General features: G+C 45.0%; 5 protein-coding genes across 6 annotated transcripts; 3 read left to right on the top strand and 2 right to left on the bottom strand.

The window, feature by feature from the left end:
- The first annotated feature begins 11,298 nt into the window (after positions 1-11,298).
- On the top strand, positions 11,299-16,454 carry LOC148119274 (patr class I histocompatibility antigen, A-126 alpha chain-like). Of its 2 annotated transcripts, XM_087898675.1 has the most exons (6): positions 11,299-11,472; positions 11,679-11,945; positions 12,171-12,446; positions 12,881-13,156; positions 13,275-13,388; positions 14,870-16,454. In XM_087898675.1, the coding sequence occupies exons 1-6, from the start codon at positions 11,400-11,402 to the stop codon at positions 14,911-14,913; spliced, it is 1,050 nt and encodes a 349-aa protein (XP_087754801.1). In that variant the 5' UTR covers positions 11,299-11,399; the 3' UTR covers positions 14,914-16,454. The 2 variants fall into 2 exon arrangements, with proteins under 2 accessions (XP_087754801.1, XP_087754800.1); XM_087898674.1 differs by lacking the exon at positions 11,299-11,472 and having other exon boundaries at positions 11,562-11,945.
- A 7,924-nt stretch (positions 16,455-24,378) lies between these two features.
- On the bottom strand, positions 24,379-26,201 carry LOC125408380 (RNA polymerase I subunit H-like). Its single transcript, XM_048446649.3, has 3 exons — positions 25,837-26,201; positions 25,569-25,644; positions 24,379-25,144 (listed from the first exon to the last, which is right to left on the bottom strand). Exons 1-3 carry the CDS (start codon positions 26,064-26,066, stop codon positions 24,386-24,388), a joined length of 1,065 nt encoding a protein of 354 aa, XP_048302606.3. The 5' UTR covers positions 26,067-26,201; the 3' UTR covers positions 24,379-24,385.
- Positions 26,202-29,718: 3,517 nt separating this feature from the next.
- Positions 29,719-34,453, top strand: Polr1h (RNA polymerase I subunit H). The gene is made up of 5 exons (XM_048446683.3): positions 29,719-29,890; positions 29,967-30,114; positions 30,338-30,438; positions 30,609-30,718; positions 34,080-34,453. Exons 2-5 carry the CDS (start codon positions 29,979-29,981, stop codon positions 34,102-34,104), a joined length of 372 nt encoding a protein of 123 aa, XP_048302640.1. The 5' UTR covers positions 29,719-29,890; positions 29,967-29,978; the 3' UTR covers positions 34,105-34,453.
- Positions 34,454-36,051: 1,598 nt separating this feature from the next.
- On the top strand, positions 36,052-39,816 carry Ppp1r11 (protein phosphatase 1 regulatory inhibitor subunit 11). Its single transcript, XM_048446671.3, has 3 exons — positions 36,052-36,283; positions 37,754-37,862; positions 38,612-39,816. Exons 1-3 carry the CDS (start codon positions 36,215-36,217, stop codon positions 38,812-38,814), a joined length of 381 nt encoding a protein of 126 aa, XP_048302628.1. The 5' UTR covers positions 36,052-36,214; the 3' UTR covers positions 38,815-39,816.
- Rnf39 (ring finger protein 39) lies at positions 39,755-45,549 on the bottom strand. The gene is made up of 4 exons (XM_048446665.3): positions 44,750-45,549; positions 42,945-42,967; positions 42,648-42,739; positions 39,755-41,092 (listed from the first exon to the last, which is right to left on the bottom strand). Exons 1-4 carry the CDS (start codon positions 45,110-45,112, stop codon positions 40,512-40,514), a joined length of 1,059 nt encoding a protein of 352 aa, XP_048302622.3. The 5' UTR covers positions 45,113-45,549; the 3' UTR covers positions 39,755-40,511.
- Between the last annotated feature and the right edge of the window lie 24,003 nt (positions 45,550-69,552).

Genomic DNA, 69,552 nt, shown 5'->3' with positions numbered 1-69,552 from the left:
TGATAAATGTTCTATGCATCTACCAAAAGGGTTTTCCTCCGGCAGATTTCAGAGTTTTGTGTTACATTTAAGGTCTTTGAGATTATTTTTCCACAGGGTGAGAGATAAAGATGTAATTTTGTTCTTCTACATGGGGTATAAAGTTTTTCCAACACCATTTGCTGAATGAATTTGTGTTTTTTCCCCTGAATACATGTTTTAGGTATTGTGGTTGGAAATTTTAACAAAAAAAAAATATATAAGAGTTTTTGTGGTACTGAAGGGCCAAGGAATGTCACTGTGCAACAGACTTCACTCAAGGGATTTATTGGGGGGTGCAAAAAGGCTGCCTCTGAGTAGGGATGTGAGGGGGTGAGAAAGGGAGAGAGGGAGAGGTGATGGCTCAGACTTTACAGAGGGTATGGAGCATGAGCGTAAGGGACTTTGGCACAGTGGCAAATGTCACAATGTGGAAGGAGAGAAGTTGTTAGGAGACCTGAGGAGGATCCTCCCTTCAGAGGAAGGAGCTAGCTGCAACATCTCCCTGGCCCTTGTATCCACAAGAGAGTCAACCAAACACTGACTCTGAAACCTGTAGCAGACAATAACTGAAGCTTTCCCTCCTAAGACAGTAACAGGCAAAAGGTGAAATTATGCACCCAGAAGAAAGAAGAATACCCAAGTCTCTTGTTGAAAGATTTATATAAGTTTTTCAGAGACCTGGCGTGTTAGAGCCTGAAGCACAGAATATAGAAACCTCATTTCTGCTCTGGTCAGGAATTGCCTCTTAAATACATAAGCATAGAACAGTGTACTTGGCTGAGTTGTTTCATGACTAAGAATTTTAAGTCTTTGAAAATTATTCCAGGGCTGGAGAGATGGCTCAGTGGTTTAAGAGCATTGCCTGCTGTTTCAAAGTTCCTGAGTTCAATTCCTGGCAACCACATAGTGGCTCACAACCATCTGTAATGAGGTCTGTTGTTCTCTTCTGGCCTGCAGACATACACACAGATAGAATATTGTATACATAATAAATAATTAAATAAATATTCTTTAAAAAGAAACTTTGAAAGAAAGAAAGAAAGAAAGAAAGAAAGAAAGAAAGAAAGAAAGAAAGGAAATTACTCCAGTAAACAGAAAGGGAAATAAATTCCCTGAATCTTGTCTCATAGACAGAATCTCTTCCAACACAAAGGCTTAACTCTTTTAGGCATAAGTCTTTTTTTTTAACTAATGTGACCGATCATCTTGCTTTAATAGGACATAAAATTATTTTTTTTTCATTTAGCATTATTTGTTTATTATTATTATTATTATTATTATTATTAAAAATTTCCGCCTACTCCCTACCTCCCATCTCCCTTCTCCTCCCCCCACTCTCCTCTCCCTCCCTCTCCAATCCAAAGAACAGTCAGGGTTCTCTGCCCTGTGGGATTAGGCATAACTCTTAAAAAAATTTTATCTGAGTTGTGTTTTTATTATCATTGTTGTTTATAACAAGATCCAGTGTAGCCAAGCTTACTTTGAATTCATTGTATATTCAAAGATGACCTGTGTATCCTACCAGCCAGCTCCCAAATAACCACCCAAAGACGTATTATTCATTATGAACACTGTCTTAGGTGTGTTACTAACTAGCACTTACAGCTTGAATTAACCTATTTTTATCCATCTACTTTTTGTTTTGTGGCTTTATTACCTTTATTCTATATTGCCTATGATTCTTCCCCTCCATCTGACTGGCGACTCCATGAGTTTTGCCTTCTTCTCAGCCTTCTCTCTGCTTCAATCCTGCTTAGCTACTGACCATCCAACTTTTCATTAAATCAATCCACACGACAAATCTTCACAGTATACAAAATGATTATTCCACAAGAACCTTGAACATCTTATTCTCCTGCTTCTATTTTTCAAAACTACATCTTAAAGGTTTATTTACTTTTAATTTATGTGTATGTGTGTATGTCTCTGTGTGGGTATGTACACATCTCTACAGATGGCCTTAATGGCCATATTCTTGGGTCTTTAGATCCCCTGGTTATAATTACGAGTCTTCCAACATGGGTGTGGGAACTAAATTCGGGTCGTCTACAAGCGCTCTTAACTACTGATACATTTCTACAGCCCCTGCTTCTACTTCTTGATAGCTGAGTGTGCATCACAACACCAAGTTTTATGGATGATGATCAAACCCAGGTCCTCCACGCCAGGCAAGCACTCTGCTGAGCTGCAGCTCCTGCTCCAGTTTCTTATTGTGTAGTACAGCTGGCCTGATGCTCCCCACCATCTTCCTGCCTCAGGCTCCTGAATACTGAGATCAGAGGTGTGAGACACTATGCCTGGAACAAAAGCAAAACTCTAACAAAGACTCTAATGTCCCTTGTTCTGTGAACCATAGAGTTTGTTTTCAAACATTTACAGATTCATAAAAAGTAGTCACTGGAAGAGAAACTGACCTACACATTTAACTATACTCTCATTTAAATTAGAGTACAAAGATCAGTATAGGTCATGGGGGTTGAATATACCATATGGGAAAACAGTCTCAAATATACCCCAAGACTACTCACGGTTAAAGCAGATTAGGAATTGAAAGTTTTGAAGTGACTTTTTCCACTATCTGGCTAGTGAAATTATGACTGTCACAGCGGACCCTATTTCTCTTCTTGTGTTCCAGACTGCTAAGTAGCTAGTTAGATTTTAGTTAGATTTTCGAAGGATCCCTTCCCTCATAATAAATATCTTACAAAACTGAGGACTGATGAAGAAGGAGAATGGGAAGAGGGAAGAGGAGGAAAAAGAGGAGGGCTGGAAGATATTGAAGAAGAGGTGGGGATGAAGGAGAAGAAGATGAAGGTGCTGATGAAGACAAGAGACAGGAGGATGATGAAGGTGGTTGCAGATACAAAATGAACAGCAATTGATTCCAATCTTTAAAAATTTTTCTTTTTATACATTTTCTCCAATCCCTGGGAGTGAGTTTTAGTTATTTCTCCCCATCCCTCTTGTGTTCACTTGTCTATTTTCGAGATTCCTTTTCTCAAGACCATGGTTTTCAACTTATTTGTTTGTTTATTTGAAAACACCTTGAGCAAAATAAAATGGGAAAAGAATCTCCATATTGGAAACAGCGCCACAGCTGCATGGCCACTCTGAATCTCCATGAGCCCAAGGTCCTGTTGATGAGCCACCTACCTGCCTGAGTCCTGCTGGGAGCAGAGCTTTATGTGTCACATGCTCTTACCCACGCAAGCTTGGTGTCAGAGGACTATGCAGTTGGAGGGGTACTGGAAGGAGCAAAATCCCAGAGATGCACATGGGGCAGGATTGACTCCTCAAAAGAAAACTTTCAAAACAATTTCACTAAATGCTTACCAAATAAATAAATAAAATAATCTACACCTTTCCTTTGTAAATTCATCTTTATCCCTTCTTTCCCAGACTGTGGAATAGACACTGCCACTGTGCTCTGTGGGGAGGAAGGAAACCCTTCAACTCCTTTCACTATGCTGGATGCTGGAGGGTTGGTCTGCCCCTGTAAAGTAGAGCATAGAGTTATAGCTTTTTCCCTACTTTCTGCATAGTGGGCTCAGAGATTACACTGTCTCTACATGAATATGAACAGTTAGCCTTACCAACATGAACTCTTCTTTTTCCTTCCCCTCCTTCTTCCTGTTCTCCTTATTCATCAGTCCTGGGTTTTCTAAGCTACTGATTATGAGGGAAGGGAATCCTTCTAAAATCTAAATAGCTACCTAGCAGTCTGAAATATACCAAAAATAGGGTCAGTTGTGACAATTCATAATTTCTTTAACCAAAGAGCATTCTTCCTGTGTACTTTCTCTTGTTTAATAAAAAATAATATATCAAAGGAAGGCTTAGGTCAGCAAAAAGTGGATTTGAGATGTCTGGATTCACAATTAAACATCCTTCAGCATGTTTAATTGTGTCATTCAACAACTATTTTTTCAGTTTAAGATGAAACTTTTAAAATAAAATTCTCTCCCAATGATGACGTGAGCCCTGCCCCCAATGGGAGACTCAGCAGAACCCCTAGGATTTTATTTGGGATTGACATTTCCCTTGTAATTTTTTCTTTTCACTGGAAACGAAGGAAAAGATGCTCAGTTTTAAATATTAAAAGTGCACAAGTTGCTTTGTTATAATAAAGCTAAATAAATGTGCCAAAAATAAAAATAACAAGGACTGGAACTGAAAGACTTTAATTACTTATCAGAGAAGTGGGACCTGGGTTATTTATGGCTCTTGAAGGAGAAGTGACCCCTGACTTGCCTGGAAAGACCTTTAGTGAAAACTATCTAACACTAGCTCAATGTAGTTGTTTGAATGAGAATGGCCCCAGAGACTCATATGTTTGAATATTTGTTCCCTAGTTGGTAAGATTGTTTTTACAAGTATTAGGAGGTGTGGCCTTGTTGGCAAAGCCTGTCACTGAGGATGGGTTTGAGGTTTCAAAAGTCCATATCTGGCCATTCTTCCTGTGTCCTTTTCTCTGTCTCTCTCTCTCTCTGCTCCCATTTCTCTGCCTCCAGTTTGTGGGTTAGATGTAAGATCTCAGCCAGTGCTACAGCTCCATGCCTTCCTGCCATGACGGTCATTCTCGCACACTGTAAGCCCCCAATTAAATATTTTCTCTGCTAAGTTGCCTTGGTCATGCTATCTCTTCACAGCAATGGAACAGCAGCTAAGACAGAGGGAAAGTAACATTTGAGTTGCCCAGAAGAGTAACCTTTCTTTGAAAACTACTTAAGCCTGGTTCCTTATAAGATTATTGTATAGCTGAAGGTTTTCTGATAAAGACAGGCTTACAGTTGCCCCTCCTCTAGGGCTCAAATGACTGGCCTGTCAACAACTTCCACATGAAAAACATTCTCAGCAATTCTACCAGATCTAGAGATTTTAGAAATAGTATAAAGAAATATATAAAATGATACAACGATCCCTTTGGACACTGTCTACTCTCATCCTCTACTCTGCAATGAACTCTGCAAATCTTCAACTCTATATTGTATCTTGTCTGATTCTTTTTTCTTTCTTCCTTTCTTCCTTCCTTCCTTCCTTTCTTTCTTTCTTTCTTTCTTTCTTTCTTTCTTTCTTTCTTTCTTTCTGTTTTTTGAGATTACAAGAGCTAAGAATCTAAACTGAATCCAGAGTAATAATCCTGTAATAAGAACAATTCTGTGTCATTCTGGGTGTGGTGGCCTATGCCTTTAATCCCAGAACTCAGGAGCCAGAAGCAGGTCTGCCTGGTCTACATAGTGAATTCCATCATAGCTAGGGCTCTTTGCAAAAACAACCCCCCTCATCAGGCACACTTAATATCCACCGTGCCTTTTAAGTTTCTGAATTCTCACCAGCAAATCTGTTTAATGTCACTGTGTAATGTAATAAGGAAGTGCTTCTGTTTGGTAACCTCAGACCAAACCTCATACTTCTTTATAAAAAATTTATACTCATTTTTATTTTCAGTCACTTGTTATTATTTGTAGGGGTATATGAACATGAGTTCAGGTGCCCATGGAGGCCAGTGGAGTTGGATCCCTGGAAATGGAGTTCCATGTAGATGTGAACCACCCAGTGTAGGGGCTGAGAACAGAACTCCAGGCTTCTGTAAAAGGAGCATTCACTCTTAACTGTGGAGCTCTCTCTTCAACCCCATATTTCCTACTTTCTTTCCTTCATCAAGCTCTAGGCTTCAGAAGTCAAGCAGCCTTTTGCCCCTCAGCTCCACCAAGTGCATGTCTCATACTGATTAGACCCTTGCTTAGCAGCAGTGCCCAATGCTTGAGGGCAGCGCTATCAGCTGCCACCTGCCTTAGTTAGGGTTTCTGTTGCTATGAAGAGACACCATGACCACGCAACTTGAAAAAGGAAAACATTTAACAGGGGCTGGCTGACAGTTTCAGAGGTTTAGTCTGTTATCATCATGATGGGATGCATGTGGCAAGCAGGCAGTCGGACCTAATGCTGGAGAAGGAGCTGTCCATGGGCAGCAGAAAAAGACTGAGTCACTCAGTCTTTCTTGAGTATCTGAGACCTCAATGCCTGCCCCCACCGTGACTCACTTTCTCTAAAAGGGCCACACCTACTCCAACCAGGCCACACCTCCCAATAGTGCCACTCTCTATGGGCCTATGGAGGCCATTTTTATTTAAACCATCGCACCTCCCTAACTAACAAAGCCTCTTACACGGAATTTACATTCACTCTGGATTCCTCAGGATTGTCTGATTCCTTATAACCCCATAAAGCACAGCATCTGTATGTAGGCCACTGCCAACAAGACCTATGGCAAATTTTCCATCATCTTGTGTCACTTTATACCCAATTATACATTTACTTCTCCTTTGTAAACTGAGATCCCCTTTTCCATCACATTATTCGCATCCAAGAAGACATCAGTCTAGGGAATTTCCAGATAGCAACCATTCAGGGAATTTCCTTGTGTAAATTGCTGCCAAATTGTGCCAAAGCTAAACCCAATGGAAGAGAAAACAGTGACCCTCAACATCACAACTCAGGACTGATGATATTTGCCCTCCCTTTCTTTCTCAGCCAAAATAAATAATTAATAAAAACCATATATATCCATATATGACCTTTCTCCATCACGTTTGCTGTACTTACTACTAACATCAGAGGCCACAAATATTATTTAAAAACACTCAGGCCTTCCTAGGTCCTTCATTTAGATTACTAATAATGGAGCCCAAGACTTACTCTTTGCCCTTTTGTTTTTGTTTTGTTTTGTTTTGTTTTCCAAGACAGGGTCTTACTATGTAGTTCTGACTGTCCCAGGACTCACTATAGAGACCAGGCTGGCCTCTAACTCACAGAGATCCACCTGCCTCTGCCTCCTGAGTGCTGGGATTAAAGTCATGGAGCACTATGCCCAACTCCCCCCATCCCCACCCTATGCTGGCTTTGAACCCACTCTGTAGCTGTGATGGTTACTCTTGTCAGCTTGACTGAATTTAGTTAGAATCTCCTAGGAGACATGATTCTGGATGTCTGTCTGTGAGGATCTTTCTTGTGAGGAATAACTGAGGTGGGAAGACCCACCCTGAGTGCAGATGGCACCATCCTTTGAGCTGGGGGAAAGCAGAAAGAAAGCCAGATGAGAAGCAGCACCCCCACTTTCTGCTTCATTATCCTCTGAGATCTCAGGCATCCCAGTCACATGCTCCAGCTGTCGTGAACTCGGCCACACTTTCTCTGTCATGATGGATGGTGCCCTCTCAAATCATAAAACAAAACAAACCCTTCTTTTAAGCTGCACCCATCAGTCAATTTTGTCATAATACTGAGAAATAGTAAGTAACACAGAAACCTAAAGGGACCTTAGAGTCCCAGCAGTCCTTCTGTCCCATTTCTAGTGTTGGGTGTAGAGGCATGATATCACACCTGGCCTCAGGAACGAGGCCATAAGTGAGGACGATGCATTGCTCCAGGGTTCTGTCTACATTCTGCCAGCTGTGTGACACCAGCAGCCTCTACACCAACTTTGTTATAAATGCAGAGAATTTAGGCTCTGAGCCATAGTTTCTGAATCTTGTTGAGATGTCCAGGGGACTCCTGTGCATAGCTAAGTCTCTGGCCTATGGGCCTTCTAGACATAGCCCCAGAGCTGTGCATTCTACTTGAGGTGTCTGCTCTGATGAGGAGATTGAACACTGAGCCAGCATTCAGTCCTTGCTCCCTTGCTTTTCAACAGCTAATCACTTCCTCGGTAATTTCACTCATCTCCAACGTTTCAAAGATCTCTTAACACCTCCCAAACCTATATCTCCAGTTCCGACAACTCTCTTGATTACAGCCTTGACTGCGTGTCCTCCTATCAGTACACAGTGATTCCCTTCTGCTGCTCGTACAGTTCTGAATTCTCAATGTTATCTTTTGCTCGGTTGTGCTGGAATTACAAGCACACACTGTCATGCCTGGATTTCATGTAGATGTTGTGGGTCCAAATTCAAGTGTTCATAATTGTACAGAACTGACTATATTCATCGAGCCTCCTCCCCAGCCTTCCCTTCCTTTATGAAAGTCTGTCTGGATAGAAACCTATGAAAAGAATGATGTCTCACATGAAGACTCTTCCAGCTTGGGCTTTACACTCACATGAGTCTGGACTTCCACTGACCACAGAACCCACAGATATGGCCCTGGGAAAGACCAGCCCTTTCCCTTTGAGGAAAGATACAGAAGGAACCTGTAATAAATTCCCCCTTTAAACAGGATATCTGTTTCCACTTCCTCTCCTGTAAGCCTAATCTTGTCAATAAAAGAAGAAGGAGATTGGATTCAGAAATAAAATTTGACTTACATAAAATTTACATGCCATAATTCTTTGTATTTCCTCTCAACAATGTGCCCTGGTTGACAGCACAACCTCCGCACATATTTAGATTCATTTATTTGCCATTTCTCTCTGATTTCTGTTTAGAGAGAGAAAATCTAGATTGACACACCTCAAGGCAAACTAGATATATTGTTGGGCCAGCCCTATAGGTGACTTTAAAAATTGCCATGGCCAGTTCCCAAAAGCCAGAGACAACACACCTGAAGAAGACAGACATTTTCACAAAGTCACGGACTAGGAACCTACTTCTATCTACTTCCTTCACATAATGTTCTTATGTTAAGCCTCTCTCTAAAGAAAGAGAGGAAGCTCTTAAACACCTCTTCCTTTATGGATTACTCAATGATTTCCCCCTCCCATCCTTCTACTCAGGCCAAACTGGTCTTGAATTGAGCTAATACCTATACCTCTGCCTCCTGAGGACTGAGAATACAATTATGGGCTACCATGCCTGCTCTTCACAGACACACACACACACACACACACACACACACACACACACGAGAGAGACAGAGACAGAGAGAGACAGAGACAGATTTAGACACATACATAGCCCAGGACTGGAAGTATACAGTTGAGTCTGACTTTAACCCTTTTGCCTCCAACTCTCAAGTCCTGGAACGGCACAACTGGAGTGTACAACCCTGCCCAGAAAAGATATATATTCTTCATACATTTCATGTATATTCTTTATCAGATAAGAGAGGCTAGACTATTTCTAACTCACTCTGGGGAATGTAGACTGGTGAGAAACTTTTCTTAAGTGAGAAACTTTGGAGCACTCAGTTCTGAATGGGATGTCTTCACCTAATCCTCCCCCCAAGGCTCAGGGAACAATGCAGAAGAGGAAGTGGAAATATTTTAAGAACCAGAAGTGGTGGGTGACTCTAAGGAGACAGTGTCTTCCAGACACAACAGGTCTGATGCACATATGAACTCGTAGACTGTGGCAGTACACAAAGACCCACACAGGCTCAAGCCAGGCAGAAATCTCATCACTGAAGGGGAAAGAGGACATCAAGTCCTACCCCTAGTGAAGAAGCTGTTTGCAACTGACACCTTCTGAGAAAGGGAAAATCAACTTTCTTCTGTGCAGTGTTACTGAGTTTATAGACCACATTCCATGACAGCCCCTTGCCCAGGAGTAGTTGGCCCACATAAAACAGACTCCATGTTTTTGTGCGTGGGTATGTGGGCTTTTTGTTTCTTTGGCATTTTTTATCTTAGTATTTGTTTTGATTTTCTTCTATTTTAGAAGGAGAACATGATGTTAAATGTTTAGTGAAGTGGAGAGGATCTAGAAGGAGTTGGGGAGAAGGAAAACATGATCAAAATATATTGATATTATATATATAAATATATTGATTTTATTTCATAAAAGCCAGGTAAGGTGGCTTATGCCTTTAATCCCTGTACTAGTGAGACAGACACAGGAGGACCTGTATGAGCTAGAAGCCAGCCTGTCTACATATACACTCAGAAATACATAGAGAGATCCTGTCTCAATCCCCCTACAAATATACATACATACATACATACATATATATAATGAAAAATAATAAAAACAAAAACAAAGACTGGCTTAGTGGGATATGGGGAAATGTCTTACATCTATCATTTACTGTTTGTTCATTCTTGTCTGAGTTTTCTGTCCTCAGCCATTAACTTGAATTTTAGGTATGAGATTTCTTCTTTAAAAAATTTATTTATTCAATTTGTGTGTGTTATGTGTGTGCATGTGTGAGTGTATGTGTCTATGAGTGTGTGTGTGTGTGAATGAGTGTGCACATGATACGATACCTGTATGGCAGTCAGAGGACCATTTGGAGGATCAGTTCTCTCCTTTCACTTTTTTAGAAGTCGAGTTTGAACTCATTTTTTTTCCCCAGGCTTGATGGGAAGCACCTTTTCTGGCCAGCCACCTTGAAGGGCCTAGTGTGTGAAATTTCTATGAAAGTTTCAGATATGGGACACTAAAGAGACCATGGGTTGCTACCTTCAAATATGGCACTCTGGAATTCTGGTTATTTTAAAGTAAAGGAAGCTAGTAGCAGATGCTGGGTGAGGGGCTTATCACCAAATTACCTAATCTCTCCAGTCACAAAAACCTTTGGTCTTCTCGCTCTATTTCCTTACCTGCTTATGCAGGAGGAAGCCTGCCAGCATCATAGACAGACTCTTTTGCCACATGCTTTCGTCCTCTACAATTTCAAACCATTTACAAATGGATGCATCCTGTGGGACCAAGAGAGTTTGTCCCATGTCAATTGTATGTTCTCTAAGCTCACCGAGTTCCTCTGAAAATAGTTTACTGTCCCCAAATGAGCGGTGGTGGTGCATGCCTTCAATCCCAGGAGTGGAGAGGAATATAAAGTGGAATATGAGACGGGAGGAGATGGGTCTCAGCTCAGTCTCACTCTGAGGATTTGTGGAGGCAGGTTTGCTGTTTTGGTCTGAAGTAGAGGTAAGAGTCAGAGGTTGGTTGCGTTGCTTTTCTGATCTTCAGGCCGGATCCCAATACCTGTCTCTGGGTTTTTATTATTCGTACTACATATGGGGACTCTTCTTATTCAAACCATCACATGATCAATATTTTACTATGTAAATGCTGATCAATGTAACCTACACAAAATCTTGCTGAGGATCTATTTTGCAAAGCCATATGGAGATCCTAAATCTAAAACACTGAGAATTTCTGCCCTTCACAGCTCCTAGGTGGGACCTAGGGAGACACTGACAAACAGCGCTAGGTACAGGAGGATGGAGGTAGCAGTAAGGTCCCTGACCTCAGGTTTTAACTTTCAGAGTGGGGAAGTCAAGAGTTGGGAATTTCCATCAGCCCTGGTTTTCATTTCCCCAGCCCACTTCCTTGGTCAGTTGCCTGGTTCTTGTGCCTTAAACAAGTATTCTTCCTCCCATTGTATGCTTCCAGAGAAAGCCAATCCGAGTCACCGCGGTCTCTTCCCACACACTCATAGTGCTATAAAATCCACAGAGAGGAACGAGGACTCACTTTCTCCAGACCTTTGAAACACCAAGGATGGGAACCCCAGCTCCCGGAGGCTTCCTCCTGCTGCTCTTGGTCGCACTGACTCCAACTCTGGCCCAAACCGGTGAGTACAGGAAATGGCCTCTGATGGGAGGAGTGCAAGGAAGCCCGCAGTGAGCAGAGGAGGGCAGCCCTAGGGAAATATGGTCCTCCCTGCTCTGGCGTCTGGGTGATCCCTGACACTCATGCTCATGCCTTGTTCGCCTCCCTGCACCTGCTACCCCGGAAAAGGAAGGAGAATTGGGTTCTTAACGTTAACGTTGTCCCCAGGGTCACACTCGCTAAGCTATCTTGACATCGCTATGTCCAGACCTGGCCTGGAGCCCCTGTACATCTTCACTGGCTACGTGGATGACACGCAGTTTGTGCACTTCGACAGCGATGCGCAGAGTCAGAGATTGGAGCCAAGGGGTCCGTGGGTGGAGAAGTTACCGCCAGAGTATTGGGAGCAATGGACGCAGACAGTCAAGATCCGCAAACATTTTGCCCCAGTTCTCCTACAGGCCGCTGCCAAAGAATACAACCTGAGCCAGGACGGTGAGTGACTCTAAGTCGAAGTTCACGGCCCATCCAAGTCCCCATGCCCGCTCTAGCTTCTCAGTGTCCCCGGGACCTAGACTTAGCCTTGAGGTTGCAGGACCAACGGAGATACTCCACTCGGGAATTGAGGACTGTGACTGAGATTTTGTGGTTCAGTTTAGACCCAAATCCCATTGCGGGTTGAGGCAAGGTGGGCAGAGCTAACTGTGGGGGCGGGGCCAGTCTCTCACACTTTCCAGTGCTTGGATGGCTGTGTCATTGGGCGGGATAGGCGCTTCCTACGAGGGTACAGTCGGCACGCCTTTGATGGCCAGGATTACGTTGCTCTGAACGACGACCTGAAAACATGGAGAGTGGCTGACTCAGCGCCTCAGATCACCGGGCAAACCTGGAAGAAGACTGTTTCGGCAGAGTCCCGCGGGACTTTCCTTGAGGTGGAATGCGTCCGGATTCTCCTCAGCTTCCTGGAGGCGGGCAAAGAGATACTGTTGCGCACAGGTACAATGGGGCCTAAGGGGCCATGGGACAATACCCTTGGACTGATTTGGGCTCAAGTCTCCCAAGAAAGGAGGAAAATGGGATCAGCTGGAATATGGCCTCTCTTTGTCATTGGGAAGGGGAAGTGCTTCCCAAAGGGGAAGAGGATTTCTGGTGTCTTTGGACCCTGACTCTGGTGATGTTGAATCTCTCTGTCCCCACCCAGTCAGGATTCCAAGTCCATTTTTGTCAGTGAAAGACCAGGAGTCTCCTGGGCAGGTGTAATCTCCTTGTAGAATTTGCCAAGGAATAAATTTCCAGATGCTGAATCTGGGCTCCTCTGTACTCCTCTTCCACACTAGTTTCCCTATGCAGTGCCAGATGGTCATGTGAGTACAAGTGCATTATTTTATTAAAAACAAAAACTGCATGAACTTTCCAAATCTTCCACTCAGATCCCCCAAAGGCACATGTGACTCATTATCCCAGACCTGAAGGGGATGTCACCCTGAGGTGCTGGGCTCTGGGTTTCTATCCTTCGGAGATCACCCTGACCTGGCAAAGAGATGGGGAGGACCAGACCCAGGACATGGAGTTGGTGGAGACCAGACCAGCAGGAGATGGAACGTTCCAGAAGTGGGCAGCTGTGGTGGTGCCTTCTGGGGAAGAGAAAAGATACACATGCCACGTGGTCCATAAGGGACTACCCAAGCCTCTTATTCTGAAATGGGGTAAGGAGAAGAATAGGCATAGAATCTGTTGCCAGAGAAACTAGAATCAAGTCTGAAGACCTGAACAGGGTCAGGGCTGAAAGCTAACATCAGGCCTCACTCTTCCTTCCTTTCCTAGAGACACCTCAGCCCACCACCCCCATCGTGGGAATCACTGCTGGTCTGATTCTCCTTGGGGTTGTGGTCACTGGAGCTGTGGCTGCCACTGTGATGAGGAAGAAGAGGAGCAGAGGTAGGGAAGGGGTTGCTTTCTGAGGGTTTTTGTCTTGCTGGGAAATTCCAACCCCTCGTAAAAATGTTCCTATTTCATATTTTGTTAATATGAGGCGCACATGTGAATGTATGCTTACCCATTCTGGGATCTGTTGTTGTTTTTTCTTTCTTTTTTTCTTTTTGAGACAGGTTTCTCTGTAGCTCTGGTGCCTGTCCTGGAACTTGCTTTGTAGACCAGGCTGGCCTTGAACTCACAGAGATCCACTTGCCTCTGCCTCCCGAGTGCTGAGATTAAAGGCATGCACTACCACGGTGCACCAACCAACACTAGCTTTTTGTAAAGCATTTGTGAGAAAAAAGAACAGAAATTTCATATTGACAATTTTGGGGGATTCTTATCAGTTAAGAGTCAGAGGGATGCCAGCGAAAGGGACAGCTTCATGAGGGCATTTGGTCGTCTTTCTGCCCACATGTCTCTTCTTGTTTGCTGATCCTACTATGCACCTGTAGCCAGACTTAGAATTTGCCTGATGTCTAGTCATTAGAGGTTTCCTAGGACCTCATAATACTGCGTACTCTTGGCCATTTTTCTCATGTATGAAAAATGATATATTTATGTGCAGATAATTTCCCCAGAAATTGACTTTACTTATTCTACTTTCACCCTTTGGCCACATATCCCAGCACTTAACTCTCGTCGTGGATGAGGGAATACCCCACTGAGAGTCTAGCAGGGAGGCAAAGCCCAAGTCTCCATCACGTTCCCATATTCCTGCAGTTGGGAATAGCATGGGTCCTCAGTTCCACAAGCTGAAGGACATGCTAGACCACCACATGCAGGACCTTAACTCAGCAAAAGGTGACAAGGAAAACCTGAAGTTGCAGAAAATACATTTTGGCAAGGATGCCATTGTCACATACAGTTTCCAGGAGCAGCAGGGACAGTTTTCCACGATACAGTGGCCAGCACTGGGGCACCAGTGGTGTGATCAGGGGCACCTGGGTCTCGGGGAATTTGTGTGGATCCTGTTGTTGATAGGAGTGTGGGTTCTGTTTCTAGCATGATGTCTCAAGCTTAATTTTTTGGCTTTTCCCAAAACCAAGTACGCCCCAATATCAAATATAAAAATGTCTACGTTTAAGTAAGAATATGGATTCCATTATTTCTGGCAAGAAGAAACCAGGTTGGAGAATTTTCAGATAACAACCATCCAGAGACTTTTGTTGTATAAATTGCTTACTAAACCTTCCATCTGAGACTACACCCAGGGTGAGAACAATTTATCAGCATAAAAACTCAGGATTGACAGCATGTCAAACTTTACTTTCTTAAAATTTTTAGAATGCCCATCTAAGACCCTTCTCCACCTTGTGTGCTGCTCTGACCACTGACATCACTAACCACAAATATTGTTCCAAATACCCAGGTCTATTCCAGAGCCGTAATTTAGATTGTGAATCATGGAGCCCAGATCTCATTTTTTTTTTTTTTTTACACAGGATCTCATACCGTATCCCAGGCAGGCTTTGAGCTCACTATGTAGCTGTGATGGCTAACCTTCATCCGCTTCACTGGGTTTAGAATCTCATAGGAAATGCATCCATAATATACTGTGAGAGGTTTCCAGACAGGATGAACTGAAGAAGGAAAACTTACTCCGAATTTGGTTGGTACCATCCATAGCCAGGGATCCCAGACTGAATAAAACAGGAAAACTGAGAAAATCAGATGAGAGCCAGTTTTCTACCTGATTCCCCATCAGTGGAGATGTGAGAAGTCTCAGTCAGTGTCTCTAATGCCATGAGCTCTATCACTCCTATGCCAAGGTGGTCTGTACTTCAGTTACAAACCAAAATAAACTCTTCATGTGCTCTGTCTGGCCTTTGTCACAACAGTGAGAAAAGTAAGTAATGCAGAAACCCAGGCTGGCCTCCAAGTTCCAGCGATGTGGGGGTTATAGGTTTGGACTACCACATCTGGCTCCCGAAATCATTTGTGTAACAAGATATAATGGATACACAGCCCAGTAGTTCCCTGTCTACATCAGTCTTTCTAAGTGATCTCAACAGCAGCAGCTTCTGTTCCAAGTCTAGAATTTCAGATCACTGTCAGACTTCCTGAATTTTGTTGAGATATCTAGAAAACGCTTGTACATAGTGAAACCTGGGGCTTCCTGGTCTATGGGCCTTCAAGACTTACGGCTTTCTCATGTATCTGGAAGTGTTTCCCTCAGTGTTTTCTTCTAGCAGTTTCAAAATTTTGTTACATTAAATTCTTGGCCTGTTTTCAATTTACAAAAATAAATAAAAACAAAAACAGGGTAATAGCAATGCAGTGTTATTTTTCTACTGTTTACTGAAAAAGTTTGTTTTTTCAATGTATTTTTTGATACTGTTGTTGAAAATCAAGTGGCTATAAGCAGGGTTTATTTCTGCATCCTCACCTCTTTTATTGGCCAATATGTCTGTTTCTATGCCTGTACCATGCTGGTTTTGTTAATTTGAGATAGGTACTGCAATTCTTCCGGCATTGCTCTTTCTGCCAACAACTACTTTGGCTTTTCTCCTTCCATCTGAGTTTTAGCATTACTTTCTCTCATTCTTTGAAAAATGTCATTGAGATTTTTGTGGGACTTAACACTGAATTTCTAGATTGCTTTCAGAATTACAGTCAAATTCAGAATATTAATTCTGTATATTCATGAAAATCTTCTAGTACATATCTGTTTGTTCACAAAGGGTCTTACAGTGCCTTCCTACATTTCTTTCTAACTGTTTTCTGTTTGTTTGCTTGTTTATGTAGAACAGATTGGCCCCAAAGATTTTGCTTTCTGAGTTCTGGATTAGAGCTGAGTCACCAGGTCCAGTCTTCTTTGGTACCTACAGTTTTACTTATAGATACCTTTAACCTCTTGATTTAGGTTTATTCCTAGGTATTTAGTACTTTTTCATAGCAGCTCTGAATGAGATTGCTTTCCCAATCTTTCTCACTCTGTTCCCTGTTACTTTACTGAAAGTATTTTATGCAATTTCAAATATAAGAACATGTCATCTATAAATAAAGATCATTTGATGTCTTCCTTTATTGGTGTCCTGGTGTCTCTCTTACTTCCCTGGCTAAGATTTCAGGAGCTACCTTGACTAAGAGCAGAGAGAATAAACCAGGTGTGGTGGCACACGCCTGTAATCCAACACTTGGGGGGCAGAGGCTGGCAGATCTCTGCGAGTTCAAGGTCAGCCTAGTCTACGCAGTGAGTTCTAGGCCAACCAGGGCTGTATAGAGACCTTATCTAAGAAAAAATGGGGATGGTAGAGAGAATAAACAGTATCTCATTCTGATTCTCAGGAAATATTTTTCAGTCTTCATTGCCGCTTAGTATAATGTTTGCTGTGTTTGTTTTATATTGCATTTGTTATGTTGAGGTACATTCTATCTTTAGTTTCTTCAGGACTTAAATTTACCTAAAGGATGTTGAATTTTGCCAAAGGCCTTTACTGCATCTATTGAGATGATCCTGTAACTTCTTTCTTTGCTGCATCTATTGAGATGATCCTGTAACTTCCTTCTTTACAACTATTATTTGTCATATTACATTTGTTGACTGGCCTAGGCTGTGATTACTTGATGTTTTGAGATGTGTGGAGGAAATTGCTTTGTTCTTTGTATCATGTTAAGGAAGTCTTTGCCTTACCCCTCGTGATTGGGGTATATAAGAACTTTAAATAATAAATTTGAGGTGGGTCAGGGAACATACAGATCAGTTGGGCTAAACCTGACAATGGGTTTTTTAAATTAGCATACTTAATGGTACTCTGATTTTGTTACTATCTGATGTAATGTTACCCTTTTGTTTCTAAATTTATTAATTTGAGGTTTTTTCACTGTTTTTGAGAAAGGGTTTCACCATATATCCCAAGTTGGCTTGGAACTTACTATGTAGCCCAAGCTAGCCTTGAACTTCCAACAATTCTCTTGCCTCCACCTCCTAAGTACATAGGTTTTATCATTATGCCCAGACTTATTCACTGTGGGTTTATAACCACAACGGAACAGGAACAGTACAAGCACTAGGAGCAGGTTTGCTATGTGAATGAGCAACAAACGTATCCTGGAGAAAGCCCTCCACATGAGCTAGAAACATAAGGATAGAATTGTTATTGCTCCTTTTTTTCTTTTTGAAAGAATAACTCTAAGAAAAGAGAAATAAAAGCTATCAATAGTGTAAATTATGTAAACAGACCAGGTAACTAGTTTTTAGTATATTCAGTTATAGTCCTATATATCTTTGGGGTTTAATTTAAAAATATCAATGAATAAAACTTCATTTCCATTAAGTAATTGTAAACAGAATCACTTATAAATACATCCTTGGGGAGCAAAAACTATCAAGTCTAGGTATCAACTACCATAAATCATAGGTGAGCAGTTGTCACTAGGGGAGCGGCAAAGGGCTGTGAGAGCAAGCACATGAGGGCTCCACATGGAAACTGATTCTCCGCTTCTCAGCCTGACCAGGTGCAGGGTTTTCCTGTGAAGACCACTGGCTCCTGGCTGCAGATCATACTGTCTAAGCACTGGAATTATAGGCATTTGCCACCCTACCAAGCTTAAAGACAATGTTTCCTGATCTGAAATCTAAGGCTAGGGGTTTCCTTTAGGACTTCATAAACTCCTTGGTCCATTTCTTCCCATAGTTGGAAAATGGTGTCCTTACACTCAGACCATTTCTCCAAAAATTGATTCTCAGCATTCCATGTCCACTCCTGAGCCACATGTCCAGAATTTTCGGTTTTCACCCTCTTCCCACATTAGAGCAGTGGGGTCTCAACTTTCTTCTTCTTTTTTGGCGGCGGGGGGGGGGGGGGGGGACACAGACACACAGGGTTTCTCCGTAGCTTTGGAGTCTGTCCTGGAACTCACCTCTGTAGACCAGGCTGGCCTTGAACTCACAGAGATCCACCTGTCTCTGCTGATCTCAACCTTCTTAATGCTGTGACCCTTTAAGACACTTCTGGATACTATGTGGTTGTTTCTGCATGTGGTTGGACTCACCTGGAGACTGATAGGAGCAGTGTCTCAGTTCCTAAGACCATCAGAAATAAGTGTTTTCCATGGTTTTAGGTTATCCCCAAAGGGGTCGTGACCCACAGATTGAGAAACCCTGCAGTAGAGCTTAGAAATGAGGCCAAGTCCCTCATCACTTTCCCAAGCATTCCTGCAGCTGGGCATGACCACATGTTGGACCTTGCTTCAGCACCTGGTGGTAAGGAAAAGCTGGAATTGCATAGAATGCACTTGACATTGCCACACTGAGTTTCATGGGGCAGCATAGAAGCTGTCTCAACCATAGCGACCAGCTGCAGAGTGGTCAGTGACTCCTGTGCCCCGTGAATCCTGTATCAGATCTGATGCTGATGCATTTGTAGGTTCTGTTCGTAACTGTGATATCTTAAGCTCCAATTTCACATATACAGTCCCTTTATATATAAATAAGAATTTGGATTCTACTATTTGTATGTAAAGCAAGAAATCATTTTAGGAAATTTTCAGGTAGCAAGGATTCACAGACATTTGCTATATGAATTGTTGTCTCTTAAACTCTATCTATCCATGGGGAAACAAAATACATCTCTTAATATGGCATTTCAGGACTGATGACGCATGTCCTCTTCCCTTTTACTTCTTGAAAAAAGTTAAATGCTCATTTGAAGCTCATCTCTATCATGTTTGATGTTCTGATCACTAATATCAGTGGCCTCAAATCTTGTCCATACTTTTTCTAAGGCCCACCATTTAGATGCTAACTTTTGGGGGGGGGGGGTTGGTTTTGGTTTTGGTTTTTCGAGGCCAGCTGTCTGGGAACTCATTCTGTAGACCAGGCTGGTCTTGAACTTGAACTCTGAGATCTTCAGGCCTCAGAGTCAGGGGTGGGGGGGGGGGGAGGGAATAAAGGAGTGAACTACCACGCAGGGGGTCTCCTCAACAAGCAGATTACTTTGAGCTAAAGCCTACAGGAAATCAACCCCCAAGGAATGCTGCCCAGCAGGGAACAAATCTTCCTTTTCTAAAGGAAATTTACATTAGAAAAGACCTCATTCTTATCAGTGAAGAGGGTGCTTGCTTAAATCTGCATAACAAGTTTTTATTCATTTACCACACTTTCCCTGATCTCCTTCCTGTTACCCAACTCCCCTCCTCCTGCTCACTCAGTTCACTCTGCCTCCAGCGTACTGGAATTAAAGGCCTGTGCCACCAAAGCCCAGCGGTTGCTGAACATTTGCAAGGTTTCACACTGTCAAGACAGGCTGGTTTGGAACTCACTAATGTAGCAGTGATGGCTACTCTTCACTGAAAACTTAGCAGATTTAGAATCTCCTAGAAGATGCATCCCTGAGAATGTCCTTGAGGGTGTTTCCAAGAGAGAATTAACTGAAAGGGAACTCATCCTGAACTTGGGTTTCACCAGTCCATTCTCTGGGGCGCAGACTGAATCAGAGAGGAGAAAGGAGAAAGCCAGAGGAGTACCAGTATTCCCTACTCTCGCGGAGCGCCAACCACATGCTCCTGCAGTCATGAACCCACTAGGCCTTCCTCACTGTGATGGACTCGGCTCTCCTAAATCACGAGCCAAAATAAATTCCTCTTCCCTCAATTTGCTTCTGCCAGGTCTTTAGTCGGAACAATGACAAAAGTTAATACTGACCTTGAACTCTAGGAAATTGTCCCGCCTCTTCCAGGATTACAAGTGTGAATGACCATACCTGGCCCTGGTAATCACTTAGGCAATAAGCAACAAGCTGTGAGGCTGATACATATAGCCTAGAGGTTCCTGGTCTATATTCTTGACCATGGTACATGATTTCTAGAAATATATATAACTTGGTTTATAGTTATTTTTGCATCCATATTCACCAGATAATTGAGAATTGAGCCATAATTTTTAGAGTTGTTATGCAGTATGGTTAGCTTCATAAAGAGTTTGGTAATATTTCATTTCTAGTTTATGGAATAATTTGAGTAGCATTAGTTTTGTAGAATATTAGTTTAAGATGTGTTACATTTGTTTATAAAGTAGAATATTTGTTTAATGATGCAAAGATATGTTGCATTCTTTTTTTTTAAATTTTTGCTTATTTATTATATATACAATATTCTGTCTACGTGTATGTCTTCAGACCTGAGAGGGCACCAGACCTTATTACAGATGGTTGTGAGCCACCATGTGGTTGCTGGGATTTGAACTCAGAACCTTCAGAAGAACAGGCAATGCTCTTAACCACTGAGCCATCTCTCCAGCCCCCTATGTTGCATTCTTTTATGTTACATTTGTTTTTCTATACAGCTGTGTTACTTTGCCAGTCTAAGAACACGATTGGTCTAATAAAGAGCTGAATGGCCAATAGCTAGGCAGGAGAGGAATAGGTGGGGCTGGCAGGTAGAGAGAACAAATAGGAGGAAAAATCTAGGCTAGAGAGAATAGGGAGGAGTGAGAAAAGGAAAAGGAGAGGAGGATACCAGGAGCTAGCTACCTAGCACACAATCAGCCATGGAGCAAGGAGGAAAGAAAGATATATAGAATAAAGAAAGGTAAACTGTCCAGAGACAAAATGTAATTAAAAAGAAATGGGATAATTTAAGTTAGAAAAGCTGGCTAGAAACAAGCCACGCTAAAACCAGGCATTCATAAGTAAGAATAAGTCTCTGCGTATTTATTTGGGAGCTGGGTGGCAGCCTCCCCTCCAAAGACATTAGTCTTAGTCTATAAATGTCTGGTAGAATTCAGCAGTGAGTCCATCCAGTCCTGGGCTTTTTTTAAATTGGGAGACTCTACATCGCTGCTTCAACAGACAAATTCAGCTATTTCCATAAAGAAGTTGTCTACAGCACTCTTTCAGTCCCTTTAATGGAATAGTGAACCTCAGAATTACAAAGGAAACTAGACTGATACTAATGTAACTTCTCACACCAGCAAATAGTGTCAAATACAGAAAGCTGATAGGATGATTGTCATCCAGAAAACAGGAACAGAATTTATCCAGGTGGTACTGCCAGCCTGGTGGTGGGTGGGCAGGGAAACATGTGGCAGTTTTAATTCAACCAAATTAGAGAGATGCTGTCAAACAATAAATTAAGCATTCAGTTCCTCAGGTACACTAGTCACGCTTTAATGGTCAATGGTCACATGCAAGAAGTGGTTACTCTTCTGAAGAACACAGATATAAGAGTATTGGTTACTCTTCCAGAGAACCCAAGTTCAATTCTGTCCCGCGCTACCGTCTCGCCAGCAAGAACGATACGGGACACTTAGGATCCTTCTGCAGAAAAGCTTTAATGCGTCTTGAGAGAGAGAGAGAGAGAGAGCATAAGCTTCCAAAGCGGAGACCCAGAATGAGGGGAACCCATCCCTTATATAGGAAACAGTCCTCGCTTCGGACGTGTCACTCTTGGATTGGTCCGCTGCCCATCAACCCAGATGACACCTCGGGAGTAGGCAGGGACAGCAACAGTGGAAAGTTATTAAAGGTGTGTGCTACAACACCTTGAACTCACAGAGATCTGTCTCTGCCTCCCAGGCATAGGGATTAAAGGCGTGTACTACCACACCTTGAGGTCACAGAGGTCAATCTGCCTCTGCCCCTTGAAGTCAGAGGTTAATCTACCTCTGCCTCCCTTGTGTTGAGATTAAAGGTGTGTACTGCCACATCCTGAAGTTACAGAGGTCAACTACCTCTGCCCCTTAAAGTAATGGAGAATGTGGTTGCGGCCCTCCACACAATTCCACCAGTCATATGGTGGCTCACAACTGTAACTCCAGTTCCAGAGCATCTGATGTTCTCTTCTGACTTCCTTGGATACCAAGTATGTCCATGGTGCACAGACACATATGCAGATAAAACACCCATATGAAAAAAATAAATTTATTTAAAAAAATTAAACAAGGTGAGATGACATACACCTTTAATCCCAGCACTCTGGAGGCAGAGGCAGGCAAATCTCTTGTGAGTTTGAGGCCAGACTGGTCTACATAGTTATTTCCAGGACAGTCAGGGCTACATAATAGAAAGATCCTGTCTCAAAAGAACAAAACAAAAGAAAATGAACTGAATGGGGAAATAATCTGCTGCATTCAACTTGGTGAATAAATTCTCCCCATATTAAAACCTTGCTTCGTGACTTTCAATGAGCTCTGAAGACTGTGTCTGAGAGGCTGGGTTTGCATAACTCTGGAGTAATCGATGCTAAGGGAAGGTGTTGCTTAAGTGGGTGGTAGGAAGTGATGAAATATGAATGCCTACTATATTCCCTTTTCTAACCTCCTTTTCCCTCTTCCTCCCTCACTTAGGCAGGGGTCCTTCTTTTGTACAGTACCTGTATATACCTTATCATAACCCTCGCCACATTACCTGGCAGCAGAGTGAGTATCAACCATGAGTTCTTCCCTACTCAATGGCAAGGACTTCTCTTCAGGGTTGTGCCAAGTTTCTGCTGCATTAATGACTTTATTCTTGTTTTATGTGCACGGGGTGTTTTGCTTACATGTATGTCTATATGAGGGTGTCAGATCCCCTGGTACTGGAATTACAGATAGTTGTTAGCTGCCATGTGGGTATTGGGAATTGAACCCAGGTTCTCTGGAAGAGCAGCCAGTGTTCTTAATCACTGAACCATCCCTCCAGCCCTTCTGCGGAATTAAGACATTCTATTCTGGAGGGAGGTTCATTAAGACTCATGAAATAGCCAACTGCTGGATCCCAGGAAGTTCCCCAAGTCTTGACAACCAGAGAGAGGAGACTTCTGACCTGTCTGATATTTGCACGTCCTGCAGAGGGCTCTGGGGTTGCAGCTTTCACAAGTCATCACCCACACTATGGTAGGTGTTTGTAGTGATGCAGAACTGTTTGAACATCCACATTCACGGAAGTCACTGCAAGAACTAACTTGCTTGCCAAGTTGGACTTATGTGGAATTGTTGCTTTGGTCTGTCATTGGTACCTCATCTGGGGTAAGGAGACATTTATCCATGTCTCCCCAGGGAAAATCTTCTACAATATTCACTCATCTTCAGTAACAAATACAATGCACATAGGAAGAATCTCAAAACTAAACTTTTCATACAAATAAACTATATGTTCTAAGTCAGAACTTCAGGGACTAGTTAGAATTTCTCCAGTAAAAGCATAAAAGTACCCACCAAAGTGTAAGATTATATTGAACTGTAGAAACATTACTAAGTTAACTTTGAAAGTTGGAAGCAGGAAGAACCAGAGATCCCGGCAGATGAGAAAAATCCCTTATTCACCGCAATTCCACATTCACTTATTGCACAGCTAGGCCTTCCCAGCTGGGGGCGCTAACATGTCCCACAATGCTCATCATCCTCCATAAATCCAATGCGAAGTTGTTCCTACTTTACAAATAAGAAAAGAAGGTTTAAAAGAACAAGCTGGACTGGCAAAAATGACTCAGTGGGTAAAGGTTCCTGCTGCCAAGCCTGACGACCTAGGTTCAGTCTCTAGGTCCCGCATGATGGAAGAGCACCAACTCTTGCAAGTTGTCCTCTGACCGCCACACTGACCCATGGTGGTACGCGCGCACACACACACACACACACACACACACACACACACACACACACACACATATACCACAATAAATAAATATAATCCAAAATTTGTTGAAAGAACAATTTGAACAAAGACAAATAAATTAGAAATGTCTAGGCAAACTTTCAAGCCCAGACTGTCTGATCACTATGTATGTATGTAAGAGAAATACCACCATTCATCAACTTATGCAACCAGAACACAAAAAAAACAGGTTCATAGAAGAATCAAGGTTTCAGTCCAGCAATGGTGGCACACACCTTTAATCCCAGCACTTGGGAGGCAGAGGCAGGCAGATCTCTTAAATTCAAGGTCAGTAGGATCTACAGAGTGAGTTCCAGGACAGCCAGAGAAACCCAGTCTGGAAAAAAAGCAAAAAAGAAACAGTTTCATTACCAAAGCTCTGAAATTTTACTGATCTTTTAATTTTCCTATTTGAGTTCTCAGAAAGGGTGGCACAGCCAAGAATCTCCTTCCATACGGTTTTATAATTGTGCTCACTTCCTCTTCGTCCTGAGATTTTTCCATAAGAATATCCACTTTAATCCGACTTGTACTGGACGGCTGGAAAAGTGGGTACGCAACAACCCTTTCAAGCTCCTTTGTCTCTTTCTTCCCTCGACCACGCCTCTCAGGTAGTGGGATCTGGCTCTGACTTTTTCTCAAGATTCTTTCTTTGAGTCTTTGCTCGAGAAGTTCCCGCCCTCGAATCATGCGTTCTTGATGATCTTTAATTTGGTGCAGCTCTCTCTCGCTTACTTGCCTTCTTCTCTGTGCTTTCGGGATGCTCTCCTTTTCTGGCACAATCTTGGGTAGTATGGTTTCACTGAGGAGTCGGGTCTGCCTCCAGGCTTTGTTCTTAAATTCTCTGGCCTGGCCTGCTCTGAGGATGTGCCTCTCTATTTGTTTCTTCTCTCTCTCGGGCACACAATAATGCGGTTTTTGTCCCTCTGTGCTCGGTGGTGTTTCCTCTTCCACTTTCGTCTTTGTTTCCCCGCCGGTGTCTTCTTTTTTCATCATCTCCATTATTCTTTTATTATAGTAAGACTCTGCTTTTGCCAGCCAGTAGTCAAGAGAATGAGCTTGCTCCCTGCAGAGCACTCTGCTCTCCTCTCGGCATTTCTGAGTCACCAAGTGCCTTGCTGCTGTAGTGTGCACACCACCAAGACTCTGTCAAAGTGAGGGTCAGAGTTTTATAATTTTCCCTTCAAACACATTTAAAAGCACTTTGCCCTCCTCAATACTATCAAGAAAGGAGTCTTGGTACATGTCCTAATCCCAGAACTCTGAAATCATAAGCAGATGGATACACACACACACACAAACACACAGCATTTAATTACTTCAGAGTAATGATTCAAATTTTAAGCCCTATGCTCCCAGGCAAGTCTGGTTGTTTTGAAAGTACCCAGTACCCGTCACCAATAAATTACTAGGTTTTAAAACCCAGACTCTGGACGTTGGTGTTGGGATAATTTCCAGGCACGGAAGCTGCGCTGTGGAGGACCACCTCAAGTGTCACCTGTGCAGAAGGACTTTAAACCTCAGGCTCCTTTTCTCTAACTCCAAACTGTACAGTCTACAATTTATTTACCAGGAGCCTCTTCTCCAGTGGAGACTGCTGACCTTCTGCAATCCTAGGGTCTTTGGATGCTTTTGCCCAAGCCAATCTGGAAGATAAAAAAAACCAAAGGTAGATTGGAATGTGGGAGATGCCACATTTGCTCACCCATCCTCCCTCCCGATCAAAGAACTCAAATATCTGGCCAACAGCAAAGACCATTTCTCCACTGAGAAACCACTGAATTTCCCATGGTGCAAAACGATGAAGGTCATTCTTTTCACGTGAACTAAAATCACACCTCTCCTGTGGACTCAGTGTGAACCACTCAGAATCTTGCACTTGGGACTGAAAGAGGGGAAGAGCAGGCTCTTTGGTGAGGGGTGGCCTAAGGACTCCCAAACCAAACGGTTCAGTCTCAAGACTTCTTTTGTCCTCCGAGGTAACTCTAGGCTCTCGTTTTGTCAGCTCACTGTCTCTCTGCACTTTATCCAACCAGGCCCTTTGTGCCTCTATCAGCACATACAGCATCTTTGCTTTGTTTTGTTCTGAGATTCTATTCTTGTTTGATCTGGCCCTCTGCTTGACCGACTGGCACCGTCAATCATCCTTCACCCTGAATCTGTTTTTAGACTGTTCCTGTTGAGACCATGCAGGCAGAGCTTTGTGGCCCTCTCTCTCTGTGTTTGTTTATCAAGCTGATGGCACCACAAGTGAAGGTCACTAAGGATTTATGAGTCACTCCTGCTCAAACCTGAGTTTACTGTGAGGTCGCATTCAGGCCACCGAAGCTGACTAACACACAGCGTGGGATCCTCAAACTACAGTCAAAAGCAAAGACTTTGAGGACTGACAGGAAAAAACTGAGCCATAATTCTATTTCCTCAATGTATGATTCAGGGTAAGCCAACTAGCTTCAGTTTCCTTATTTATAAAGTGCAGATGTAAGACAAGAACTACTCCTCAGGGTCAAAAAGAACAATCGTGGTTTAGTGTAAAGAGAGTACATGGTACATTCTCAGTAAACATCAGCTACCTGCCTGTTACAAGTGAGCCCCTTGGTCTCTAGGAGTCTCCCCTCATCAGAGATTCTCCTTCCTCTGCAGAGTTTTATTTTACAACTTAAAAATCCATCACTATTGGGGGCTGGAGAGATGGCTCTGTGATTAGGAGCACTGGCTGCTCTTTCAGAGGACCTAGGTTCGAGTCCCAACACCCACATGGCAACTCATAACCATCTGTTCTAGTTATAGGGTATCAGACACCCTGTTCTGACCTTCATGGGCACCAGGCATGCAATGTGGTATACATACACATATGCAGGCAAAACACTCAAAACAGTTAAGTAAACCTAAAAATATTTGTAAAAGCTGATCACTATATTATGGTATCTATGGTCATATATAACATTTTGATATTGAAATTTAGAAGTATATAAATTATAAGGCAAAACCACAAGTAATTGTTTATAATATGGAAGAGGCTCTAATATCTAATATTTTGCTCCACTGACTTCTTAGACATTCCTTTAAGAAAAGATTTACTTATTTCTATTTTTTTGTTTGTTTGTTTTTTATTTTTCGAGACGGTTACTCTGTGTAGACTTGGCTGTCCTGGAACTCTCTGTAGATTAGGCTGGCCTCGAATTCACAGATTCACCTGCTTCTGCCTCTCGAGTGCTGGGATAAAAGGTGTGCACCACCACTGCCTGGCTTTATTTCTATTTTTAATGTGTACTGCTGCTTTGCCTACATGTGTTGATGTACCACATACATGTAGTGCACGCAGAAACCAGAAGAGGGCATCAGATTCTCTGGAATTGGAGTTACAGTTGTTAGCTGCCAAAGCCATCTACTTACTACTAGGCCATCTCTCCAGCCCTTCTTAGACATTCTTACTTGCTCATAGTTTGAGACTGAAAAAATTACTGTCCTAGAACTTGACATGGAGGTTTCATGCCTGTAATCACATTTAGGAGGCTGAGAGGAGTACTTTGAGGTCTAAGTCAGTCTAGGCTATGAGACTCTGCCTCCAAAAAATAATAATGACCACTTCACTTGCATTTCATCTTTATAAAATATTTATTTTTACTTTATGAGTGTTTGCGTCCGTGAATGTTTGTGCACCACTTGCATGCTGTGTGTCTGTAGAGCCCAAAGAGGGCACTGGATCTCCTAGAACTGGAATTAGAGATGGCTCTGAGTACCCATGTGATGTGGATGCTGGGAAGTAAACCAGGGTCCTCTGGAAGGCAGTCAGTTCTTAACCACTGAGCCACTTCTCCAGCCCCATATTTTCATTTCTTGCACAAGGCATCCAGTGTAGTACTATGATTGTTAAGTCTCAAAATTAGGACTGTTCAGTATCACACAGTAGCTAAACACTCCCTCATCGCTATCATAATTTAACTCAGTAGAAAAGGGCTTACCTACTAACCCTGGAGTCCATCCCAACAGGCATGCACGCACACACACACACACACCATACTTATTTTAGAAACAGGCATTCATTACATGTGAAGGCTGGCTTAGACCTTGCTCTGTAGCCCAAGGTGGCTTCAAACTCACAACCCTCCTGACCCAGCTTCCCTAGTACATGTACCACCACACAGGCATGCTGCATTTTTTTCCTTAGAGCATGTACCTGTTATATCCCTGTAGACTTTATGTCCTTAGCTCAAGCACCTACTAGTGTACTTTTTCTGTATTCTAACTATTCATTTGTATTAAAAGAGAGAACACAGACTTCAACTATGCAATCCCAGTCTCAGCTCTAAACCTGGCACAGGTGCTCAATACTTATTGGATAGACAGACCTTTTGTTGGAAAAGAAAAATCATGCCTTATGCTGTTTGTGTTCCTTTACTACATTAAAGATAGCAGCCATAGTGGCTGTCTGATGAATGTCCAACTTTAAAGGGAAAATGGGGTTAATTTCAATTTCTACTTTGAAAGAAGACACAGGGGTGAAATTTAAAATGCCCTACTCTCATGGGGCTCGGCAACAGAGCTTTGCTAGACAAGCAAAATGCCACCCAATTTCACCCCTTAAGTAAAATGACAGGATCTAAATAAAATTATGTCCTTTCGACATCTTGCTGAGGGTTTTTGATTCCCCATGGCTTTATAGCACACTAACTGCATGTACAGAAAGACAAATGAGAGTTTCTCCTAAGGAAAGAGTAGAGCTTGTGCCGGGTGGTGGTGGCGCCTGCCTTTAATTCCAGTACTCAGGAAGGCAGAGGCAGGTGGTGAGTTCGAGGTCAGTGTGGTCCATAAAGCAAGTTCCAGTCAGGGCCTGGCTACACAGACAGGATACACTGAGAAACCCTGTCTGGAAACGAAACAAAACAGAACAAAAAGACCAGCTTTAGCATGGAAATCAGGCTGGCTGCTGGAGGGCTGGGAACATTGTCTTCAAGTCAGTCTTTCTTCAGCACACTAGTTTATTCCTTACTTTGTAGCCTTTAGGTGAATGAAATACCTACCCCATTGTTCACTTCGTGGATGGTAAGTATTTAAACACGGGTGAATGGGAACTTAGGGGAGTGGAAGTGCTCTGCGAGTGAAAGCCAAACCTAATCCCTAGAGGCGCTTTTGATTAATGCTAGCCTCCGTCATCTGACAAGAACCCAAGAAGAGAAGAGCCCCAACTTCACTCGTTCCACCACTTCCAAATCCCTCAAATCCTTCTCGAATGTCACCCTCACCATTCATCCCCTGCTCGGTTCGCAGCCGACTCACTCAAGTGCTCAGGGCAACAACCGGTAGGGGGAGGCAAAAGGAAGCACAACGATGCTTCTTAGCTTTGCTTCTCGCCACTGAGCAGCCGCCAAAGGCAGAAAACGTATCAGGAACCGGCCGGAGTTGTAGTCCTCTTCACCCGAGGGTCAATCAGTTGCTCTGGAAAAACCAGTCCAGTTTTAGGGGGGCGCCGCCGCCCCTTTCCCCCTGCTAAGTGTAGAATTCCCTACCAAAGAACAGTCCAGGATTTATGCGCAGCGGGAAAGCAGAGGGCGGTCCAACCCCGGCTACTCGCCTTGGCGGAGACGACGTCACAGTTACCGGACCGAGTGCGGCCTCCAATCCCCTTTCGTTAGAGATTCGCCTCCCTCCCTAGAGTTCGCTCGACCAGAAGCGCCACTAATTATGACGTCACGGCCCAACTGCCGCCGGGACGCGAGGGCGCTCTAGCCCGCCCGGCGCACTCGCTGCCCGACGCCCCGCGAGCCGGCGCTCTAGCACTCGGCTGGGCTCTGGGTTCTCTTTGCTTCCCCTGCGCCCGGCGGCTCGAGGGTCCCCACGGGCTGGGACGTTCCGGACGCTGCTGTCGGACCCAGACGGAGGTGGACTCAGGTAATTACCGCGATGGGCACCACCTCCAAGGCAACACCCCTGTGCCTCACTAATAAACTTCCCTTCCCTTTCCCAGCGCTCATCTGCCATGGAACTGGCCAGCCCCCACTCCAATTTTCAATCAGACTTGGATTTCTGCCCGGATTGCGGCTCGGTCCTGCCGCTGCCCGGAGCTCAGGATACTGTCATCTGCCCTCGCTGTGGCTTCTCCATAGACGTGCGAGGTGAGGGGTTAGTACGCTGGGCCCAGCCGAGGGTGCAGTGGATGGGTCCGTGGTGGGGGTGAAGGGGGTGACCTTAATAGGCGAGACCTAGAGCAGGAATCTGTCAGTCGGACTGACCCAGGGAGGAAACTCGAGTGGAGTATGTGACCCACCTGCCAGAGTGTTGCTGGGATTTGTGGCCTCCTCCATCTTTTCTAATGTTAACTTTTTACTTCCTGGGCAGATTTCGAAGGGAAGGTTGTGAAGACCTCAGTTGTTTTCCACAAACTGGGGGCGGTTATACCTACATCTGTGGACGAAGGACCTGAATCCCAGGGACCAGTGGTAAGTTGATAAGAACTGGCTTCCAAAGAACAATGGTCAGGTGACTGTGGAGACCTGGCTTTGCACTCTATTCCAGGAGAATTTCTGGGAGGTGTAATAGTCTGATTGCTGTACGGAAGCAGAGACTTGCTGTGACTAGGTCTCTATATAACCCATCTGCTTCGTCCTAGGTTGACAGGCGCTGCCCTCGATGTGGTCATGAGGGAATGGCGTACCACACCAGACAGATGCGCTCAGCTGATGAAGGACAGACTGTCTTCTATACCTGTGTCAACTGCAGGTGAGAATCTTTCCCCCTCCAGCTGCCCTTTCTCAGTGCAAACAATAAAAGCAGTGACAGACTGGTACTAAGTATTTCATTTGGTCCAGTCCATAATAGGGAGGCTTGTAGCCCTTTTTTTATTACTTGTGTTTTTTGAGATAGGTGATCACTATATATACCCAGGTTAGCCTTGAACTCTCATCCAACCATACAGCCCAGGTTGGCTTCAAATCAAAGCAGTTCTACTGTCTCTGCTTCTTCTTTTTTCTTTCTTTCTTTTTTTCTTTTTTTGGTTTTTCGAGACAGGGTTTCTCTGTAGCTTTGGAGCCTGTTCTGAAATTAGTTATTATTGTTTTATTTTTCAAGACAGGGTTTCTCTGTAGCTTTAGAGCCTGTCCTGGAACTAGCTCTTGTAGACCAGGCTGGCCTCGAACTCACAGAGATTCTCCTGCCTCTGCCTCCCGAGTGCTGGGATTAAAAGTGTGCACCACCATCGCCCGGCTTGCCTCTGCTTCCCAAATGCTGAGATTCATGCATTTGCTACTTCACCTGACTTGTTAAAGAGATGTTTTCGTTTGTTTTAGTTATTTAAAGGGGTTTTTAGGTGCATATTCAAATAAGCAGGAGACGTTAAATCCCCTGGAGCTGGAGACACAGGTAGTTGTGAGCAGTTGGATGTGGATGCTGAGAACAGAACTTGGCTCCTCTGTAACAGTATGAGCTCTTAACTGCTGAGCTATCTGAACAGCCCCCTTACTCTTTTGACAGCCAGTGAACTAAATCTTTTAAGATAAAGGAAAGCTGGGTGTGGTGACCTGAAGGAGGATTATTCATTAAAGGCCAGCCTAGGCTACGTGGAAACTCTGTCACACTCACCAAAAGCTACCTGGAAGGAAATTTTAAAACACAGACATTGGTCTGCACAGTGGTATATGATGAAATCTTCCACCACAAAAGGGGTGACTGTACATAATTAATCTTGCATGATTCAAAGAATATGGCCTGAATAGTTGTTGTCTAGTTCCACTGTAGAACACGAGCATGTGGCTATCTGTATTTTTGCTTTTTGTTACTGTTTTCCTTCTTCCTGGGGTTCGGCCAGCTTTATTCCAGGGCCTCAGGCATGCAAAGGAAGTGCTCTGCCCTCAGCTGTACCGTGAGCTCGCTTCTATTTGTCCTTTCCCTTTTCTTTTTGATTTTCCTCCTGTTTTCACCTCTCAAATGCAAGGATTCCAGATTACAGGCGTGTGCTACCACAGCTGTTTCTTATGGTGCTGAAGATTCAACCCAGAGTTTCATGAGAGCTACATAAGCACTCTGCCAACTGAACTACATGTCCAGCCCCTTAGTAGGCTTTCTGAAGCCGAGAATTAAATTTATCGGCTGTTATCTCATTACAGTGTTGCTTGTCCTCCCTGCTCTTAGATTAGTTATTAGACTTCCACAGTTCTCATTTTGCCTTTCTGTATCTTCCATCCCGTTTCCGCTTATATTGTCTTATATTCCAGGTGTTTCCTGCAGATCATTAGGTCTGTCTTCAATCTGTATGTGTATGTGGTGGTGAGAGTGTAGGATGTATGGTGTATTTGTGTGTTCGTGTGGATAATGTATGCATGTATTTGTGCAAGTGTACATATGGAGGCCAGAGTTAGGCACTGGGTGGCTTCATTAAGTGTCTTTATCTCTCTTTCTGTTTTGAGACAGGGTTTCACTATATTCTTAGTCAATATGGAATTCTGTGTAGACCAGGTTGGCTTCAAACTCAGATATCCATCTGCCTCTGCCTCCAGAGTGCTGGGATTAATGGTGTGTGCCATCACTTCCAGCTCTCTACCTTGTCTTTTGAGGCAGTCTCCGAGCCTGGAGCTCAGGCTGGGCTGGCTACTCAATGAGCTTTGGACATTCATCCTTGTAGTGGCATTTTTATCTGTATTTTAATAAATAAATCTTGCCTGACGATCAGAGAGTAAAACAACCCCTCTGGTCAGCCTTACAGACAGGTAGTGGTAATGCACACCTTTAATCCCAATAGCCACACTAGTTGCCATAGAAACCAGGTGGTGCACACCTTTGATCCCAGAACTAGAGGGGATTGTAAAATGGGAGGAGACAGCTCTCACGCACAGTCTCATTCTGAGATTCTTGGAGGCAGGATTGCTATTTGCAGAGTGAGGTAGAGGTAAGAGCCACTGGCTGGCTGCTTTGCTTTTCTGACCTTCAGGTTGAACCCCAGTTTCTCTGAGTTTTTAATTAATCGTGTTTCACATCCTGTCTGTCCTTGCCCCGTGCCTCCCAGTCCAACTGTAGTCCATTCTCTATATGTGACCGTGACACCCAGCATTTTCTCCATTTTCAAATGGGTGCTGGGATTCCAAGCTCAAGTTCTCATGAATGTGCAGCAGACACTTTACCACCTGAGCCAACTCCTCAGCCCTTTGGTTATTACTACTTTTTTTTTTTCTTATTTTTGAGTCTCAATTTTTTTAAACCACTTTTTTTTAAAACTTCATGAATCACCTGAACAATTTAGCCCATTAGTCATTTAAAATTTTCAATCATTTTATTATAACATGTGTATGAGTGTTTTGCTTACATGTTTGTCAGCGTACCATGTACATGCCTGGTACCCACAGAAGCCAAAAATGTCAGATTCCCTGGGACTGGAGTTACAGGTGGTTGTGAACCACCATGTGGGTACTAGAAATCAAATCTGGATTCTCTGCGAGAGCAACAAGTACTCTTAACCATCTCTCCAGCTCCCATTAATGATTTTAAATTGCTCCTTTTACTTTAAATTTGTATTAAATATATTAGACATGTTTCTATGTGTGTGGTAATTTCTGATATCCACTGTTTTTTGTGGGTCAGATGCTGTCTATTTCTGCTGACTTTTTCATGGTACTTTTTCACTTTGTAAATTTTGATTATATGCTAGTTTTTTAGAACTTGAATTTTGGTTTCCTTTTTTGGAGGTGCGGTGGGGGGGGGGGTTAAGACAGGGTTTCTCTGTAGCTTTGGAGCCTATCCCGGAACTCTGTAGACCAGGCTGGCCTCGAATGCACTCAGATCTGGCTGTCTCTCAAGTGCTGGGAGTAAAGGTGTATACCACCACTGCCCGGTGAACTTTGGTTTAAGGTCTGGGTGAATTCTGCATTTCCGGCATAAGTAGGGTTCTTTGAGATAAGTCTCTGTCCTGGGAAATTTTTGCATACTTGAAGGTGATAATCAGGTATTAGTTACTTTAAGGGTTAGCGTTGAAGGATTGTTTAGGGGAAGCTCACCCATTGTCATAAGAAAAACTCCTTCATGGGTTTTTGTCTCATCTCACACTGCTAGGAATTCTCTGGTTAAATATAATAAGTCCTTTCTTTCTCCATAGGTTTCAGGAAAAGGAAGATTCTTGACCTCTTCTAGCAACTCAACAACAATGCTCTTCCTCTTGGGAGGTGAAGATGGTCCTTTGAGACCTTCTCCCTCCCCTCTGGTTACAGTGCTCTGTTCTCAAAATAAGATCATCGCCCCCAGCTGGGCGGTGGTGGCACACACCTTTAATCCCAGCACTCAGGAGGCAGAGGCAGGCGGATCTCTGAGTTCGAGGCCAACCTGATCTACAACAGCTAGTTCCAGGACAGGCTCCAGAGCTACAGAAAACCCTGTCTCGAAAAACAAAACAACAACAACAACAAAAAGATCATCACCCCCAGAGCATTCCTTCCCCAAGCTGAATTTACTAAAGTTATATTTTCTATGAAACCTTGACATTGTGTGTGTTATTCATAATCTTGCTCTGGCCAGGCTCGTGGCATACGCCCTGTAACCCCAGTACTTCAGGGTAGATGCAAGAAGGCTCTGAGCTCGAGGACAGTGAACTGTATAAGGAATTCAAAGCCAGCCAGCGCGACCTAACAAGATGCCTAAAACCAAAAATAATAATCTGTCTTATTCCAAAGGAAATTTAAATGACCTAGAATATGGTTGTAAAAAATAAAACAAAACTGTAAGGATAAAATGATGGAGTCTGGAATGAAGCTGTTTGGGTTTGGGGTAACTCAGAGATTCATCATGACTATGAATACATTTTAATAAGAAGCTTTATTAAATTCTGGTACTAGATACTCATGGCACCAGGACTGCAACCAAGAGCACTCCCAAGATGCAGCATCCAGTCATATCAACCCGAGGCTTATAAAGTCAGACCCCACAAAATTACATATATTCTCTCTACAAGCAGGCAGGGTCTAAAACACATCTTGCTGTTGAGCAGAATTTGATTACCAAAGCAGAAATAGCAGTTAGTCTTATGACCTGTTGCAGATTTTACAAGATCTGTCAATTTAAGAATAGTCTTTACAGAATGGTGGTGCAGGCCTTTGATCACAACACTTAGGAGGCAGAGGCAGGCAAATCTCTGAGTTTGAGGCCAGCCTGGTCTACAGAGCTTGTTCCAGGATGTTCGGGGCTACACAGATAAACCCTGTCGGGGTGGAGAGGGGAGGAGAATAGTCTTTAACTCTAGGAAAAGGGAGAGCACTGAGAACTGGTAAGGTATAGCTTGTACAAGCTAGGGGCTTACATGTTAGAGGCCTTTTTTTTTTTTTTTTGCTTTTTTTTTTTTTTTTTTTTTTGCTTTTTGGTCTCCCAAGCATAGTAACTCTAATTGTAATGTTAACCATCACAAAATCAATACAAATAAAGCAGTTGGACTCATTATACACATACATCCTATCTAAATCTAGTTAGTTCCTCTTTGTAAGGAAAAGCTGGGATTTTTGGATGGGTAGTGAGAGATTTAACAAAATTTAACCAGATGTATTTGAATGTTGCCCTAACCCCCGCAGCCTAGCCTTCGTATTCCTCAAACTGGGAGCTAAATGGCAGTCCGGGCATCTCATATGGTTGGAAAATTCCAAGTTTAGTGTACCCTCGCTCCAAGTCCTGCAGACAGGCAGAGGACTACAATCCAGTGCATTTCCTGCTCCTGGAAAACCATTTCTCGACAGAATGATAAGAAAACGGAGTTTGGCTGAGCCCCACTTACTTTTCTACCCAGGCTTAAGGATACAGCAGACAAGGGAAGGGGTGCAGAGCAACATATCGACCTCACTTCCTCGGCGCCCAGCAACCCGGAGCTGCCCCTCCTCCACTGAATTTAGGCCCTGGGCCAGATCGCCCCGCCCTGCCATGACGTCACTTCTGCTAACTGCGGCGTCTGCGCACTGCTACTGTACGGCGGAACTAATCTGGTGACGCCTGCGCTTTAGTCAAGCGGTGCCGGGGGAAGGGAAACTGGGTCCTGTAGCATGCGTCACACCCGGAAGTGAAAGGACGGAAGTGGGGTTGGACTGGTTATCCCCAGGGGTGGCGAAGCAGAGGCCCTGGAGGAAGGAGGGGGGAGAAAAAGAAGCCAGAGTATTCTGGCCACTACTCCGAATCGTGTACCGGATCTCTTAGATCTCAGAGACGCAGAAAAAGGGAAGGGTGTCTCATCCCGCTTCCTCGCTTTTCGCTTTAGCCATGGCGGAGGCAGGAGCCGGGCTGAGTGAGACCGTCACTGAGACAACGGTTACCGTGACAACCGAGCCCGTGAGAAAGGCGGGCGGGGGGCTTATTTAGGGGTCTGGGAGGTACTGGGAGGGAAACAGGTTTGGAAAGTTGGAGTGATTGGGATCTGGGACATGTGGTGTTGAGTCTTGGGAAAATCGCAAGGGAATGGGATGTTTGGAGCGGCTGAAATCATGAAAGTGGTCAAGGAACCTTTAATCCGCAGTTACAGTTAGGGCATAGGTGTTAGGATTTGGAGTGGGGGGTCCGTGTAGGTAATAAACGGAAACTGGGTTAAGGAGCAAGGGGAATACTAGGAAGGAATGAAAGGCCATTTGAGAAAGCATGGTTTTGGAGGCAAACATAAAGAACGAGTACTCACCAATACATAGTCATGGAATGGGTGCCTGTTTAAGTGGAGGGAATGAGGAAAGAAAATAAGGTGAAGGTAGTATTTTTGACAAGTCAGAGGGGAGAGAAGCAAATGAGCAAATAGAATTTTTGCAAAAACAAGTTAAATTGCTTTCGAAGGGAGAAAGATGCGTTGAGTTTAATAATGTCTGAGTTGAAGGAGCTTAGTAGGTTAGTAATTACTACCAGAGATGCCAGGATGTTAGAGAATAAGTTGGTAGGATGTAGAGAGCCCTGGACTTGAAAATGAGAGAGTTACGAATGAAGGCTTTATTTGGAAGAGGACAGTTTTGGATTTTTGTTTTATTTTGCTTGTTCAGATGTATGAGGAGGCAGAAGCCAACCTTGGATGCTTCTCAGGCACAGGTTACCCCTCTTTTTTTCCCCCTTGTTGATTTAAGAGACAATCATTTTTTCTGGAGCTGCCCAAATCAGCTAGGCTGGCTAGCGAGAGATCTGCTTCTCTCCACATCTCCAGTACTGGGATTGCAGACATACACCACCACTACATCTGACTTCCTTTTTAAAGTATGTATTCTAGGAACCAAACTCAGGAAAGCTCTTTACCAACAGAGCTGTCTCTGTAGCCCTGCTTTTTTTTAATTTTTATTTTTGTTTTTGAAAGAAAAAAGCTTTATCACTTTGCAGGGACTGGCTTCTTTCTCAGTCTCCTAAGTGCTGGGATTATATGCTTGTAATCTAGAGAGAGCATGAATAAGAGGTATGAGGAAAGAAAGGGAGGCTGAAGATCAGCCACAGGGAACTGAGAAAATAACTTTCTTGTACTAATACCACCAAGGATGATGTAGGACGAAGATGAAGAAACAGGGAGGGTTGTGTTTTCCTTTGAAGACTTGCGGGCACCTTTCCAGGGTTAAGAATTGTCTTTTTTGCATACTAGTAGTTATCAAGAACAGGAATCGATATTCCTCATGAACTGGTCAAAAACACGTTCTGTTTCGGCTCCCAGCACCTGGCTCCTCCAGTGACGTGGTGTGTGGTATTGACTGAGCCAGGGAAGAGAGAAGAAGAGGTTCCTTGGGAAACAGGAAAGGTCAAGAGGAGATTAGCTAGATGGGCCCATACCTCTTCACCTTACAGGAGAATCGGAGCCTAACCATTAAACTGCGGAAACGGAAGCCAGAGAAGAAGGTGGAATGGACGAGTGACACTGTGGACAATGAACACATGGGGCGCCGCTCATCAAAGTGTGAGTGCTGGCAGCGGAGCCCCTGCCTCCCTGATGCCTCAGTCCCTAGCCCCTGCCTCCCAGATGCTACAGTTCCTAGCCCCTCCCTCCCAGATGCCTCAGTCCCTAGCCCCTGCCTCTCAGATGCCTCAGTCCTGAGCCCCTGCCTCCCAGATGCTACAGTCCCTAGCCCCTGCCTCCCAGACAATACAGTCCCTAGCCCCTCCCTCCCTGATGCCTCAGTCCCTAGCCCCTGCCTCCCAGATGCTACAGTTCCTAGCCCCTGCCTCCCAGATGCTACAGTCCATAGCCCCTGCCTCCCAGACAATACAGTCCCTAGCCCCTGCCTCCCAGATCTTACAGTTCCTAGCCCCTGCCTCCCAAATCCTACAGTTCCTAGCCCCTGCCTCCCAGATGCCTCAGTCCTGAGCCCCTGCCTCCCAGATGCTGCAGTCCCTAGCCCCTGCCTCCCAGATGCTACAGTTCTCTTATTTTCTTGGTTGGAAAGGAAAATAGATGGGGGTGATAAAACTGTGAGTTAGCAAGTCTGTGGGGCAAGCCATGACAGAGTGGGAGAAAGGTGCTTCTGATTCCTGAAGAGATGAGGAGCATGGGTGCCTGAGTCCCTGCAGGGGGGACTAAGAAGGTTGGATTCTGGAAGGTAAGAGCAGACAGTGCTGGGAGAGAATTTTCACATAGATGTGGCGGAAATGGACCGGACTGAACGTTGTACTCTTCGTCCTTTTTAACTGGTTTCCTCCTCCATCCAGGCTGCTGTATTTATGAGAAACCTCGGGCCTTTGGTGAGAGCTCCACCGAGAGTGAAGAGGATGAAGAGGAAGGCTGTGGTCATACGCACTGTGTACGGGGTCACCGCAAAGGACGGCGTCATACAACCCCAGGACCCACCCCAACCACTCCCCCACAGCCTCCTGACCCCTCTCAGCCCCCTCCAGGACCTATGCAGCACTAAATCCCTCTCCCTGTTCATATGTCTGCCTGGTCCCAAATGTATCCATCTGTCTACATGGGGATTTAACCCATGGTCTGATCCCTTCTCCTGCCCCCTCCTTCCCTCTCCTGCCTGATAGAGAAGAGGAAGAGGAGGGTGGATAGAGATCCTGGAATTCTGACTTGCTGCTGTTCCAGAACCCAGGCTTCTGGGTTCTCCCAGCCCCGTTTTCCCTACAGCCCCCCCCCCCCAACCCCCGTGCCTGGGATCCAGGCATCTTGGTCTCAGTTGGTCCCTTTTGTTCTCACTGCCAAACTACCTGTCCTGGGATCCAGTTATCTTGGCCACCTGCACCCTTAGCTTGAGTCCCAAGCTCTTAAACTGGGTTTTCAACAGTCCCAGCTCTCACTGCCAGGACCCCACTCAGATTCCAGGCAATCTTGCACCCCAGCTCTGCGTATAATCCTGGCTTACAGTTCTTCCACTTATGCAGTTATCCTAAGTCTTAGTCCTTGCCTGTGGGATCCAAGGATTTATGGAGACCAGACCATAGGGTTCCCCAGCCCTTCCGCTCCTACATACCCCTTCTGGCCCTCAAAAGGAGTTAGGAGAGGTCTTTGTCAGTCACATCTATAATGGAAAGTGGACCCCAAAATAGTCATGACCTGAATATAACATTTCTGACAAGGCTGGCTGAGACCAGTGACTTAGAGCCAATGATTTTCTCAACCTTTAATCTTTGAGCTTCAGCACTGTTGTCCAAGGGGCCTGGGTCTCTAAAAGGAAAGAGGGAGAGAGCAAAGAGATAAGGAACAGGCCCCTGCAGAGCACTCCTCCCTTTCCTGCCTAGGCTTTGATGTCTACCAACCCAGGTGTCTTGCTCTCTCAGCCCTCCCCCCTGGTGCTGGGATTGTCCTCCAGGCCTCCAGCTGTGCACAGTACGAGATCAGCAAAGCCCATGCCACCACTGAGATCTCATTTATTGCCACAGATGCACAAAATAAATAACCTAACATTACACAATGTGTTAAATACAGGCCCATTTATACACATGGGGAGAATGGGAGACTATACAAGGATATTTCGGATGCCTGGGTTGCTCCCAGGTTGAGAAGGGGGGTAGCACCATTGGTTCTTTTGTGTGCAAGATGAAGTTCCAAGAAGGTGTTTAAATAAAGGGACAAGGCTCTGAGCATAGAAAGCAGTCATAAATGTAGAGGGTGGACTGGCTTGCACATATATCCCAAAATTTATATTCTAGGCTTCGGATCTGAGGGCCTTAGGTTATGAGTTAAGCATCTTATTTTAGGAGGACTTTTCTTGAGGGGAATCCTCAGAGTGAACATCAGTGGCTCCAGCCTTTCTGCTGTGGATCAGGCCCTGAGCCCTTTGGGATTAGAGGTAAACGCAGACTGTTTCCCAGGACTGGTGGTGCAGAGCCTTTCTCTGCCTGGAATGATATAGAAAGGGAACTCAAAAGGTTGAATTAGGGCATGGAGACACGGGACCAGACTGGCTTAAAGGCACGGATGTACAAGCCAGTTTGAGGTCTTGCTTTGGGAAAAAGAATGTAAGTTGGTAAAGGGTGCTTATTAGTACCCCTGCTGCGACAGGTATACAGACATGATCACTGAAATAGGTGGGGATTTCTGCACCAGAGAGAAGTGGCCTCGAGGCATCCGGTATAGGCTAGAGTAAGAGGTAGAGGGACCAGACGCTCAGCCTTCTCCGGGCACGATGCGCAGCGGGGCGTGGTGATCATAAGTGCACAGCAGCGGGAAGATGCGCTCCCCGAGTGGGCCCGGCGCCTGGAAGGCGAAGAGCAAGTCCAGTGAGCGGCCGTCATAGAAGGCCACACGGCCCCGCTCCCAGTCCAAGTCCACGCGAATGCGCTGCGGCGGTGGCCTGGCGCCGCCTAGCAGAGTGGGCTCTGGGGCCGTGAGTGCCCATAGGCGTCCGCCGCGGCCCTCCACGGCCCATACAGCCTCGGATGGGCACAGCTTGATGAGGCCCTTGCGCGTCACGGATTCCCCGGCCGCGCCTACGGCATAGCAGCTCTCCCCTGCGTCCTCATCCTCCGAGGTAGAGTCTCTGAAAGACGCGCCCTCCACGGTCTCCACCTCCCAGCAGTGGCGGCCTGAAGCGAAGCCCTGCGCACCCAGCACGGCTGGGAGTTGGTCGAAACGCGCAGGACTGTCCAGGGGCTCTGGAGTTCCAGGTGGAGCCAGACTCACACCGCGGTAGTCAGAGGAGATGAGCAGACCACGGTGTGCAGTGCGAGGGTCAAGCGTCAGGTCAGCTGCAGAAGAGAGGCAGAGGAAACCCCACATGAGAAGTTTATAGAGTCCAGAACGAGAAGAGTAGGGAAGAGACCGCGAGGGCACTTAGGAGAAAGAAGTGCTTGAGTTCTCTAGACAGCTCAAAGGGCGACTGGGAGCAGAAAGAACTAAGGCACAGAACAGGTGGAGGCAGGCCACCGGGTGCTATGATGCGTCACTTTTGTGGAACTGGACTTGGACAAGGACCATGCTGGTCCAGGGCAGGGACCACTGCGTGGAGACAGGAGAGAAGACTGTCTGGTTTCTGGTGTTAGTGGAGGAAGAGTAGCTGATTGGACTTCTAAGGAGAATGAGGACTAATACTGCAACCACCTACAAGCCGGGCTGTGGTTGGTACATGCCTTTAATCCCAGCCCTCGCGAGGCAGAGAGGGCAGCTATCTGTGAGTTCGAGGTCAGTCTACACAGCAAGTTCCAGACCAGCTATGGCCACATAGTTATGACCTTGTATCAAAACAAAATGAAACATAAACCCTCGAATCTGTAGCATCTGGGTGGAGCATGGGAGTCAGGTCAGTAAGACTACAGAGAGAGACTGATACCGGATAGCAACCAACGTGATTAAAGGAGGGGCAAAGGAAGGACTCCAAGGTATCCAGTAAAACCAGGCCACTCACCCTCGCAGGGGTGGAAACCGGACAGGTCCATTTCTATGAAAGGTGCAGCCAGAGAAGAGACAGAGATCTCCAAAGGTACCAGAAAGACCACGGAGCTTTCTTCTGGATTAGGAGCAATTTGGATTAAGTGGGATAGATGTGTGACTAAAGGGTAGGTATGGTAACGCATGGAGAGCAACCTTGGGAATGGGCAAAGGGGTAGGAGATGCTGGAGTCTCGGGACCCTTCTCACAAAGAGCAATGGGAGACGTGGCAGCAGGGATTCCTGAGGGCAACCTTGTATTGTTTGGGTGCACACTAAAGAATAAGGCTATTTTTCTGAGTTAAACCGTGTCTCCTGGCCAGGTGTGGTGTAACATACTCATGGCCTCCACATATTAAAGGCAGAGACAGGAAGGACCCGAGTTCTACACCAGCCTAGGACACATAGGAAGACACTGTTTTAAAAGGTGTATTGTGTGGGGGGAGGGGTCAATTTTGTTCCCTAACTTTTCTGAATTTACCCTATGCAAGAAAAGGATTTTTCCAAAGGTAATCAGGTAAGAAATAAGATTATTAGGGTGGACCCAGATGCAGTATGACTGTTACCTTAAAAGGGAGAATAGACTCTTGGACACAGAGACAGGCACATAGAATAAGGCCCAGGTAAGACTATCTGTAGGCCAAGGGAGTGCTGAGGCTTCCAGAAGTCAGGAGAGAGCATGAAACAGATTTCTCCTGAGCCTTCACACTCCCACTCTATACTTTGAAGTGTGGGTGGTTGCTCAAGTCGCCCATTTGTGGCACTTTGTTAGTTTGGCCCTAGAAATCAAACTAATGTCAAAAGGGGCTTGTCCATTTTTGACAGCTGACAGGGAGCAAACAGCACAGATCGTGATTCCCGCCTCTTCCCTCCTCACCTGTCAGTCTGTGGAGCATGTTTTTCACTACAGGGTAATCTTCAGGAAGGTCCTCGTCTGAGATGGAAGACTTGGGTGCTGGGACCTCAAATCTGCACAGAAGAAGGAAGGGTCAGGAAGTTACCAGCCTTCCTGTCTTTTGATGATGGTTCTGAGGACCCCTGTTCCTAACCCACTTGCTCTTAACAGAAACAGGTGGGGCTATACTCCAGAAGAGACAGAAATCTGAGCCTGGAGGGAGGTGATGGTTACCGTTGCAAGTAGTTGGAAGGAAGAAACAGTGAAAATGGAACTCACCTCCTCCACGTCTTCCTCATATCCTGGTATGGGCAGAAGAAAACATGGTGTGAGTGTCAGGTTCATATCGTGAGGCATCCTTCCCTCCGCCTCAGGCGAGCGCTGAGTGTTTGTTACCCCTCCCCACCACCTCTTAAGATGGCCTTTCTTTCCTCCCTCTGCTCCGTTTTTCTCTTCTGTTCTCCCCTCTTCTTTCATGGCCATCCTTTCTGCTCACTCCAACATCACTTTCTCCTCATGCTCTTAGCTCCATCATCCAAGGGTTCTCCCTTCCTCAGCCTCCACACACCAGCTTCTTGCGTGTGTTCCAGACACATGTCCACCCCTTCACCATAAAAAGGGAACACACACCCATATTCATTGAGTTAAGAGTTGTTATATAAAAGACTCACAATAAAGCTGCTTCCCCTCTTGCCTTAAAAGCTCAGTGGCGTTTATTGGGCTCTTTGTTTTATGTCATCTTTTACCCTCAGGTCCCTGAACTCCGAAGTGTCCTAAGAGGCCCTTCAGATTTCATGACAACCAGACATGTAACCATGACAGCCAGAAGAGGGCGCTGGATTCTCTCCCCCTCCAAACACTGGGGTTGCCCTCCTTCCCTTTTTTTCTGTTGCCCAGAGAGGATGGCTGGAGACGCCAGTGTGGCAAGGGAGAAAAGAGAGGACGGCAATTACACCTAGACTAATTAGGTCTGTAGTCTTCAAAGGGCGGAAGAAGGACCCAGAGCAGGAGGGCTGCTAAGGGGAAATAAACCAGATGCGATTCCCTTGAGGTACTGCAAGGAATGGGAGTGGTTGATGTCCAAAGGGGCCCAGGGAGGGCCTAGTGGGGAGATTGTAGGGTTGCAACGTGGAAATCAGCCAGAGGCCTGCCAGCTGCTCACCCGGACCTCGCCTCCGCCTGTTTCCGCCCCTGCCTGGAGACCTGGGAGGAGCTGAGAACAATAACAACTCACAGCTCAGCTAGAGCTTCTTAGGGGAACCCCTGCCTCACTTGCGACGTTTGCATCTGCCCAACACGCCCCCACCTCATTTGCCACTCTCCTCCTTTCCCATCCCTATTTCTGCACCAAGTCTCAATCTTGGTTTCAGTGACTCTGTTCATTCGGCCCTATATCCACCCTCCCTGGGCTCCTCCTCGCCCTAACCCGGGTGTCTGTTCGCATCGCTCCCCTCCCCCTTTCTGTCTCCCACCGTTGAGCCTGCTTAGTCCCAGCTCCAAATTCCATGTTTCTTGCAGGCAGGAGGCTCCTGAGCGTCCTATCTACCACCAGCACGTTGTCTCTGCCTCTCCAACCTCTTAACCTCCAGCTCCACTGATAAGATTCAGGCGTCTGTCCGTCGTTGTCCTCCTCCTTCCCCGACAAGTGTCAACTCCTTACAGCTTTTCCTAACTTCCTTACTCAAATTGTTCACTCAAGACTTGCTCTCTCTCTCTCTCTCTCTCTCTCTCTCTCTCTCTCTCTCTCTCTCTCTCTCTTCCTCCCTCCCTCCCTCCTTCTCTCCCTCCCTCCGTCCCTCCCTTTCCCCCCTTTTTCTCTTTCCTCCCTCTCTTAAAATTTTTATTTTAAATTCCTCTCTCTTTTCTATGTAACCATCTCTGGGTTGGAACTCGCTCTGTGTACCAAGATGGTCTTGAATTTGCAGCAATCCTCCTGCCTCCGTCTTCCCGGTGTCAAGCTGTCTACTACCCAAATTCCCTTTAGGGCTTTAGAGTTAACAGCACGGCGTCCACCTTTGCTAGGACACCTACAAACCTCTTCTTCACCAACAACCTGGACCCGCGAAGAAGGTTGACTTCCTTACCTCTCCATGCGGGTCCAGGCAGCCCATGGTGGGGATGCGGCCCCCGCGTCGTCTCCCAGTCCGGGCCCCCGGCTCCGCCAGTTTCTCACGCAGTCCACGGCTGATGCGCACCTCCACTGCCAGACGCACGTTGGACCTCAGGCTGCGTCGGGGACACGGCTGGCCACAGCAGGGGCAGGAAGGGGGTGCCGCCTCCGAGGCCGGCGCCGCCGGGGTCCCCCAGCAGCGCGCCAAGCACGCACGACAGAAGCTGTGCTCGCACGCCAGCAGCACTGGGTCCTCGAAGGGGCCCCCGCACAGCGGACACGTCGCCAACTGCTCCAGACGCTCCACCAACCCCGGGCCCAGCTCGGGAGCCTCCATGGAAAGCCGGGGTCCGGACGCACCCTGGCCCACGACCGCGACCGTAGCAGCCGCCCCCGAGGGCGCAGGTGGCGGACCACCCCCGCTGCGTGCTGACTCGATGCCCCTCGCTGCGCCTCCCTCATTCACTTCGCACCTCCTCTCTACCCCTCTCCCGGGCTGCCTCGCTTACCCAGATCAGACTCAGCGCGTCTCCTCACCACGTCAGGTTTTATAGGGAGGGAGGAGGCCCCATGCAAGAGGTAAACAGCAAACCTTGCGTAATGCCCCATCTGGTTCTCCCGCTTTCTTAGTTAGGTTTTGGGAAACAGAGTGTAGAGAATGAGATACCTAGGTCCCAGAGCTTAGAAGGTGAGCACCAGGGCATGCTCTGTGGGCAAGGTTGGATTTGGTAGACCCCGTGAGCGATTCCCTGAACAACGCGAATCACCCCCTTAGCCTGTGGTGTGTCTTTTGGTGGGCAGGGTGCCCAGGCTCGCTCTTGGCATGCGTTGCCTACATCGCCAGGGAATGAGTCATCACAGGTGGTTGGCACACCTACCTCTGGGGGCTTAGGGGCCCGGAAGCTCGGGTCCTGGACTGTGTGGCTTTGACAGGCCTTTGAGTGTTGGCATGTGGCTATCACTCCTGGCGCCTCATCTTCCCGCCTTGCCTATTAAGGTCTGGGGACACCCAGGCCTTGGGATAAGGGTTGCAAACAGACGCCTACATTCCTGCCTCTCAGGTTAGGGTTCTGAATTCTCTCTCAGTCACCCTCTCTCCAGAAGTTTCTATTTTTTCTATCTTTTCCTTGTGTTCTTATTTTCAACTCTCTCTCTCTCTCTCCCTCCCTCCCTTCCTCATTCTCTCTCTCTCTCTCTCTCTCTCTCTCTCTCTCTCTCTCTCTCTCTCTCTCTCTCTCCTGACAATTACCTATTCTGCCTTAGATCTCTGAGACCCAAACCTGGGTAGAACATACCTAGATCTTCTGACTGTGCTACAGAGGGAATCGACTTGCCTGGGTTTTTTGTTTTTGTTTGTTTGTTTTAAATTTATTTTCAATTTAAACTGCAGAACCCGAGAGCTCCATTCTGCTTTCTCCTCGGATCTTACCCTTGTCTCACTTCCATCACCATCTCCTCCTCTCCCTATCACTCTTCCCTCCTCTCCTGTCTTCTTCTTCTTTCCTCTTCCAGATCCCTGCTCTCTTCCAAGCCTCTCTGCCTGGATACCCTTGGGGATTTCTGAAAAAGCTTCTGTGTGCCCACATACACTGTTGTGCATGGATCATGACCATCTACTCCCTGCTTCACTGTGTGAAGCCTCTGGATGCACCCAGACAGGACGAACACCACAACTGCACCTCAGTATTCTCATAGCATCGGATCAGGAGGTTGCTGGGGGACAGGAGAGCATACTCAACCAAAACATGCAGGGAAGGACCTTGTCATTAGTTTTATTGTTGATAACAACAAAACAAGGCATTGAGGCTTTACAGAGCAGCAACTCTTTATTAGGCACCCCCTCCAGGCATCCTTCTTCTTCCTTTCCCATAGTCACCAGAGAGGGACTCAAATATGACACCGTGATAAACAAACCTCCACAAACAAATACATGCACGTTCACAAGCCTCCGAGCTCAACCTCAGAATGCACAGCTAAAACTCAGGTGAAAGACTACCCAAATGAGGCTGGGTGTGATAGAGCATGCCTGTAATCCAGAACTTGGGAGCATGAGGCACAATGATTGCCATGAGTTCCATGCCAGCTTGGGCTACATATGAAACTCTCTCTCTCTCAAAAAAAAAAAAAAACCCCAACTTTTTAAAAAAGACCCAAATAGCCAAATATGATCTGAATCGTTTTGTAAAGGGTGCATTTTTGATAGTATGTGAGTAGAATGGTACCATGCCACACAAGACACTTCATTCTAATTTCTTGAAATTGAACACGTTGCCTTGCTTAGAAATAGAGAATTAATTTGCGGTGATACTATATTTGACAATCAGCTGAGTTTGAAGTAGGGAGACTATTCCAGAGTACATAGGTGAGTCCATCATAACCACAAACATTCTTAAATGTGGAGGGTGGGAACGGAGAGGAGAAACAGAGCTGTGAGCACAAGATGTTCTCAGCCTGACAGTGCTGGCTTTAAAAGTATATTTATACTATTTTTACTTACGTGTATGTGTCTGTATGAAAGTATGTGGAGGAGGGTTGTGGGAGACAGCAGCATCATGTCCCCTGAAATGTGGGTGCTGGGAACCTAACTCAGGTCCTCTGCAAAAGCAGCTAACACTCTGTGCTGGCTAATTTTATGTCAAGTTGACAGAAGCTACAATCATTGGAGAGGAGGGAGCTTCAGTTGAGAAAATGCCTCCGGTAAGATCTGACTGTAGACAAATTTGTAGGGTATTTTCTCAAATAGTGATTAATGGGAAAGTTCCCAGCCCATGGTGGATTGGTCCCACCCTGGGCTGCTGGTCCTGGGTTCTATAAGAAGATGGACTGAGCAAACCATGGCAAGCAAGTCAGTAAGAAGCACCCCTCCATGGCCTCTGCATCAGCTGCTACTTCCAGATTCCTGCCATGCTTGAGTTCTTGCCCTCACTGCTTTTGATGATGAATTGTTACATGGTATTGTGAGTGAAACAAACCCTTTCCTCCCCAAGAGACCGTTGGACATGGTGTTTACCAATAGTGACTCTAGCTAGGACACACTATTAACCATTGAACCCTATCTCCAGTCCCATACAATGCTGGCATTGACAATTGAGGAAGGGAGCCATGATGTAAAGAAGTGGGTGGCCCTCAAGAAGCAGCAAACGCTAGGAGAATGAATTGCCCACTCAAGCATTTATGAGGAGCCATGTCCTGCTGATACCTTGATTTTACCCCAGTGAGACCTTTTCCAGACTTGTGAACTAAAGAATGATAAGACAGTAAATATAGGGACTGGAGGGATGGTTCCACAGTTTGCTACTCTTACAGAAGATTTGAGTTAGTTCCCAGAGCCCACATCAGATGACTCACAATTACCTGTAACTTCTGGTCTTCTGGGCACCCACACATGCGGCATGTATTCACCTACACATGCACACATGTACATACAAGAGAATTTTAAAATATTCTTTAGAAAAACAATAAATGAGCTAGGGATGTGGTTCAGCGGTAGAGTATTTGTCTAGACACATTAGGCTCTGGGTTTGATGCTCAGTCATGCAAAAACAAACAACAGGCAATAGATGTGTGTTGGAAATACTAAATTTGTGGTCATTTTGTTGCAGAAACTGTAAAAAAAATTAATACATGTGCTAGCCCTTTCTCCTTGTCTCTTGCTCTTGTCCTTGTTGATTTTATTTTGCTGAGACATAGTCTTTCCATGTAGCCTCAGGCTGACCCAAAGTTTGCTATGTAGCCCAGATTAGCCTCAAACTTGAGATCCTCTTCCCATAGCCTCGCTGAATACTAGGTCACAGGTATGTGGCATCACATTAAATTATGTATGTCTGTTTTATTCTGATTTCTGGATTTCATTTGGCTGCCTTGTGGAGTTCCCCTGGTCTCCTGTTTTTGTCTTTCTTTTTTGTAAAACAGTGTCTCACTGTGTTCTTAGCTGTCCTGGAATTTACTCTGTAAACCATGCTGACCTTAAACTCACAGAGAATCAGTTTGTCTCTGCCTTCTGAGTGGGTGTTTAAAGGCATGCACCACTATGTTCAGCCGGGTTATTTCATTTTATTGACTTCATTTCTACCTTCAAAGCCTCTTAACAACGAGTTCTTTCTGGATCTGAGACTGGAACACAAGAAAAACCACCCTGAGTCCCTTCAGTCCGAGCACATTGCCATGGCCCTCGAGGTCATCAGTGGTTCACAGCCTTGCCTGGACTTTGAAACCACCAAGTTTATGGTACCAGATGACACCTCCAGCCAATGGAGCAGAACCTCTGGACGTGAGTGCCAGACACCAGCAGTTTCCAGCTCTTGCGTGATGTCTTGCATCATAAGTCTGCAGCCGACCTGCCCCTCCTGTTTGGTTTCTTCTGCTCTAGCTGCAGCACCCTTCTGTTTTCTGTTCCTTGAACATTCCAGGGCTGACCCAGATGTACGATCTCTGCACTCATTGTTCCTTCACTTTGGAAGAAGCTTCACATGCCTTTCCCCGTCATCTCATTCAGGTCTCAACCCAAAGCTAACAGCGTCAGAAAGGGCTTTTGTTTTTCTGTGCTGGGGACCGATGCTGTGGTCATGCACATGCTAGGTAAGTTATCTATCATTGAGCTACATCTCCAGCTCTATAGAGGGCTTCATTCTCTTGTGTTTATTTTTTTAAATTATGTGTATATGTGTGTGCCTGTGTAAGTTTATGTGCACATATGCACAGGTTCCCCAAGAAGCCAGAGCGTGTCTGCTCCCCTGAAGCTGGAGTTATAGGCAGTTGTAAGGTACCTGGTGTGGGTGCTGGGAACCAAATCCCAGCCTCTACAAGAGCAGTAAGCTCTCTTACCTGCTGAACTCTATCCCCAGCCTCAATACCACTTCTATTCCAAGTCATTTTCCTCAAATGAGTTAATTATTTTTTTTATTTGTCTTCATCATCTTTATCTTGGTCTTCAATAATCTATTTCCCTGTTTTTATTTCTATCCAACAGATGATAAGTCCTACAGGAGCAGGAATGTAATCTTCATGTTCATGACTGCCTGACACACACCTGGCCCAATGCCCAGTGCAGTGTCTCAATGTCTCTACTCAGTTGTTGAGTTACTCATTGTTGATTGGGCAAAGTGAGAAGATCCTCTGACTGATTCTTCTTCTCCCATCTAAGTGCCAGACAAAGATACTCTTATCAGCCAGTAGTCCTTCCTCGTTGGCAGGTGCTGGGGACGGATGTTCCGGGGCTATAGAAGACCTGGAGCTCAGTCTGGCTGCAGAAGTTCATGACTGCTTCCTTCTGTAACCAGGTGGTGAGGATGCCTCAACCTTTACAGCTTGGTTTCCAAACGTTCACACCTGGTAGCTCTAGGACACGAACAAAGGAAAAGGCATTTGGGTCTGATCTTTGCCAGGAAAAATTTCACTTCTCAAGACCTTCTCCCTCCCTCTTCAGACTCCCTAATGAGTTCACCTGTTAATGATCCTCTGATCCTCCCCAGAGTTCATTCTATGACCATAAATGGAAGGGTGGAGTTGAGTGTGTGTGTGTGTGTGTGCGCGCACACACACACACGCGTGTGCTGGCTTGGCTTTGCTTGCTCCAGTTGACTGTGACAGAATCCTGCCCCTCCTTAAAGTAGGTGCCTCCTACACAACTGTTTCCAACTCTTTCAGGATGCCTACTATGGTGCTGTGCTATAGCACAAAACCTCTGCGTGCTACTGGGGAATGTTAAAAGTGGGACAGGCCCCTTCCTTTCCTTTCTCCTTCCTATTTTTTTTACTCCTTTTGTTTATCCTCTAGTCTGTCTTTCCTTTGTATCAATAACATGCCATCTTAAGTGTCAAAGCCTTCAAGGCGGGGAGGTAGGCGTGAAGAGGTGTTTGGGAGAATGATCATAGAACACTCATAGTCCCTGCCCTTAGAGAGTGTGATAAGGCAGGTGAAGTGTATTCATCATCACCCCAAATCTATCATTACTAAATTAGGGAGTATAATAAGACAGACCAAGTACGCTGGAGTGAGGGGTGGATTGAGGGTTCTCTGTTGGCAGATTGGAGGACTAGAAGGAGTGATTTCAGAAAAGTCTCTTGGAGGAAGAGACCTGTAAATGGCAGGACTGGGCTGAAGTGGGAGCACAGTGAGAAGACTGAACAAAGAAATATTTTCACCGGAAGTGGAAGAGGAAGACCTAGGAGAAAAGAGCACCAAGGACCAACACTGCAATCCTTTCTCAGCTTCCATTCATGGTGGCGTTCCCTTCCATCTCAATTGCTCCAATAGCTGCTTACTTTTTAGGAGAGATTCTGCAGTTTTCAATGTTCTTTAGTACACTTGGAAGTTCTCCAGAGCAACCCTTCTAAAGATCTGGAGTTGATATCGTCTGACGGATGCGTGGCTTGAGGAGGGCTGGGGTTGAGGTGGAGACGTAAGAAGATTCACTGAATCTGACTGGAAGATTCCTGATGCTCACACGTGTGAACTACTATAGGAATCTCACCCATCCAGCCCTTCTTCTTAGTTAACCCTAGAGTGGCTTGACAAGGAGTTTGAATAGAGTTCCTGAGTGGGAATCAGGGCGGTGGATGATCTACCACTGAGCCCTATCTTGTGTCCTGTACTCTTTCTCTTAAATGTCTTTCCTTCTGAGGCTTTGCTTTCTCTTTTCAGATATGAACCAAGGCTGTGCATCTGAGGGCACATCCCACCCCTGGCCTGCTCTCACTCCTTTGCTGTCTTTTCTGCTGCTCTTTACAAAGCTTCCCTCCTTCCTTTTAGTAGGTCCTCTAAGAGTTAGGTGTTCATCTTCCTGTATGCTCATTAGCCCTCTTCCTGCTAATAACTCCCATTGATGTCATGGATACTTCTTTACCCAGCCCTTAAATATCTGCTGTTCATTCTCTTGTCTCCAGTGTTGCCAAGGTTGCCTCCCCCACCCAGCCTCTTAGCAGTATTACTTTAAGAACTGGCCATTCACTCACCCATAACATTTCATCATTTAACAACTATTTTCTAACACCAATGCATGCCTAATACTTTTGAGGATTTGGGGGTGCAAAGAGGAAGTCAGACATGGTTTCTTGACCATAGGCAATTTAAATTCTATTGGCAGAAGCTAATAAGCAAGTAAACAAATAAATTAGCAAGATAACGATAGATTATGATAACTGCTTTGGAAATATAAAGTGGATAATATACAAAGAACTAACCAGAGGAGCATGAAGTAGTTTTAATAGGGTAATAGAAGCTCTGCTGAGGAGGTGACATTTGAGCTGAGCCCTGACAGGTGAGAGGGACCCACAGTGAGAAGAGTTGGGGAAGAGTCATCTAGTTAGCAGCCTTGTGACTGACTAGAAGGCTCAGCATGGGAGTGGAGAAATGCCAGAAGCAGGATCTTGGGGTTAGAATAAGAATTGACTTTGTTCTGGGTCTTAAGTGGAGGAATTATCTGCATTTAGAAGCTCACCCTGCTTTAGCCTCGCCATTCCTTTTCCAATTCTGGTTGCACATAATTTACACCCCGGGTGGACATCTATCTGTCATATTCATCTCGTCATCTTCCAAATAAACCACTTTCCACCTGCTCAAGATCTCTAAATTTACTACACATAGCTGATTTCATCTGGTTCCTGATGACCGGTATATAAGTGGAAAACATGTTCTAATTCTCATTCCTTAGGAGTGAGGAGTAGGGTTCTTTCTGTCTCATAGGCACCAGTTTTAGATATTCATAATATATGATATGTCCAGTGTTGAAGTCTAGACTCATAGGAAACAGAAGGAGCAAAGACGAGGCCCACGCACTGCTGCGGGAGCTACTTCCGCTCCTTCAGCCAATAGCCTTTAAGATACCAGCCCAAATAAAGGCTATTGGCTGAAGGAGCGGAAGTAGCTCCCACAGCAATGCACAGTGGCACTGGATTTGATGCTCAGGCAGCAAGAGGGATGCTCAACAGGACTGGAGATGGAGCCCAGTAATACTGCTGCTTGCCAAATATGTATGAGGTTCTGGGTTCAACGCCAGTAATGAAAGAAAAAAAGAGTATGGGATATTAAACAATCACACATGAGATGAAGGAAAGTACAAGGTGGTGAGAGCTGTATCAGGTCAGGCTCAGGGCAGGAAGTAGGACCCCATGGGGTATTTTAAACAGAATGAGATTTGGCTCGGGGAACTGCATGATAAGATCATTGAAAGGTAAGATTCAAAGTCAGGAGGTCATAACTGGATCCTAAGCATCTGAGGGACACTTCAGGATCAATATCCACAGCTCAGAAGTCACAGGTATTATTAGCATATCAGACCAGTCCCACTGTCCTCCTGTCATTGGCCTCTGGTGTGTACTGGGACATGTCCTTCTTCCTCTGAAGGGCAACGACACCTTCTGTACTTCTGCCTTTCAAACTCATACAAGTTCACCTATTTGGAAGAAATTTAATTCATATCCAGAATTCTAGCCTCAAAGAATTCTGAGAAGTAAAGTGTTGTACTTTCTAATTTCTTCAACTAAAAGGGGAAATGAAATAGCCACCTATTTAGGGTTAGAAAATAAGATCTAAGGCATCTAGTTCAGTTTGAATTCCAGATGATGAATATTTTAATATGTGTATTATGGAAATACTATCTGAGACATATTTATCTAAATAAATATCCATTGTTTACCCCAAACTCAAATTTAAGTAGAGACCTTATATTTTTATCTGTTTTTGCTGTGGTCTGTTTGCTATGACAGGGTCTTGCTTTGCAGCCATAACTGGTATCAATCTCAAGTTCCTCCTCAGTCTCCCAAGTGCCAAAATTACAGGCATGCACACCATGCCTGCCCGTCATTTGATAAATCTAAGAACTCCACAGGTACCCAGCACAGAGACTGACAGAAGAGACTCTCAGTTGTTATGGAGGAGGGGTGGGCTTTTCTAAGGAGGATGCTAAGGGGAGATGAAGAGTTCATCACATGCAGAGAAGAAGCAAAGACCCAGAGTCAAGAACACTGAGCTAGTGTAGGCAGAGCTGGAGCTCAGGGAGCAGGATATAAAGATGGTTCATGACAATGAGGGCTTAGGCAAGATCTTAGGTTCTGAGAAGTCAAGTGAGACAGGGGTGGGAGAGACCCCAGCTCCTTCATGCTAATAGCAGCCCTCAGAGTAACACAAGGTGGTCATCCTGAAGAGAGAAAAAACATTCCAGTAATTTATTTGAGGGATGTTAGCTTGAGGTAATGGAAGCCAAGGTAACTGGAACAAGGAGATCAATCTGAAGCACAATTACAGATAGAACTGATGAATGTGTTGGCGTGGTCTTCAAAGAATGAGGGTAAGAAAATGAGGGATGAGTTCTCTCTCTTTTTTGTTTTTCTTTCCTCCTTTTTTCCTTTTTGTTTGTCTTTGGAGACAGAGTCTCTCTACATAGTCCTGGCTGTATGTATGTCCCACTATGTCACTCAGGGTGGCCTCGTAGACACCTCCCTGCCTCTGCCTCCTGTGTACTGGGATTAAAGGGAGGCACCAGCGTACCCCAATAGGGGTGAATTCTTAATTCTGCTCCTACAACTGATCCACACTAGTGCTGTGACTGAACCAGGGAAAGTTTTTAAATAAACTTTAGCTGTCTAGATAGATTCAGAGAGTAGATAAGATGAGTGGTGAGAATTCCTGTTTCTGCCACACAACTGTGCACAAGGACAGTGTCCTTCCCGCAGAATATTCTTTAATGTGGCCTCATCTGTCCGTACTTTCCCACCTCCCTGTCCTCTCCTCCGCTGTCTTCTTCTCACTCTCCGTTCTTCCTGCTTTGCTGTTCCATTTCCTGAGCATTCACTTTACAAACACACCACATGAATTTTCTGCTTAGCAGCTATGTTGGCACTCAAAAAGTTTCAAATATAGAGGAGTTTGCAATTTTAGATTTTTTAGGGGGAGTATTAGGAAAGACCAATTTGTATCTTCCTTCCTGGGAAGGAGGAAAAAGGATGCTGGACAGCACACCTTAGTTACAATTTCAACAGGTAATAAACAAAGAGGAGGAGACAATGGCTCATCTGGAGAAGGCCGGTCAGGATGAAGGGAAAGGCAAGCAATAGCTCTGAAGCGGAAGCTGCTGAGACAGCAGGATTTAGCTCAAAGATCACATGGCTGTAGTAGACGAAGTGGTTAACAAAAAACCAGATGACACGAGGCAGGGTCTTGACATCATCATAAGGACTTTCTTTAGCGTGGGGTGAGGTGAGACAAGGGGTAGAGGTGATGGGATGGGACTGGCTGTGGACTTGTACTGAAGGCAGCTGTGTGATTGGCAGTTGGACTGTATGTGGTGTGAGAGAAAAAAAGCTGAGAAGTGCATTAGGCCTGGTTCAGGGAGGATGCAACTGTCAGCAGCTAAGTTGAGAAGACTGTGAACCACTGGTTTGAATGAAGATTTAAATGCAAAGGGAGCTAAAGAGGTGGTTCACGGACTGAGAGAACGGGGTTCAGTTCCCAGTACCCACATTGGGATGGCTCACAACTACCTGTTACTCAAGTTCCAGAGGATCCAACAACTCTGTGGGTACCTTAACCCACATGGTGCACATAGAGACAAGCAGGCACATATATACACATACCCAGAAGACTTTTAACAATCAATGTTTTTTTTAAAGTTAAATATTAAAGTAGGCATGGCCACCTCAGCTTTTATGGAAGCTGAGACAGGAACCATTTCTGTGAATTGGAGGCTAACCTGAACTACACAACAAGACCCTGGAAGGAAGAGGGAGAGAAATGAAAAGGCATGGGGATAAATGTAGTCCAAGTACGTGATACATCTGTGTGATGATGACTATGAAATCTATCAATATGTACAATGATTATACAAAGAGTTAAAGGTTGGGTCTATGAAGCTAGTTTGCCTGTGATGAACAGTGTGGCTCTAGGGAAGCACATAACATTTTGGGTAGTAGTGAAACCAAAAAGCAAAAAATAGTTCCTATTACCATTAGCCATTTGTAGTTTTCAGTTTGTTTGTTTTTTTATTTTTTCTGCTCTCTTACCCGTAGTCAGCTCAATTGTCCAAGATCAAAGTCAGCCTTAGGGACAAAGCAGCTTGCAGTGCTCCTACTCCACATAGTGTTATAACCTTGACTCCTGACTTCCAGGGACATAATGACTCAAAGAATATCAGGAACATGGACTCTGAGTCAGAAACATGAAAGAAATGTGAGGCAGAGAAGGCTGGCTGGGAAGGGAGATGGTAACACAGAGAGTGACCTAGAAAGGCCTCTTGTGCCGAGAGCCAGTCTATGTGCCTCTGGGTCTTGGCCCAAAGAACCAACTCTCCCTCCCTCTTTCCTTCCTCTTCCCTGATGACTTGTCACCAAAATATCACAGGCATGCTGCTGGCAGCCAGCCTGGCAATTAGTGCTGCAGCCTCTCCCTTTGACTTCCTCTAGAGCCAAGCTTCTGAGATCCCCCAACTCACCCCTCCAGCTCTGCCCCACCCTACCTTGCATCTCTGGAAAAATTGGCCCCAGGACCTGCCTTGGCCTCCAAACTCCCCTCCTGGATCCCTTCCTGGAACAGAGGTAGCATCTAGCACCCTCTTATCTACCTACCATCTTGGAACATCTTGGTGAGCGTCTTTGAGACCTGGACTTGGTAGTTGTGTCCACACCCATGCTGCTCCCTGTCCTGGTGAGGGTGGAGGGCATGTGAGGCATGAAGAGTAGGAGGGACATTAGGGAAGCAGAGGAAAAGGAACCCACAAAAGCTCCTGAGATGATTTCAATGAGGCTGTGAAGAGCTGCTATGGGAGGAAGAAAGGTGAGGTGGACACTGAAAACAGTCTTAGGAAGGTCAGTGCCCACCAAGGCGGGTGGAGAGGAGGGAGGCACTAGGAGGGAGAGCCTGACTCTTGAGGGAATTTTCTCAGAGGTGTTACAGTTAGTGAAGAGGCAACAATGTCTTTCACATTGTTAGGAATTTCTTCAGAAGTGTTACAGTTGGGGAAGAGGAAACAGTGTGTTTCATAGTGTTATAGTTGGGGAAGAGGCAACAGTGTCCTTCACATTGTTACAGTTGGGGAAGAAGCAACATTGTCCTTCACATTGTTACAGTTGGGGAAGAAGCAACAGTGTCTTTCACATTGTTACAGTTGAGAAAGAAGCAACAGTGTCTTTCACATTGTTCCAGCACCTTCAAGTTTCATTTCAGTATTCATTTCACATCTCTCACTGATATCATCACTCCCTGTCATCACTCACGTTTTACAGATCACAGATGGAGAAACCCTGGCTGAGACAGGTGAAGTGAATCACATGACTAGTAAGAATGAGAAACCTCTCTCATTCTCTCTGGGGAGGAGACTGGTAGATCTCTGGGGCTGACTGGTTGACCAAGTAGCTTACTTGTCAAGCTGCAGACCAATAAGAAACCTTGTTTCAAAAACCAAGATGGACAGCTCCTGAAAACTAACTGCTTAGGTTGTCCTCTGGCTTACACACACACACACACACAGAAAATAAAAATGGAAGGAAAAAGCTGGACTTGGTGCCTCATGCCTTTAACGTCAGCACTTGAGAGACAGAGGCCAGCCAGGGCTTCATAGTGAAACCTTGTCTCACAAAGCAAACAAACAAAAGGCAGAATTACCGTTTTCTTTCCTATCACAACAGTGTCTGTTAAAAGGACAGAATAGACATCTAGGAAGTTAAATCTGTCTCGTCACCACCATCCCTTTTAATGACCCAGTCTCACTGTAGCCAGGACTGGCTTTGAACTCTTGATCCTGTTGCCTTCACCTCCCAAGTGCTGGGATTGTAGGCATGTGCTACCATGCCTGGCTCCTCCCCACTTCTTTTTCTTACCTGTTGACAGGCTAAGCGTTAAGATTCTAAGACACTTTGCCTCCCAAAGGCTGAGCTACTTGTCGAGAAGTGAGGTGATCTAAGTGAGCCAACCAGATAGGAGTGTGACCCAGGGCTTGAGGTCTTCTTTGGGGGAGAGCAGTTTAAGAAAGTTTCACAGGGGAAGTCTGGGAAGAGGGAAATGCATCGGAGGATGATGGGAGGAGGCGGGAGAGGGCCTGTCAGGCAAAAGCTAGCAAGCTCAGTGTGTGGGAGAACTGAGTAGGTTCAAAGAAAACAAAGGAGGGGTGTGAAGGGAGCTGATGAGAGAATCTACAGGAACGATGCAGAGACAGTAACATTAAATTTATAGTCAAAGCCATTGAGAACTGCTATGGAGGGGGGATCTTGCAACCACAGTGCTATGGGATATTTTATTATGTTGGAAGTACTGAGGACTTTGGTGACATAAAGAACATTCATTGAGCATTCCCATAAGCCAGGCAACATATAAAGTGGTTTCATGCATATTATGCAAATTGATCTATGCCACAGTTAAAAAATAACGAGGAGGGGCTTGGAGCATAGCTCTGTGGCAGAACAGGCACTTAGCCTGCGTGAGGCCCTGGACTCCATCCTTAGCACCAAAGCAAAGCAAACAAACCAATAAAAAAGAGTGAAGAAAACTCATGTGGCTTGACATGAGAAGAGCTCTGGGACGCGTGGTTAAAAGAACAAAGCACAGAACGCTGTGTACTATGAGTTATAACCCATCCTACAGAGGCACACACGGGGAATGGCTTTGGTTTGGGAATAAAGGGAGTCCAGAGCCCAGACAGCTGTGACAGAAGGTGCATCTGGAGGTGGACGGGAGAGGATTAGTGTGTGTTGACGGTGGCACTTCATGTCTGGGCCTGGCATGGAGAGGCACTCAGGGCTGGGTGCCTCTTGTTCCTTTACCCTGGGCAAGTCATAGTTTTTAATTTAACTAAAAAAAAAAAATTCCTGGAACAGGGTCTTGTGTGAGCCTCCTTCCTAAGCCTCCTGAGTGCTGGGACTGTAGGTGTATGCTGCCACGTACAACTCAGATAGTTCTAAAGCGGGGAGAAAGGCTTTCTGACTGCACATGTGACCAAGATGATTCTGGCTCCAGGTGGAGAACAGATGGGCGGAGGTGTGAGAGAACAGGAGGGCTGCACAAGGCTAGGCGTGGGAAAGGAGAGGGGGAGGAAGGAGTGTTTGACTCTCACCTGAAGGGGTGGGTGGGCAGAGGATCCTTACTGATTCCTCCAGCAGTGGCGGGGGGCGGGGGGAGGTAAGGACCACAGAGCACAACTGGCTATTTTCAGAATTTGAATAGAAGTAACATGTAGAAATTAAATGTCAAATAATTTGGAGGAAGCAATTAGAAAAAAATAACAACCCTGTTCTCTGTCTCTTTCAACTCTTTTAGTTGATTTGGGGGTTTCTTGTCATTTAATTTTCAGCCTGTAACTATCAGAATTATATTCTTATTACTGATTCTTTCAATTTTCATCATATGAATGGATTTACTTTTAAGAAAGATATAGCCATTAAATTAAAAAAATTCTCTCACTCAGTCCACAAACATTTTCCCATCCTCATTATCTTACTTATAGCTATTCAAAAGCATACATATCTATGCATATTCATGTACACGAACACATGACAATACACAGAAAAATGACCTGCGAGACCACATCCGATTGTGATTCAGGAAGACAGTAATCAGAAGAGACTTTCATTCTTCCTGCTCAAATTCTTTACAAATGTGTACATTAATTATTCTCATAGTTATCATAGAAAGAATCCACACAGTACTACTAAAAGGTAATTATCTCACATGGTTTACAGATATGAGGAACTAAAGCCCAGAGTATTAATTTTTACAACAAGCAAACACATCTGATTAAAAACAGGTATGGTTCTTAAGGAAGAGAAGCCAGGGCAAGAGAACCTGAAAAAGGAAGTTGTGTGTGTGTGTATTTGGAGAACCAGATGTGGTCAAAATCTCCATAATCCCAGAATTCAGGAGACTGAGACAGGAGGATTGTGATTTTAAGACCAGTCTGAGGTACATAGAAAGACCTTGTTAAGAAAGGAAGGAAGGAGGGAGGGAGGGAGTAAAAGATAGAGGAAGGGAAGGGAAGAGAAAGAGAGAAAGAACCAGAGAGTCCAGACTTGAGTAGAAAGGAATAATAAAGACAGAACAGCAACATCATAGTGGTGTGTTCAAGTGTGGAAGGCCACGCAGGGCTGTACTAGGGAAAGAGTCATCGGTAGTCAAGAGCACTGCACTGAAGGATGATCGGTCATGGCCCACTTCCTTAGAGAGCCTTCTGGGGAGCTCAGGAGCCAAGCATGTGCCGGCTGTTGATTTACTCCACAGTGAGTCACTGGATCCCTGAAACCGACAGCAGGGTGAGGTCACCACCCCACAAGACAAGAGGCAGAAACAAGAAGGCCCTTGGGGACTGAGGAGCTGAACCTGTCTGGTCAGAGGCCACCATCACAAAACCAACAAAGAATTTATATCTGACAGGTTTTCCTTAGGGCTCAAATGAGTAAGTCTGGGAGTCACCGGGCGCTGTGACAAACAAGCCTGCAGAAAATAGCCTACAGTCTGCCCTGGGAGGACGGGCATATTAGGCAGAAGTGGCCATAAGGCCTCAGCCAGGCTGCCAAGGCAGCTTGCTATTGAAACCACAATTCAGCTTTCCCAAGGTCACCTCAAACCTTTCATGGACATAGAAGTGGTGTCTTTAGGGATTGAAAGTATCTGTCCTGGGGTTGGAGAGAAGGTTGGTGGTTGGAAGCACTGCCTGCTCCTCCAGAGGACCCAGGTTCAATTCTCAGCCTCCACATGGTGGTTCACAGTCATCTTTAACTCGAGACTCAGAGGATCTGTTAACCATTTCCCTTTTCTGGCCTCCAAGGGCATCAGGTTCACATGTGATATACCATCAAACAAGCACACATACACATATAATAAATAAATAAAAATTTAAAAAGGTACACTGATTCCATCCATTTATATATAAAAAATAAGCAAAAAAAAAAAAAGAAAATTCCTGTCCTATGGCCTAAGATTTTTATGGGCTTGTTGGGAAATCTCACAGATGAATCCAACACTAGAACTATTTGAAGAGTTATTCTACATGTATAAACACATATGTCCTAAACACACTAATTTATTTCCTCAACTCCTCATTGAAGACTCTGCTATTCAGAACTTGACTGAGGGATTGTGAGGTGGGAAAGTAGGTAGGTAAAGGTGCTTGTCACACAAACCTGACCACCTGAGCTCAATCATCAAAACCCTCACAAAGGTGGAAGGGGAGAACCAATTCCTACAAGTTGTCATCTGAGCTCTCCCCACACACATCAAACACCCCAACTACTACAACAACCAACCAACCAACCAACTAACAAATGAATCAAACAAAAACGTTTTCAAAGAAGCTGGCTGACAATCACACCAAGCCCTGTCCTCCTACACATAAGCTCTCCTACATAATGCTAGCCTCAGACAAGTTTACTCAGAGACCATGATACAGTCATCACAAGGTTATGGTCACATGGCGATGGATCCACACATAAAATACCAAATGCCTCTTCTCTCAGACAAAAGGAAAATCATATTTTGACCAATTTTTGAAATGACTGCCACCTTTATTTTTAACCAATCATAGACTCATCTTTATTTTAATCTTCCCTATGTATAGACAAGATTGCTTGAGATATTCAGGCATATGGTTTATGCTGCTTTATGACTGCATTATTCTGATGTACTCTCTTCTCTTGCTTAGACCCAACACATGATCAATTTACCAACCCCCAACTTTAGGACAGGCTCCCATGCTTACTAAGAACTCCCACAGTTTCTAGTGAGTTGCATTCTTATTCCCTGAAAGAAACAATAAAACCAGCCTGCTCAACTGTTAGCATGCTGGGGGAATCTTTGGCTGAGGACATCAATCATACCCAATGGTTTTTGTTTGTTTTGTTGTTGTTTGTCTTAATTCTCTGGGATGCAGAAAGAAAAGCTGGACCTACGCTGGTGGGAGAGGATGGTACTAAGCAGAAGGTGTTGTCAAAAGACAGAGAAGCCATGAAACCACTCAGTTATCAGAGCACTAATGTGTGCCAGAGACGAGGGTAAACAGGGCAAGGTCCCCAGCCTTTCAGGATGCACTCAGTTGGGGAGGTCAGGGAGAGACATTTAAACAGATCACTGTTGTTTGTGGACACAGGTCACTGAGCCTGGGATGTGCTCTGTGCTCACCTAGGAGGTCACCTAAGGATCTGTAGAATAGGAGGCAGGACCCACAAAGGGTTCTCCGAGGATGAAGATGGTTGAGGCCCTAGAGGCTGATGACAGGCCCTGAAGAGGAAACGTGAAGTCAGGTTAGGTAGAGCACACCTGTAATCTCGGCACTTGGGAGAGAGAGGCTGAAGAGTCAGGGAGTTCACAGTGAAGCTGAGACCTGACTGTATAAAATCTTGCCTCAGAAACAGACAAGCAACAAATAGGAGAGGGAGGAACACAGGCAGGTCAAGGGGATGTTAGAGGTTTAACAGTGCAGGGAATGAGCATTTGATACAATTTGGTCTCTTAAAGGTGAAGCATAGGAAATAGGCAGAGTGAGTGGTTAGGTTGGAGACATTTAGTAACCCCAACAGACACTGAGGCCTTGTCCTTTTGAGAGAGGTGATGCCATCACAGGTCAGAGAATCCTGACATGATCAGGTGAGACTCTAAGAAATATTGTATTTTTTATAACCTGTTGACATAGATAGTTTACTTATTGCTGCTTTTCCGGCCTTCAGACTTGCCTGGGTTCCATTTCGCACACTTGGCACAGAGGATTGAATTAATGAAGTTTCAGGAAAGCAAGAAACAGGCTTACCCTGAGGGCCTCAGGGATAAGATGAGGTTGTTTGTCCTAAGACGCTGCCTTCAGTCAGAATATTGAAACCGTATCCATTAGTTACTCTCCTCATCACTGAGAGCAACACCCATAGAAACCAGCTCATGAGTGGACAGGCTTACTTTGACTACTGGTTTGAGAGAATAGTGTCCATCGTGATAAAGGAGGCTTGGCTGAGGAGTTCATGGTAGGAGTGTGCGGCTGGGACTTCTCGAATCTCAGCAGACAAGAGAGCAGAGAATTGGGAATGCTTTTGCTCTGCTGGATTTCTCCTTTCTCCATTTTTGTCCAACCCAGGGCCCCAGTTCACGGGATGGTGCCACCCACGTTGAAGGTGGATCTTCTCTCGGTGTAGCCTAGTCTATTTATTTTAGTCCTTTAAAGATTTATTTTTATTTATGTGCATGTGTCTATGTAAATATAAGACACATGTATGTGAGTGCCTGAGGGGGCCATAAGAGGGTGTTGGATCCCCTGGAGCTGATATTTCAGGGAGCTGGTATTACAGGCAATTATGAGCTTTCTGACATGGATGCTGGGAGGTCCAGAACTGAACTGGAGTCCTCCAGAAGAGCAGAAAGTGCTCCTAACTGCTGAGTCATCTCTTCAATACTATTTTAATTAAAAGAAAATTTACTGTGTGTTTGTTTATGGTGTGTGTGTGTGTGTGTGTGTGTGTGTGTGCGTGCACGCGTGTGCACATTTGTGCCTGTACCCATATGTGAAAGTGGAAGTCAGGGGTTGAAGTCCAGCATTCTCCTCAATTACTCCCTGTATTGTTTTTTGAAATGAGGTCTTTCCTTGAGACTGGAGCTCGTTGACTGACTAGACAGGCTGGCCAGCAAACCCCCCAGATTCTCTCTGTCTCTCCCTCCCAGCACTGGGATTAGCTCAGAAGGCTATCCCCAGCTTCTCTCCTAGGGGCTAAAGATTCAAACTCAGACCCTCATGCTTCTTCCGCAAGCACTTTACCCCCAAATCATCTCCCAGGTCCTCCATGTAACTTAATTTAAAAGGCAGGGAACTCTATGATGGGCTAGGATGCAGGACTGGGTAGGAGGAATTGAGCGAGATGAAGTGTAAATGCTACTGTCTAGGCTGCAAGTGTCTGGGGGAATCTTCATCGTTGCAAAATCCTTTCAGTTCTTTACTCTGTTGAAAATGTTCATAAAATGAAATTTGGAAGAAGGGTCCACATGGGAACTAATGGCTTAATCCAAGCAGCAGCGGTGGTGGAGGGTGTAGCCCTGAAGTAGAAGCTAACACTGGACAGAGTGGGGTCTGAGGACTGTGAGAGTTAGGAAGGACAGTTCCTACATGAGGCCATCCACTAGAACAATGGTTCTCGACCTTCTGGATGCTGCCACCCTTTGACAGGGTTCCTCATGTTCTGGCGACCTCCAACCATAAAATTATTTCTTTGCTACTTCATAACTGTAATTTTGATACTATTATGAATCGTATTGTAAATATCCGATATGTGACCCCAAAGGTGTCAAAACCCACAGGTTGAGAACGGTAGCACAAGAAGATGCTAATAAATTTAAATAGGAAAGAAAGACAGGAGAAAGGAGCTAGAGAGATGGCTCCGTGGTTAACAGCACTGGCTACTCTTCACAAAGACCAGAGCTATATTCTTCACACCCGCTTGGTGGCTCATAACCATCTATAACTCTATTTGCGGGGGATTCGACAACTTTTTCAACTAGCCTCCAAAGGTACTGTACACATGTGGTACACAGGCATATATGCAAGTTAACACACATACATTTAAACATAACGAAAAGACCAGGTATGGTGACACGTGCCTTTAATCCCGGCACTTGGGAGGTAGATCTCTGTCAGTTTGAGGTTAGCCTGGTCTACATAGTGAGTTCAGGACAGCCACGACCACGTAGAGAGACCTTGTTTGTTTGTTTGTTTGTTGTTGTTTGGGTTTTTTTGTTTATTTGGTTTGGTTTGATTTGGTTTAGTTTTTCTCTTTGTAACAACCCTGGCTGTCCTGAAACTCACTTTGTAGACCAGACTAGCCTTGAACTCACAGAGATCCACCTGCCTCTGCCTCCTGAGTGCTGAGATTAAAGACAGGTGCCACCACCACCTGGCTGAGACCTTGTTTAAAACAAAACAAAACAAAAACCCAAAGGAAAATAAAAGGACAAGAAAAAAGGTGGGGCATGGTGACACAAACCCGAAATTCCAGCACTCAGGATGTAGAAATTGCCACACACTGGAGGCAGGCCTGATCAGCAGAGTGAGTTCCATCCCAGTCAAGGCTACATAAGGCTCTGTCTCAAAAACAATGACATCAAAAACAGAAAAGAGTTGAGAGGTGGGGCTGGAACTGAGGGAACATGGAAAGGGAGGGAAGTGCCTCATATCTGTCTCAAATCTGTTTTGTATTTCTCTGGCTGACAGTCAAGAATCAAAACACATCTGATAAAATTAAGCTGCTATTACTGTGCCCACAGAACCAGTATTCTTTTTTTCCGAGATGTCTCAAACAAGCATGTTGAGACAGCTAACAAACCCAAGTAAAGCCAGAACATGACCTTCAGCTTAACTTTATCATACTTCATCTCTTTCATGCCTAGAACTAGACAGCATGGCTGGGTTGCAGGGTAAAAGATCCTAATGGACTTCTAGGTTTGAAAACCTACCAAAACGCCACCAATCCCGGGCTTGACTTGAGATCTCACAGTCCCCACGCTGGAAAACACTTCCCTCAAGAAATTCTAGATAAGCCTATTTAGTCTCCTGTCAGAGCAGAGGCAGCCACCTTCTTGGGTTCATTTCCTAATAAATCTCTGTGTGAGGTCTGTTGTGCAGTGTGACTTTGTGGTATTACTTAGCTTCTGACTGCCAGGATGCCTTCCCCCTCAGAACTGTAACACTTCGATAGAGGAAATTTTCCCTCTCAAATACTGCAAAGCCTCCACTGGGTAACCCTTTTTCCTCAGAGCTCTACCATCTCCACTGGGGAAGCTTTTCCTTTTAGAGCTGTAACACAGTCGTAGGGGAAGCCTTTCCCCTCAGAACTGTAACACTTACAACGGTGGCACGCACGAGTAATCACAGAACTTGGAAGTTGGAGATAGGAAAATGAGGAGTTCCAGGCCTCTCTGGTGACATGAGGCCCTGTTTCAGAGAAAACAAGAGAAAAAAAAAAGGGTGCTGGAGAGATGGCTCTGTGGAAAGAACACACTGCTCTTGCAGAGAACTCAAGTTTGGCTCCCAGCACCCGCATCAAATAGTTTTCCACCTCCTATAACCAGCTCCATGAGGATCCAATGCTTTTTGGTCTCTACGGGCACCTGTACTAACAATCACATGCCCACATAGAGACACATAGGCATACACATAATTAAAAACAAACCTTTAAAACAAAACCTCTTAGACAGGCAGCGGTGGCACATCCTTTAAAGTCCAGCACTTGGGAGGCAGATCTCTGTGAGTCTGAGGCCAGCCTGGACTATAAAGTTAGTTCCAGGTCAGTCTCCAAAGCTAAACAGAGAAATCTTGTCTTGAAAATCCATAATAATAATAATAATAATAATAATAATAATAATAATAATAACGACAACAATAACAGCAATACCTCTTGACCAAGCAATGCACTTCCTAAGTCAGCTTATAATTTCATTTACAGAATTGTCTAAGAGAAACAAGTAAAACTGGGGTCATTGAAATGGTTCAGTGGAATATAAGCATTTGGTACCTGATGACCTGAGTCTGATCCCCAGAATCCACATGGTAGAAGGAGAGAACTGTCTCCTAAAAGTTGTCTTCTGACCCTTGCACATGCACAGTGGCATGCAACCCAACTCCCCGCCACACACCTAAATAAATATCTGTAAAAACTAATAAAAGAGAAACAGTAAACAAAATCTTTTTTAAAACTTAATTTTAAAACTTTGTTTGACCTTTGGACCTGGTTGAAAATTATATCCTTTGAGCCATGTAACTTCAAAAGCCACAGAATCACACATACAGCCATTGTTCAGATAGCTAGGTGTGTCTCTTAATGCCTGCACTTAAATTTAAAGCATTATTCCTTCTTAATAAATCCCCACCTTGCTTCATGCTGGCTCATCATCAAATTCTTTTTTTGTGGTGTAGTCAAGATCTCAGCATCACACTCATGGAAGTCCTTAAAAGGGGACTTTTAAGGTGGCAGGATAGAGCTGAGTCTCCCCATACAGGGAGCCCACCTGACAAAATGAATAGGGAACATGAACTCAAGAACAGATCCGGGCAGGGGAACAAGGTGACTTTGTGGTCTTAAAGTGTCTGTGGGCATTTGGGGCAACCTGGTTCCTCGTGAGGCTCAGTGCTATAACCCTTCCCTCTTGGTGGTCATGTCAGTTTCCACTGGGCTTTCGCAAGAGCAGGAAGGCTCTTGTTTTCTCATCTTTGCCCTCCTGGTACCTGCCTGCTCAACTTCCAGTACACTGGTTCCTCTTCAATTGTAACTGGCCTATCCGGCCTATACTCCAAAGGGACACGTGCGCTCCTCTTAGGTTTCAAACCATTGAAAGAACGGACCCCAAGAATCTCCTGCTGGAGGTTTTGCTCTCAGTCATGGGGCCATCTTGAAGAGGAAGTTGTCTCCTGGAGAAAGACAGACAGCCTTGCAGGGGAGGCTTGGAACTGAGACGGTGGTGGGCAGTGGACCACGTTCTGAATGGGCTGCTTAGTTACACACATCTCTTACGTTCTGGTAAGGAAATGTCAGAACCCTGGAGGTAGATGGGCCTAAGGAGGTGACTGGATTTCTGCCCCTTTTCCCAATATAGTCACAGTGAATCCACCTCCTTTTCTGTTTTCCAGTCTTAATCTGGTTCTTTTAATTGGCTTATTGAAGATGGGGGGGGCTGAACCTGGTTTGATGGGGCATAAGCTGTGACCCCCAAGCTAAGTAATATTATTTCTCCACTTCTTTTGGTCCCTAGATTTGATGCTCCACAAACCTAATCTTAGTTAAGGGGGTACATCTACCATCTTTCGTGTGTGTGTGTGTGTGTGTGTGTGTGTGTGTGTTGAGACAGGGTTTCTTTGTGTAGCTCTGACTGTCTTGGAACTCACTCTGTAGACCAGATTGGCCTTGAACTCAGCCTCTCCAGTGCTGGGATTAAAGGTGTGCACCACCACCACCTGGCCTCCAAGATATCTTAATTTCTTTTTGCCTGGCTTCTCTCAGGTCTTGGCCTTGGTTCTTCCATTAACCATGCATGAGCAATGATCACCCTCTTTCTCCACTTGCAGGGAAAGAAAGAATTCTCTCTTTCAGGGCCTTTCAACTCTTCTCTTTTTCTTGACCTAAAACTCCATTTTATGCCTTCTCAGCAATGAGCTATAGATAGGGTTGTGGATCTGCCAGAAAAACACGATATCTTGAATACCTAGTTTAAGGTACCTGTGAATGTGATGTCATTTGAAATTGGGTTTGTTTTGTTTAGATGTAATCAATTAGAGTGGAAACTTATTCAATATGGTTGGTGTCATATAAATGGTAAATGGGGACATGAAGATAAAGGAGAGAAAATCAGGCGAAGATGGAAGCAGAGATGGAATGATACAACCACCAACCAAGAAGTGTTGGATGTCAGCAGAAGGAAGGACCCTCTTTGGACCCTTTAGAGAAGGCAAAGTCCTGTTGATACTATGATTTCATACTCATGGTTTCCAAAACTAGACCACAAGATGGTTCTGTTGCTTTGAGTCACATAGTCTGTGTTAGTTTGTTACTCTAATTCTGTGATGCCAATAGAGGATTTCGGGGTGTCAGAATGGAGTGGTACTACGAAAGCTGACTATTCATTATAACTATCCTATCATATATTTTATGGAATTTTATCTTTTTAGGATGGCTTTTTGTCAGCTTACTTGTTTTATTTTGAGGTAGGGTTTTGCTCTGTAACCCAGGCTGGCCTAAAAATCGAGGCAATCCTCTTCCCTTATTTTTGTGAAAATTCCTTTATTGTAGTGACACAAACAACATCCACTCCCTCCTTGTAAGGTCTCAGTGACAAACCAGGGGCTGGAGAGATGGCTCGGTGGTTAAAAGCACTGACTGCTCTTCCAGAGGACCTGGGTTCAATTCCCAGCACCTGCATGGCAGCTCACAACTGTCTGAAGATCCAGTTCCAGGGGATCTGACACCTTCACAGCAATGCAACATAAGATAAAATTAAATAAACCATAAAAAAATGTTTAAAAATATTTTAAAAATGACAAACCAAAGTACAATTCCATCAAAGTTCTCCTTGGTGAACCCAAGTGTTTATTGAGTTTTCTTACAGAGCACAGGTGAGGAGCTACCTGCAGAAGCATGTGGGACCCCAAGGCAGCCTTCACCTAGCGTGGATAATGACTTCCCCATAGTTGCATAGAAGAAGCTCCTTTAGGTCACCCCTTCTCTGCCTATATGCTGTAGCAACTCTTGAGACTCCAAGGCTACATTCAAGTAGGGCAGAATCATACACAACTGACTGGAAAGAGTGGCTGATATCTCAGGTAAGGGTCTACGGACCCTCCACATCCTTTTTCCATGAGAGAATGTCCATAGATACATCCTGATAGTCTCTTAAAAGATGGCAATGGTTTTGCTCTTTAGCATTCATCCCTTTGGATGTTGGGATCACAGAGGTGTGTTACCATGGCCAGTTTCAAGATGACTTTCACATATGTGCTTTTGGTGAGTTTAGAGTGTAGCGATATCTAAATCTCAAGAGGTGGTGAGGAATCACAGAACAGCGCCTCCAAAACATTTACTAAACGCTAAGCTCTGGAAACAGTCAGCCAGGTAGAGGAAAAGGATTTGGGTTTGGCGAACCCTTGATAAGTACTTGATTTCCCACTTCAGTTTCTAGCCAGAACCATGATGAATGGCTGAGACACTCTTCAGGGAAACTGGACTTCTGAAAGACTTTGAAGGAGGCACCTCCTTCTTACCCAGGTGGGTATCATGGTTCATCTTTATTCTCAGGTTGATTGAATTTGGAGAGACCTAGGAGATTATCGAGAGAGACCCTTGG

Source organism: Myodes glareolus, chromosome 18, assembly GCF_982192425.1.
Source record: "Myodes glareolus chromosome 18, mMyoGla1.1, whole genome shotgun sequence".
In the NCBI taxonomy this organism is placed as follows: domain Eukaryota; kingdom Metazoa; phylum Chordata; class Mammalia; order Rodentia; family Cricetidae; genus Myodes; species Myodes glareolus.
The sequence above is the reverse complement of the archived record's forward strand: the minus strand, read 5'-3'. Positions and strand labels throughout refer to the sequence as shown.

Bases quoted from the DNA above. Each gene is read 5' to 3' on its own strand.
- LOC148119274 (XM_087898674.1), top strand. From the start codon at position 11,594: ATGCTCATGCCTTGTTCGCCTCCCTGCACCTGCTACCCCGGAAAAGGA. The intron at 13,157-13,274 runs GTAAGGAGAAGA...TTCCTTTCCTAG, and splicing joins GCCTCTTATTCTGAAATGGG to AGACACCTCAGCCCACCACC. The intron at 13,389-14,869 runs GTAGGGAAGGGG...TTTTTTACACAG, and splicing joins GAGGAAGAAGAGGAGCAGAG to GATCTCATACCGTATCCCAG.
- LOC125408380 (XM_048446649.3), bottom strand. From the start codon at position 26,066: ATGCTGTATGTGCTGATAGAGGCACAAAGGGCCTGGTTGGATAAAGTG. The intron at 25,645-25,836 runs GTGTGATTTTAG...TTTATCTTCCAG, and splicing joins ACACTGAGTCCACAGGAGAG to ATTGGCTTGGGCAAAAGCAT. The intron at 25,145-25,568 runs GTAAATAAATTG...TCACTTTGACAG, and splicing joins CACTGGAGAAGAGGCTCCTG to AGTCTTGGTGGTGTGCACAC.
- Polr1h (XM_048446683.3), top strand. From the start codon at position 29,979: ATGGAACTGGCCAGCCCCCACTCCAATTTTCAATCAGACTTGGATTTC. The intron at 30,115-30,337 runs GTGAGGGGTTAG...CTTCCTGGGCAG, and splicing joins CTTCTCCATAGACGTGCGAG to ATTTCGAAGGGAAGGTTGTG. The intron at 30,719-34,079 runs GTGAGAATCTTT...CTTTCTCCATAG, and splicing joins TATACCTGTGTCAACTGCAG to GTTTCAGGAAAAGGAAGATT.
- Rnf39 (XM_048446665.3), bottom strand. From the start codon at position 45,112: ATGGAGGCTCCCGAGCTGGGCCCGGGGTTGGTGGAGCGTCTGGAGCAG. The intron at 42,740-42,944 runs GTGAGTTCCATT...TCTTCTGTGCAG, and splicing joins ATGAGGAAGACGTGGAGGAG to ATTTGAGGTCCCAGCACCCA. The intron at 41,093-42,647 runs GTGAGGAGGGAA...TCTCTTCTGCAG, and splicing joins CATGCTCCACAGACTGACAG to CTGACCTGACGCTTGACCCT.
- Ppp1r11 (XM_048446671.3), top strand. From the start codon at position 36,215: ATGGCGGAGGCAGGAGCCGGGCTGAGTGAGACCGTCACTGAGACAACG. The intron at 36,284-37,753 runs GTGAGAAAGGCG...TTCACCTTACAG, and splicing joins TTACCGTGACAACCGAGCCC to GAGAATCGGAGCCTAACCAT. The intron at 37,863-38,611 runs GTGAGTGCTGGC...TCCTCCATCCAG, and splicing joins GGGGCGCCGCTCATCAAAGT to GCTGCTGTATTTATGAGAAA.